This window comes from Artemia franciscana, chromosome 19 (assembly GCF_032884065.1).
Source record: "Artemia franciscana chromosome 19, ASM3288406v1, whole genome shotgun sequence".
NCBI classification, from domain to species: Eukaryota; Metazoa; Arthropoda; class Branchiopoda; order Anostraca; family Artemiidae; genus Artemia; species Artemia franciscana.
In genome coordinates, this window is record NC_088881.1 from 23,507,609 (window position 1) to 23,579,697 (window position 72,089).

General features: G+C 35.0%; 2 protein-coding genes and 2 long non-coding RNA genes across 4 annotated transcripts; 1 reads left to right on the forward strand and 3 right to left on the reverse strand.

Moving 5' to 3' along the window:
• Nucleotides 1-808: 808 nt before the first annotated feature.
• On the forward strand, nucleotides 809-6,249 carry LOC136039448 (uncharacterized). The gene is made up of 3 exons (XR_010620451.1): nucleotides 809-1,485; nucleotides 3,243-3,413; nucleotides 5,656-6,249. It is a non-coding gene; the product is annotated as an uncharacterized LOC136039448 (long non-coding RNA).
• An 8,931-nt stretch (nucleotides 6,250-15,180) lies between these two features.
• Nucleotides 15,181-29,028, reverse strand: LOC136039450 (uncharacterized). The gene is made up of 3 exons (XR_010620452.1): nucleotides 28,956-29,028; nucleotides 24,083-24,287; nucleotides 15,181-17,279 (listed from the first exon to the last, which is right to left on the reverse strand). It is a non-coding gene; the product is annotated as an uncharacterized LOC136039450 (long non-coding RNA).
• Nucleotides 29,029-30,378: 1,350 nt separating this feature from the next.
• Nucleotides 30,379-30,702, reverse strand: LOC136039108 (uncharacterized). Its single transcript, XM_065722591.1, has one exon. It carries the CDS (start codon nucleotides 30,700-30,702, stop codon nucleotides 30,379-30,381), a length of 324 nt encoding a protein of 107 aa, XP_065578663.1.
• Nucleotides 30,703-56,456: 25,754 nt separating this feature from the next.
• On the reverse strand, nucleotides 56,457-65,698 carry LOC136039449 (uncharacterized). Its single transcript, XM_065723208.1, has 3 exons — nucleotides 65,676-65,698; nucleotides 60,725-60,968; nucleotides 56,457-56,956 (listed from the first exon to the last, which is right to left on the reverse strand). Exons 2-3 carry the CDS (start codon nucleotides 60,945-60,947, stop codon nucleotides 56,820-56,822), a joined length of 360 nt encoding a protein of 119 aa, XP_065579280.1. The 5' UTR covers nucleotides 60,948-60,968; nucleotides 65,676-65,698; the 3' UTR covers nucleotides 56,457-56,819.
• Between the last annotated feature and the right edge of the window lie 6,391 nt (nucleotides 65,699-72,089).

Consider the following 72,089-nt stretch of genomic DNA (forward strand, 5'->3'; position numbering starts at 1 on the left):
CTATTTTCTAAAATAAGGCAAATTTTCTCAGTCTCGTAACTTTTGATGGGTATAACTAAATTTGGTGAAACTTATATATTTAAAATCAGCATTAAAATTCGATTATTTCGTTGTAACTACTGGTATATAAAATTCCGTTTTTAAGAGTTTCGGTTATTATTGAGCCGGGTCGCTCCTTACCACAATTTGTTACCATAAACTGTTTGATTAAATTTGTTTTAAGCATTTGAAATTCACTCATGTGAGCGTCTTCACCTCAAAGCAGCCCAGTCTTCAAATGACAGCTAAATCTTTCATTCAGAAAAGGGGTGGATCCAAGGAGGGCACGGGAGCACCCCCCCCCCATGACATGATGTTGTATTTTTGGTTGGGACTGCTTGCTCTGGTTTGGGCCTGGACGAAAGTAATTTTTCTTTGTAATTGATTTTTAATAGTTGAGTTTTTCATAAATTTTTCAATATTAAGACTGTTTTTTTTTTTTGTAAACCAGTTTGAAAGAAGATTTTAGTCACTTTGTGCGGTCTTTGTTAAGTTTTACTAATGTCGCATACCGCCAAAAATTATTTAATTAAATTTAGGTTTATCAACGGAATCTGTCCGTATTACTGCAAAAGCCAACTGCAAGGCGAAGATCTTCATTTTGTAGTAACAAGGAGGAGAAATTAAAATCATAACTTCTTTTTACTGTCAAAAATTTGTTTTTGAGTCTGTCTTGCTATGGCACTAAGGCAAAGAAATTGATAGGCCTATCATTACTTTTTTGGTAGTCTGTTTTGGTTTTTTGAGTTTACTTGTTTTGCAAAGAGGGATGGCTTTTACAACACAGCCTAGTAGTTTTTTAGCGAATTTGTATAATAGAAAATAAATGCATGAGAAGCGCAAAATTTATTAATTTAAGTTTTTGTGAGAAATGATGGCCACTTTACTGCCTATTTTCATCTAATCAAAGCTCCGCATTATACAACATATCACCTCCTCTGTTCATCTTAAAACATTAAAATAAAGGCCAAACTCTTCAATACTTTAGACCATTTCCTCTACCCTACGGCGCATAATTGTTGAGGTTCCCTTTATTTTGCGGGCATTTTTTTGTTTGCAAGTTTATCTAAGCAACCTATTGTGAACCCCCCCCCCCAAAGAAAATCCTGGATCCACTATTTTCTCTCTGAAAATCCAATTTAAAATAACAAATTTCAAGACATTAAAATGTCTAATAACCAGACAAAGAGCCTGAGTCATAGATCTCAGCAAAGAATATCTAAACAGGTTTTTCGGAAGTGACTCAGAAAAAGGAAGTCTCTGACTGAGAACGGGTGCTCGAGAGACCCAGTATTGGGCATGTTGCAATCTAATCAAAAATTCTGCCCAGGAATTAGTCTGTGACTGAGTACCGGTGGGTTTACCCTACTGAAAAGACTTACAAAATTATATGCAGAAAGAATACTAATACAGTTATATTGGAGATTACTTCCGATTTAGGAGTTTGTAAGTAGCATAATCTTGTCTGTACTTATAAAATATTAAGGTTTTCTAGAGAGCTAGGCCTAGCTTTCACAGGCTAGTAGGCTAGGCTCTGATGCACAGAACAAAGGTTTTTTATCAGTTAGAAAGGTGTGTTATTAGGAATAGAGCTTGGGAATGCACATTTCCTATTACCATTATTTCTTATTTTACCCTAAATTTTCAATTTAAAAAATCTCAATTTTAGATTTATTTTTTCCCTCTACTCATCACTTTTCCTAATCTCTCTGTAAGATAACAGAAAGTAGCTTTTCTAATAGTATACGCTATTTAAAATTTTATGTTTAAATCACTAATGGGACAGCTATGAAATAGCCTTGTCATATACCTACATTTAGAATTAATTTCATCCTGAATCCTAATATAGACCTATCATTTGTTTGTATCAGAGAACTTCAACTGCTCCCCCTAATCTATATATATATATATATATATATATATATATAAGCATATTCTCCTGATGAGCCCTTGTGTTGGGTTGTTGCCTCTGAATTATGTGTCTTAATTGCTTGGTAAATGACAACTTATACTTATTGATGACATAACTGCCTGTCCATGGATTATTCTTTATTGTTGATTGTGTATAGCTATGCTGTTTGACCTGTGTGATTGTATGGATGAGTACGGTTAAGGCCTCATTCAAGTGCTGGTCTATATTAATCACTAATTCAGGAAAACAGTCTTCCTTTTCTCCTTCTGTCCCTTTAATTTTTTTTTATTCTTTTTTAATGTATTTGTGCTGTTGCATTGGTGATTTCTCTTTTTGTTATATATATATATATATATATATATATATATATATATATATATATATATATATATATAAATTTAGGAAAACAGTCTTCCTTTTCTCCTTCTGTCTCTCTTTTTTTTTTTTTTTTTTTTTTTTTTTTTTTTTTTTTTTTTTTTTTTTTTTTTTTTTTTTTGTGTTTGTGCTGTTGCATTGGTGATTTCTCTTTTCATGATACATATATATATATATATATATATATAATGTATATATATATATTATATGGTAATTGACTTCTTCTTATATCAGGGTTTAGTTAATTGACTTCTTCTTATTTCGGAAATGGTTTAGGTTAGGAAAATGAATTTTTCAGGGATGGGTCTACAGGCTAAAGTATGTCCCAGGAAGGTTTTTTAAAGTACCCACCTCCACTCCTTTTTCCTCTAGAGGGCCCTGAAATTTACCTACATGAAAGGTCTATACCTGTTGAAATTTTGACAAAACAACATTTTACCTTAGTTTTCAATTATTAGTTGCTTTTTCTCTGCCTTTAGTTCTGAAAATGCAATTCCTGTTATTTGAGCAGAATTTTGAGCCATATCAATGTTGTTTTTTTTCAAAATTTAGGAAATGTATTTGCATATCTTTAAAACCTTATAAAATAGAACTGAGCGGTTATGAAGCTGAAAACAATTTTGTTGTATTTCAATTAAGCAGATATGTTTTACAAGGTTTCACTTTTATAACACACATATTTTTGAAGGTCATCAAAGGTCAGGGGCCTCTAGAAGGAGAAGGAGTGGAGGTAGGTACTTTAAAATACCTTCCCGGGACATACTTTAACTTGTAGACCCATCCCTGAAAGTTTCGTTTTCCTAACCTAACCCCTTTCTGAGATAGAAAGAAGTCAATCAACTAGAATTTTACCCATCAGTTTTGTTGAAATAGCCACACTGGGTTGTCCTCATAATTCTCATTTCTTTTTTTCTAGCATCTTTTGAAAGATGGCCAATGGCTGATGTTATCTCTTGGGGAGTAGATTTAGGTCTATATCCAATTTCAAATAAATTTTGTACAGATGAATTTACTACAAGTACATCTTATGCTGATGCAGTTCAAGAAATATCTGCTGTTGAAGAACCTGCTTCAGATGTATCATTTGGTAATTAGTTCAAAATTTGTTTTTGTTAAACTAGCCTGTTCTTGCTACCATGGTTTTTCAAAAATACAAGTAAATATTTTAAATTCTTGTTTTCTCTTATTTAAATTTAGTGGTTGCTATTTTGAACATTAATTTTTTTTTCTTTATGGCTATGGGTTATAAAACCATTTCCTGAACCAGTATGATTAATCTGTGTATAGCCTGAAGTTTTCTATAAATTTTTAATGAATTTTGTTTTCTTTATTTCATATCTCTGTCTGTAAGATACTTATAAATAATATATACATTACATTCTCTGTTGATTATATCTTAGGGAAGAAAATTAGGAATACTGCTAGAAATATTAGTGAGAAAGCTATATGTTAAATAGAGAGGCGAAAGGGCTTGTACAAGTATTTCCCAAGTGATAAATTAAGAGGGGATAGTCAATCTGGACTTTTTCCCACAGAAAAGAGCAAGGACACAGGTAAATAAATTTTGAGAAAACGAGAAGCCTCATTCTTGGATGTCAGAATTTTGTCCCATTTTTGGGGGGTTCGAGTCATTTTTGTTGGATTTTGGACAAACACAGTGAAACCTCATTCGTTTTGATCCACACTTAAGCGCTTTCTTTATGAGCTTTGTGTTGAATGCCAGAAGCTTCCAGGAATTTTTGTTTCCTGCCCTTTTACTAGAAGTAGTAACAGAATAGAAAAAGCTTGAGTGTGCAATGATAGAAAATATTGTGAGAAATTAAAAATGGAACAGTATGTCATTCTAACATTTATTTTTGGAGTATCTTAATAGACTTTGAGTGGTTGATAACTTGACAGATGCTTCCTAAATGTTGCAATTGGTAGAAGATAGTCTTGAGCATGCTCAATGCAGTTTTGCTCATATTTGAAGGTGAACTTGTATCCAGAACAATTCTCAAGCAGACTCACTTCGCCTACTAGTTTGGTAAGGGGATTTCCTCTATTTGAAAGCAATATTGGAATATAACCATCATTCTTGTAGCAAATTCCTTTAATTTGCTTGGTTAATTAAGAAAAGTAATTAATTTTTACCTATAAAACGCAATGTTGTATTCAAGTGCTATAAACCCTAATGGACAATAATTAAAAATTTTGTTGTTAAAAGTTTGTTATACTTTGTTTTGATGTTAAGTGTTTTTCTGTTTATAAGACTTGGTGAAGAAAAATCCGAATATTTGGCCTGGGGTTTTCAAATTGTGACCGCGGGAAGTAAATGGTGGGAAAAAATGCAGTTCGGGATGTCAAATTTAAAGATAACTTGAATCTAATTTACAGATTCCAGTCTTACAACAATCAGCTAGTTCTCTGTGCCTATTGTGTATTGTTTTCCAAAGTATGGATTATAAACTTTTTTTTAAGTAAACTTGATGTTTTCCAGGAATACTCAGCTGGTTCCATATAAATGTGGTTCACATTTCTGATAGTGTAAGGGTATTAAAAAAATAAGTCGAATTTTGTAATTGTTTTTTGATTTTTCTATTACAATGGATCTTTCTGCATGCAATAATTTCTATAATTACAATATATTTTCAATATAACCTTCTTCAGTGTCAAATAACTTCTTTAGGTGATGCTTCCTTCCTTTTACACTATTTTTTAGGGAAATCTAGACATCCCCTCAACCTTCTAAAAAGTCCACAAGTAAATCTCCTTCACAGTCATAGAAAACGGTTACCAATGCCTTGGTGACAAAAATTTCACGTATTTTTTTTAATATACCTCATACTATTGCATTTTGTGGTACTAGGAAGGTAATTTAAAGATTAACTGTATGCTATAAAGGTACAAGCAAACAGGTTTTTCAGTAGCTTCATGACATGGTCATGGTCACTATTGGACAGTTTGAGCAGCTTGTACAGTAAAAGGTATAGGACTGCTTGAGTCTCAGCTACGGTAAAAAGAATGTAGTATGGTAGAATTTTAGGACAGCAATGACAAGGCAGTCTTTATCAACTACTTGAATTAGCAAGTTAGTTGGTACAACGGTGTTTAGATTTTTCCATAGACTTTCAAGGATTGTTCAATTATGGTTTCTTTTATATTAACCTGAAGAAACTGACGGGTACTGTTCTTTGGTTTACTAACCTGGTTACTTAAATGCCATCCCAATCTGGTCTCTTTTTCGGTGTTAGGAAGGTCCCTAACTCCCTAATTTGGGCCATTGCTGACTTTACAACCCCCTGATTTTCCCATGAATGTCTATTTTTGAACATTCTTATTTTTTGCAGCTAATGATAAAAAGCCTTGGCCAAGGCAGCATATTCAGACACTGGTTGCCCTTTATCAAATACATTACTCTTCAGCACAATGCCAAACAAAAATGAAAAACCTGAAAAGGCAGTACAGGGATAAAAAAAAACAAGGTAGGAAGGAGTGGAGCACGGAAAGTAACCTTGGGAGTATTTTGAATTAATGAAAGGGTGGTTGATGGCCCCTAAGCCAGAGGGCACTGATGCAATAAGTGCATGGAATAGGGGGAGTTTGAGAACCCCTGCTAACTTTGCATCACAATCAAGCCCAGTGCCAGAAGCAAGTGTAGTCAGTAAAGATACAGAGCCTAAGAGGGCCGAAAACGGCGATGTTTTAGCAACCCAGAAGGATTTCAACAACTCAGTAATGATGCCAATTTACGGCATGAGGAACAATTACGATTTGAACAGAAGTTCATCAAGAAAAAATGAAAGTAAAGCGTGAATTACTTGAAGTAAAAAAAGAAGCATTAAAAACAGTGAAAAAAAATATTTGAAAAATATGAATAGTTATTGATTTCTTAAATTTAACTTTTATTTGAATTTACTTTTTTTCTTTATTAAATTTGTAATGTTCCCTTTTCCAGTATTTCTTTCTCACAAGGGGAAAAAGTGTCGTTATTATGTTTTGACATGCCTATGAGGGTTTGTTCTAGGCATTTATCCTCCTCCCCAAAGAAAATAACCCCCTGCGAAAATTATGGTTTTCCAAATTTGAGAATTTAATTATTTTTTTTTTATTTTTATTTTTTTTTTTAGTTTAGAAAAGCTAAAGAAATCGAAAAAAAAGGAATTTACGCACCATATGTATGTTAAAAAAATAAATCGCAATCTTTTTTTTGAAAGATTTTCATGTGAATCTGCAATTTTCGGCAGTAGCAGGTGGCAATAAAAAAAAGACACCAAAAACGTTAATAGGGTTTAGGTTTTGCTTGAAAGCATAGTTGGCGTTTGGGAACAAACACATTCTAATTGTTTAAGTTTCATGGGCGAAAGCGTTGTCAAATTCTATGAGTAGTTTTTCTTATCTTCGAAGTGTAAAACTAACAAAATTCACTATTATTATAAATAAACAAGAGTTAAAAGCTCATATGGCACTTTTGACGAGGCCAAGAGCTCATATGATATTAGCTCTAGCAAAATTCTGAGAACCAATACATTGATTTAAAAGGAAAATCAGAGGCTTAATGCCGGTCGGGATTTAAAATAATAGCTCTGAGACACGATATCCTTCCAAACATCAGATTTCATTAAGATCCGATCACCCGCTCGTAAGTTAAAAATACTTTATTTTTCTAATTATTCCAATTAAAAATTATTGCCCGACAATTTGATTTCATTGAAAGGAATTATTCCCAAACATTTTCTTCCCGCTGAAAATTCTATAGACAATCCCTTCACCCCCCTCCCCTGGAGAAAAGTTCCTCGCGAAATATTTCCATAGGTTTCCGAATTAAAAAACTTAAAAGGCACTTAAACTTCTACAATAAGGTTTTCTGTTTTGTTTTTTAGTTTGGGAGGGATATACCTCACAGGGTAACGCGTCGAAAACGGGAAATTGATATCTTGTTCCTTACGATTTCTGGGAATATTTCTGGTCTACGCTGTTATTATGAAAGTAAATATCTTCAAATAAATTTCAAGAGAAAATTCCACTTTACTCTTGATTTATATTAGATTGTGATACAATTAATAATGCTAACAAATGTTTAAACATAGAAAGTAACCTACTAATAAGTAAAAAACGGTAACTATCTATTTTAATAATTATAAAAGTCTTGCAATGCGGTCCCTTTTTGCTCTGGCAGTGATTGTGGAATTATAGATGTTATTTTCTGAATTAATTGTAGCAGCTCCGCCTGAGCTCAGCTCTTCTGAATAAAGAAAAAACAACAAAAATAAGAAAAAACTAAAAAATAATTAAAAATTAAAAAACAAGGGATTAAAAGAGATCAAAAACCTTAAAAAAGAAAACTAAAACTTTGAAGTTTAGTAGATATTATTGTTAGAAATTGGACTTGCTTTAATAATCAAATATCTTTGAAAAAACTGCAATAGAACACACGGGACAATGAGAATCCATACATAGAAGCTTGCCACGTGCCGTGCTGGGGCCGGGCGGCGAAGCCGCCGTGACCCAGCTAGTGTATATATATATATATATATGTATATATATATATATATATATATATATATATATATATATATTATATATATATATATTTATATATATATATATATATATATATATATATATATATATATATATATATATATATATATATATATATATATATATATATATATATATATATATATATATATATATTCTGAAACCACTTTGAACTACAACGCCTATGGCAAAACAGATTTAAACAATAGACCCTTCAAGGAGCAAATGATCACTAATCAAAATTTCCTCTGATACTTTAACAAGAGACTTTTTAAACATTCAAGATCTGAAATTATGAAGTCCGAATTTGCTGCGCTGCCTGAGATATGAATATAAGTAACATTTTAACTATTCGCTGCCACAGATAGATCTTTCGGAAGTGGTGTAAGTAATACCTGGGACCAGGGTAAATTAGGAATAGTGAGGTAAGTCTTAAAATCGCCACAAAGCAAAATGGCTCTGCAAGACGCTCGTATTTTATGAAAAATTTTTGAGACATTTGCACATGCTTTAGCAAAACATTCGTTAAATTCTTCGTTTCTGTAATTAGTAGGCATGTAAACTGCAAGAATAATGGAATGGCCTAATTTAACTGCAACAAAAGTATCAAGTAAAAAACACTTCAGGCTCTTTCTACTCAAATCAAATGGCACTAGAGGGACGACTGCAAAAATTATGCAAGGTACATGCTGCAATTACTGATTTGCAAATAAATGCAAGGTCAGGGGAATCAAAAAACTTAAGTCTTCTAAAACGACCCATTAACATTCCAATCGCCCTTTCAACAGACATTCTTGTAGAAGCCAATAAGCAAAGGACTTCATTAAAGAATGTGCAACTTATAAAATTTCATAGAATAGTTTGACACTACAATCCCTCAAAACCTTGAGTCATTATTATGCATTATTTCTTTCTTCATTCATTCTTTCCAGTAATCTTCTAGGAACTTTTTGAATCCCAATGTCCTAAAATTATTGTTATTAATTAACTAATTGCCTAATAATGTAAAAAACTTCTCCAGAATCGAAGTTTTTGTCAGTTTGGTATACAGAAACCTTGACAATAGATTAATATATTCTTCCAATTCTATCCTCGGGCTAGAATTTAGTATTTTTTCCGCTACTTACATGAAAACTATTTAAATAATAAAGTTCATTTAAGCCCAAGTGAATAGACTTTTTCAAGAAAAAAAATTATAATGGAAATAGTGTGAAAAAAAAATCACACGAACATACACTATTACTCCTTAGCCCATGCAACGAATCCATAACAAGCTCAAAAAAAATTAATGATTGATGTTTTCATATGCTTGTACTTGGCAAAGACAGAGCCTCAACCAAAACCAAAACCTACTCCCCCCAAAATATACATTTTATTTTGCAGAAAGTTTTTTAACTAGCCCATAAACAACAACAATTTCTAATTATCTTTTTATCTAAATACCTCTATCAAAATATTTTAATACTGCTTCATACGCTTCCCTTATATTATATGGATCTCATTTAGGAGGGGGTAACACAAAAGTACACTGATGTGTCATTAAGAGGCAAAGGTAGTGTAACTCAATAACCGTGTTGTAGCCGCTTATCTCTGGTGTAAAATTGTGTTTAATCAGATGATGTTTATTTCCCACTTTCCTACGAAAAAATGTATTCCTTAATGGTTAACATTATAAGAGTTTGGATGACTATCTGAACCAGATTGCTATATCTGATTTTATTTTTAAATATGAAGGATATGAGACTTAAGGCTTTTTAATCAGTGGAGTTTCCTTGGGTCATAGGCAGTTTCCTTGGGTCTCTTCTAATTTTTTTTTTTGTTTTCTTTGGGTTGTTATAATATTATCAAAATTTGAATCACTGCTTAAAGCTTCACCAGACAAAGTGTTTTAATGTAAATTAAAAATTTTTTTCAAATGAAAGCATTATAAGAATTTTTCAAACGGAATCGTCCGGAAGAAATTTTAAGACGATGATTTTCAGCGAGGATAAAATTGTCCTTAGGAAATTTTATTGGGTCGGGGAGGGGTAGTTTTCATGGGGTTACTGAAGTATCATCGTCGTCAGAAACTATTTATAGTTTTTTAAGTTGTTTACCTTTTTTTATTTTTTTTTGGTTTTTTATTTTTTTTTCTTCTTTATTTTTTAGTTTTTTTTTCACAACGTGCCCCAGCAACACGTGTGCAAGGTGCTAATTGGCAAAGGTGCCAACACGTGTGCAAGTGCGTAAAGAGCACGGCTTTGCTCTTTACGTCAATTTTTCTTAAAACTTTTAAAACAGCTTTTTATTCTAATACCTATTCTTGAATAAAAAAATTCTTGAAAAAAAAACAGAAAACTAAAATAAATAAAACTGAAAATGACAAGAAATTATTATAAACAAAGAGAAATATCACTATAAATAAAACGAGTAAAACTTAATTTGAATATGCAAATGAAGCTTAGAATGAAAAAATAAATTTGTTGTTGAAGTATAAGTTAAACCCAAAATGAAGAGAAATTAAATCAACAATTACAGCACACAAACATATCATATGTACTAATATAAATAAACAAAAAAAAATCTTTATACGAGCGAAACTTATATTAAATATGCCGATCAAGCTTGAAACGAACAAAAGTTACATCAAACAAGAGTTTGGGTTTTCCTTCCTCTTCACACTGTAAAAGCCTTAACCCTACTGTGACATTAGTGATTTACTGAAAACTATGCATCTTGAACAGTCTTGGAAGGTACAAATAAATAGCAGTTTTAAATTTAAGTTTTAATAAAAGTTTAAAAAAAGTTTTATCAGCAGTAATAGTAGTATATGTAGAAGCAATAGTAGTAGGATGAAAGTATTTTCTTTTGGTTAAAACAACATCCCCCATGACAAGTCCTGTTAGATTCAACTTCACACACCAAACTGTTCCTAAGATATTGTTGTTACTCCCTCTTGACATCCTGTAGACAGACGATTCTGTTCACCATCTATCCTCAAGATTCCTTGAGAATTCCAGCATACCCTTAGGCGTGGTTGTAAACGTAGTCACAGTAGTAGCACTGATGTTTCTCTAAATAGAATTAATAGCAATAGTGGTAGTACTAGCAGCAGTAGCCGTATCAACTTGTTGCCTTTTGGTCAGTAGATCATCTCTCTCCTCAATTCTCAGAGGTTTCAACATAATATTGTTAGCCATTGTTGTGACATTGCTGAGACGTGTTCCTGATACATTATATGTTCATTTACTCTTTGAAATTTTCATCTAAATATTTTTAGCCTTACAAGTAGTTGCAAGAGTAGTAGTAGTGGCATTAGCAGTAGTGAGCACATATTGCCTTTTGGTGAGATGATCTTCCCTACTGATAAAACTATCGCTATTGATAAAACTTTTCTAAAACTGCTATTAAAACTTAAATTTAAAACTGCTGTTAAAACTACTGCTATTTATTTGCACCTTCCAAGATTGTTGAAGACTGATTTTTCAGTAAAGCGCCAATGATACAGTGGTATTAAGGCTTTTACAGTGTGAGAAGAAAGAAAGCCTAAAATTTTATTTGATGAAATTTTTGTTCATTTCAAGCTTCATTTGCATATTTAATTGAAGTTTCACTCGTTTTCAAATTTATTCGTGTATTTAAATTGGTACCTATAGTATATTTCTGTGCTACGATTTTTAATTTAATCTCTTTTCATTTTGGGTTTCATTTATGCTTCAATAGGAAATATTTTTGTTCTTTTTAAGCTTAATTTGCATATTCAATTCAAGCTCTACTCGTTTGATTATTTATTTACTCATTTATATTAGTACCTATTTTATAACGAAAAAAGAAATCAACAATGCAATAGCACAAACACATAAAAAAAAAGAAGACAGAAGGAGAAAAGGAAGACTGTTTTCCTGAATTAGTGATTAAGATAGACCAGCACTTGAATGAGGCCTTAACCCTACTCATCCATACAATCACATAGGTCAAGCAGCATAGCCATACACAATCAACCATAAAGAATAATCAATGGACAGGCAGTCATGTCGTCAATAAGTATAAGTCGTCATTTACCAAACAATAAAGACAAATAATTCAGAGGCAACAAACCAACACAAGGGCTCATCAGGAGAATACACACTTGCCTATAGGGTTTATGATTTTTATTTGATTTCTATTTAATTTCCGTTCGTTTCTTATTTCATTTACTTTTCAATAATAATTTCTGGTCGTTTTGAGTTTGAGTTATCTTATGGTTTTGGTTTTTCTAATATTAAGCTAATTATTCACGAATAACTATTAGAAAAATAAGCTTTTTTAAAAGTTATAAGAAAATAGTTCCAAGACCGAAGTATTGAGGAGGGGGTATACCAAAATATACGTAATTATTTCTGTTTGTTTAAAGTATTAATGTTGCACCCACCTTTCAGCTGGTTTTTTTTGCTACATTTGCAAAAAGGAAGTTACTGTTTCTTGAACGGGTAGAAATATAAACGCTGTTTAAGCCTCCTCACTTAATTGATACTTTTACGTAGAGGCAATGCTACGGCCTTCATTTTCTCTGATGATGACTGCTCGTCAGCATCACCCTCTTAAGCGTGCACCATTTTGATTTCAACCACTTTGTGGGATTTTTTAAGAACAGATGAGGAACACGTGGTCACAAGAGACTTCCAACTGATTTCTATTAACGCCACTGAACTGGTGCTCAACCAAACACACTATATCGAATGAATTGAATATTTAAGCTAAAATTATTAACTTATTTCTTGCTTCATTTATGTTTTGAAAATACAAGTTTACACAATCAGCTTCAGAACAATGGACCATACTTGTGGAGGGATTTATCAGGCACAAGTTTAAGTGTTTGATGCAGGGATAGGCACGTGGCTCTTTAATACGGCACAGGAGAAACTATTGCTTTTGTAATTCCCACCAGAGTTTCCACATTTCGGCTGAACATGCATTATCGCGGCTATTAATATGGGGCCCGGCAAATTTGCCGCATTTAGGTTCATTCTTACATTCTCGTGAAAATTGGTTAAATCCTGGGCATTTAAAACACTGCTTGGTTTGATTCAGTGAAGTTGACACCCGGAAAAGTGAATAGTCAATTTTAATGCCATGCTTTAGAGTGATATCGAGGTCTGTTTGAGATATAAAGGACAATTGCACGACTGAACGGCCTCCCAAGCACTTTGCTTGTGCAACAGAATTCATTAGTCCTGTCATATTTGATTCATCAAAGCCCTTGTCAATTCGTATAATTCCTAGACATTCCTACTTTACGACCTTAGCACTGATGCGTGAACAGAGAGGTAGGACACTTGCCACTGATGAGGCAGAATCATTATTTCTCATAAATACCAGTAACCTATTTCTCCGCTGCTCAACATGGTCGATCTTGTCTAAGCGCCCTAAATTTGAAATATAATCACGCCACTTGGCGGGGTTAGAAAATTGGATACTAGCAGGTAAAATACTAAAAATGACAGGAACTGTAGCGATTTCTGGCTTAGGAAGCCAGATATTATATAGAAATGGAGTGTCCGTCCGGGTGTCTGTCTGTTACACTATCTTTACCGTTACACGCGCTCAAAAAATTGAGGCTCTTTTTAAATTTTATTAAATTGCTTAAAATGTAAAAACAGGTGATTGCACAAATATTTCAATATATTTTGACAATGGATTAAAGCAATTCGAAAACCTTAAAAACAGAAAACCAAAACTCCGAAGTTTATCTTCTCTTATATAAAAAAATGTAATGTCTGTCCATTACACTATCTTTAGCGTTAGACGTTATTACCGTTACACGAGCTCAAAAAATTGAGGCTCTCTTCAAATTTTATTAGATTGCTTAAAATGTTGTACAAATATTTCAATATATTTTGACGATGGATTAAAGCAATTCGAAAACCTTAAAACAGAAAACCAAATGTTTGAAGTTTAGTAGAAATTGTTGAAGTTTAGAATGTTTGCTGCTCAAAGAAAATTTGTCAGTGTCAATTAACGTCAAAAAGAAATTATTATTAAATTTCTTAAAATGTAAAAAACTGATGATTGTACAAATATTTCTAAATATTTTGACAATGGATCAAAGCAATTTGAAATCCTTAAAACAGAAAACTAAACCAATTTACGTCATCAATTCGATCCAAAAATGACATAGCGTTGCCGGGACCCAGAACACAAGGGACAATGAGATACCATATATAGAAGCCTGCCGCGTGCCATGCTGGGACCCGCGGGGACCGGTGGCAAAGCCGCCGGGGCCCAGCAATGTCTGCGGTTAGAACACAAGGAACAATGAGAAACCCTATATAGAAGCCTGCCGTTTGCCGTGCTGGGGCCCGGCGCCATGCTAGAGCCCACGGGCACAGGTGGCAAAGCCGCCAGGACCCAGAACTGTCTGTGGTTAGAACAAAAGGGACAATGAGAGTCAATATATAGACGCCTGCCACGTCCCATGATGGGGCCCAGTGGTGAAGCCGGTAGCACCCAGCACTATCTACGGTTAGAACACAAGGGATTCCTCCTCCGGATCGATCTATTTAAAGCCTTCCTCTTCACTGCCTCCAGTAAAATGTTCCAATTTCCCTTAAATCCTTCCTTGTGACCTCCTGTCACCTAATTCGCAACGACATGCTTTTGTTTGGCCCTGGATGGATGGCTGAAAAGGACGATCTTTGGTAATCTGTCCTCTTCCATCTGCAGAAAGTATCCTAGCCATCTCAACCTTTCTCTCATTATAGCCCTGTCCACCTAGAGAAGCAAAGTTACTACACTCTCGCCGCCACATATTATGCGACAGAAGCCGTAAGTCAAGAGGTCACAATCACGGGCGTCAGTTCACAGAACTGTAGGGAACAAGGCGAGGTTTTTTGATCTTTTTTTAACAAAATACCATAACAAACCTTTTTTTCAAAATCTAGGACGGCAATTTTGCTCTTCTTATATATTTTCAATGAAAATGGCATGAGTTATTTTTCAAAGTCTAACGGGAGGGGCAAGAATAGTGTTTATAAAGTGCAGTTGCCACTCCCCCAAACTGGCCCCCTTCATCAAAATTATCTCAAATTAATGAGCAAGAATTTAAGTTTCGTTTCCTTACTGCTGATCGGTTGGCGACAAAACAAACAGCTCACTCATCACTGTTTTTGTTGGAAAATTTCACGCGTTTTTCAAAACACATTTTTACATGTTGAAAAAAAGCATTAACATAATCTTACGGTTATTTCCAATCTTATTTCAGTCCACCAACTTTCCTATATGCTTTCTCGGCTTCCCTTTGTACCGAGTCGAGTAATATGCCCTGAAATTTTACCTACTTAACGTTTCCAACACTAACAACAAAACTTGAACTATTCACCAAAACATTAATTTATTCGATCTCGTATATATAAAATCCAAAATCAGGCGCGAAAAATGAATCATATTAGGATACATAGTACCTTAAAGACAAAAAAAAAAGAAAAGTAAAAAAAACACACACAAAAAAATAAAGATTATCATCAGAAACATAACCACAGATAACTATTTAATACTACGATTAAACGAGCATCCATGACAATTCGTGACACTTTTCGCCCTATTCATGACACTGCTATTAAAAAATTAATGTAAAACGAAAAAAAGATCATTTAAAATACCATGTAATTTTTTCTTGGGTAGAATATCGAAATAAATGCTTAATAAAACTTGATATTCTACTAGGGTCCTAATGGCAGCCATGGCCTCTATTGCACTTTGGGTAGAATCTTGGTTAGCGCCCCTTCCTTGTCTTCTAGAAATTCTGGCGTCAACTTTTAACAAAATTTTGCCTCTACTTAATTAAAAGAATTATATATATTCAAATTAAGCATAGAACTATTTACTAAATAAACAGAAGTTTTTGAATTAAAAAAAAAAAAGTTAAAAACTTTTAAAAAAATTTTGTTAAAATTTGACGCCAGAATTTCTAGAAGAGAAGGAAGGGGCGCGAACCAAGATTCTACCCCAAGTGCAAGAGAGGCCATGGCCGCCATTAGGACCCTAGTAGAATATCAAGTTTTATTAAGCATTTATTTCGATATTCTATCCAAGAAAAAATTACATTGTATTTTAAATGATTTTTTTTTTACATTAATTTTTTAATAGTAGTGTCATGAATAGTGCGAAAAGTGTCCCGAATTGTCATGGATGCTCGTTTAATCGTACAACATAGCCTGAGTGTTTTCTCATTTTAGTTTTTCCCTAGCTGTTTTTCAAAGGCCTGTCTTTTCCAACTAAAATTTATTCTATGGAATTTCAGATCCAAAAACTGATCAAGAGCTTATCAAAGTTTTCAAATCCGATTGAAAGGATTGATATAGTCACTCAAGATGCTGAAATACAAGAGAAAAATATAATTGACTTGAAGCAACTAGGAGAATTGATCATAGAAAGAGCAAAGGAAGCTATGATAATCCCTTTTCGCAGGGATCAAATCCCTCTTTGCATGGATCATTCAGGAAAGGGTATGAATTTTTCAATGAATTTATTAATCTGGAGAGGGTATGAATTATTCAATGAATTTATTACAATAAAATCCTTGGCCTATGGAATAAATACAAAAAAAACTTTTGCGTTACGTATGGCATCTTTCAGGTTAAGTTAACTTTATTTGAAGAAGTACCCCATATGCAAAACTTATTTCGGGACTGTCATAACGTCGAACCTACTGTAGATAACAAGGACCTAGTTATTGATGGTATATGATATTCAATGAATGGAACTTTCAAGAGTAAACCTCAACAAATTATTTTTAACAAAAACCAAATACAAAAACAAAACCCAAGCATTATTCACATAGAACTACTGTCAAAAAAGTCGATGAAAGATCCCTTAAACGCCATATTGCCCAAACAGGAAAGATCTAGTTGATTTGAAAAAACAACAGTTATTTGAAAGTTATATACAGTTCTATACAAAAAGTTATGAAAAAAAAAATTATAAAAAAGAAGTTATATAAATTTATAATGAAATCGTTCTATTGAATACAGGGACATGATAGCTACCAACTGACAATGCTTGCTTTTTGTTTCTTTTTTTTAAGTATTGCTCAAGAAGGAGCAGTTGGAACTTAGACATTTAATGATCAGCAAATTTCTGATTTGAAATTGCTGAGCTATTTTCCGCCGATTATAAAACAATTCTCCGGCTCTGAAACAATTTTTTTGATGACAATCCTTTCCTTTGATTTATTTAAGAGAGCCCTCTTTCCTCAATTCGTCAGTGAATTAAGATTCTCTCTAGATTTTTACAATGGTCTCTCATAAGTTTTGGAAAAAGATCAAAACGCGAAATCTTCAATTCAAGACCAAGTGAAGGATCTTTCGCGATATTGCTCCAAGAGCCTGGAGCCAAACCATGCTCATAGACACCGATAAGAAGTTTGGAATCGTCTTCAATTGTTCACGATCTACTCCAGTATGGATTTTTGGTTCTATAAGAAGAAAAATGAATAAATAAGTGAAAAACGATAATAAATGACAAAAGACAATTGAAAGGATTCATCTTTCTATTGCTCAAGAACAGCCAAAATGATCAACACTAAAGAAATTTAGCTTGAGTGTGATAAAACAAAATAACTTTAAACAAATAAAGAAAATGAGGGAGAGAGAGATAGAGAGAGAAAGAGATAATTTGGCAGGTGACAGAGTCGTGCTTACAAAGTAAAAACAATCTGATAAACAAATAAAGAAAGTGGTAGAGAGAGAGAGAGAGAGAGAGAGAGAGAGAGAGAGAGAGAGAGAGAGAGAGTTTTTTATTATAAAGTAAAAACAATGTGATAAAATTAGAAAGAAAACACAGAAAGTACCAAAGAATATAAAAAAACAATATGGAAACATTTTTTCACCTTCACAAAATTCAAAAAGGCAAAATGTAATTATTTATTTACAAAAAACCATCATGCCGGAGTTGCAATTCATGCAATCGAAGAAAGTGATGACTTTTTTCCTGTTTATGCTATGTCAAACTGGACAGATCGATTTGGGCAGAGCAATATGTAACTTTTAAAAATGTATTTGTTTCCAAGTACGTTTGAGGTTCATACTAATCATAAATTTTACAAGGACAAATGAAAGTTTAAGACAGACTCGACTTATCAAACAGTTCGTGGTAACGAACTGTAGTAAGGAGCGACCCGGCTCAATAGTAACAAAAACTCTAAAAAATTGAATTTTGATATCAATAGCTACATCAAAAGAATCGCATTTTAATGCTGATTTTAAATATATAAGTTTCATCAAGTTTAGTCTTACCCATCAAAAGTTACGAGCCTGAGAAAATTTGCCTTATTTAGGAAAATAGGGGGAAACACCCCCTAAAAGTCGTAGGATCTTAACGAAAATGACACCATCAGATTCAGCGTATCAGAGAACCCTACTGTAGAAGTTTCAAGCTCCTATCTACAAAAATGTGGAATTTTGTATTTTTTGCCAGAAGACAAATCACGGGTGCGTGTTTATTTGTTTGTTTGTTTTTTGTTTTTTTTCCAGGGGTCATCGTATCGACCAAGTGGTCCTAGAATGTCGCAAGAGGGCTCATTCTAACGGAAATGAAGAGTTCTAGTGCCCTTTTTAAGTGACCAAAAAAATTGGAGGCCATCTAGGCCTCCTCCCACGCTCATTTTTTTCCCAAAGTCAACGGATCAAAATTTTGAGATAGCCATTTTGTTCAGCATAGTCGAAAACCATAATAACTATGTCTTTGGGGATGACTTACTCCCCCACAATCCCTGGGGGAGGGGCTGCAAGTTACAAACTTTGACCAGTGTTTACATATAGTAATGGTTATTGGGAAGTGTGCAAACGTTTTCAGGAGGATTTTATTTTGTTTGGGGGTGGGGCTGAGGAGGGGGGGCTATGTTGGAGGATCTTTCCTCGGAGGAATCTGTCATGGGGGAAGAAAAATTCAATGAAAAGGGCGCAGGATTCTCTAGCATTACTATAAGAAAACAATGAAAAATAAACATGAAAACGTTTTTTCAAATGAAAGGAAGAAGTAGCATTGAAACTTAAAACGAACAGAGATTATTAAGCATATGAGGGGTTCTAAAATTGCTTTAGCATAAAGAGCGAGGTATTTAGGAGGAGATAAATACCTTGCTCTTTATGCTAAAGTATTTTTAGTAATTTCAACTATTTATTCTACGGCATTTCTGATTCAGGGGTCATTCTTAAAGAATTGGGACAAAACTTAGGATTTAGTGTAAAGAGCGAGGTATTAACGAGGGTACAAACCCCCTCGTATACATAATAAAAATATAAGGTTATGAAAGTTTGTTATGTAAGTTAATTCTTAAGTTACGTATATTTTTTACTAATAAAAACGTTCGTTAAAAATTAAGTTCTAGTTGCCTTTTTAAGTAACCGAAAAATTGGAGGGCAACTAGGCCTCCTTCTCCACCCCTTATTTCTCAATATCGTCTGATCAAAACTAAGAGAGAGCCATTTAGCCAAAAAAAGAATTAATATACAAATTTCATTTTAATAATTTATGTGCGGAGAGCCAAAACCAAACTTGCATTAATTCAAAAACGTTCAGAAATTAACTAAAAAAAAAATAATTTTTTTAGCTGAAAGTAAGGAGCGACATTAAAACTTAAAACGAACAGAAATTAATCCGTATATGAAATGAGTTGTCCCCTCCGCAATCCCTCGCTCTTTACGCTAAAGTTTGACTCTTTGCCACAATTCTACTTTTCAAAACAATTAAAAGCTTTAGCGGAAAGAGCGAGGGATTGCGGAGGGGACAACTCATTTCATATACGGATTAATTTCTGTTCGTTTTAAGTTTTAATGTCGCTCCTTACTTTCAGCTAAAAAAATTATTTTTTTTATTTAATATCTGTATAAGGCGTATTGTTATCGCGCGTATGGGTGACAGGTGCATCGATATCAGTTTTTTTAAGTTATATTTTTGTGCCTTCTATATGTTTTTTTCTTGATTTAGATTTAAAAGATTAATTTAAAAAACAATTTTTTTCTGAGGGAAGCAAAGAGCGATGTTAAAACTTAAAACGAATAAAGATTATTACTTCACTGCCTATCTAACATATATCGATAAAATTAGTGCAAATAAATCAAATGGGGATATTTCCCTATGTTCGTAGGATTATACGATATAGCACTTTGCTCAGAACACAAAACAAGTTGGGTGAAGCAAACCATTTAAAGACTTTTAGCAATAAGAAAACAAAAGCATTTTAGTATTGCTGCGTCAATGGATTAAAGCAATTCGAAAACCTTAAAACAGAAAACCAAAAGTTTGAAGTTTAGTAGAAATTGTTTAAGTTTAGAATGCTTGCTGCTCAAAGAAAATTTGTCAAAGTGTCAATTAACGTCAAAAAGAAATTATTATTAAATTTCTTAAAATGTAAAAAACTGATGATAGTACAAATATTTCTAATTATTTTGACAATAGATCAAAGCAATTTGAAATCCTTAAAACATAAAACTAAACCAATTTACGTCATCCATTCGATCCAAAAATGACATAGCGTTGCCGGGGCCCAGAACACAACGGACAATGAGAATCCATATATAGAAGCCTGCCGCGTGCCATGCTGGGGCCCGCTGGCAAAGCCGCCGAAACCCAGTAATGTCTGCAGTTAGAACAGAAGGGACAATGAGAAACCCTATATAGAGGCCTGCCGTGTGCCGTGCTGGGGCCCGGCACCATGCTGGAGCCCATGGGCACTGGTGGCAAAGCCGCCAGGACCCAGAACGGTCTGTGGTTAGAACAAAAGGGACAATGAGAGTCCATATATAGACGCCTTCCACGTGCCATGATGGGGCCCAGCGGTGAAGCCGGCAGGACCCAGCACTATCTACGGTTAGAACACAAGGGATTCCTCCTCCGGATCGATCTATTTAAGGCCTTCCTCTTCACTGCCTCCAGTAAAATGTTCCAATTTCCCTTAAATCCTTCCTAGCGACCTCCTGCCACCTAATTCGCAACGACATCCTTTTGTTTGGCCCTGGATGGATGGCTGAAAAGGACGATCTTTGGTAATCTGTCCTCTTCCATCTGCAGAAAGTATCCTAGCCATCTCAACCTTTCTCTCATTATAGCCCTGTCCATCTAGAGAAGCAAAGTTACTACACTCTCTCCGCCACATATTATGCGACAGAAGCCGTAAGTCAAGAGGTCACAATCACGGGCGTCAGTTCACAGAACTGTAGGGAACAAGGCAAGGTTTTTTTATCTTTTTCTAAAAAAATACCATAACAAACCTTTTTTCAAAATCTAGGACGGCAATTTTGCTCTTCTTATATATTTTCAATGAAAATGGCATGAGTTATTTTTCAAAGTCTAAGGGGAGGGGCAATGAAGTGTTTAAAAAGTGCAGTTGCCACTCCCCCAAACTGGCCCCCTTCATCAAAATTATCTCAAATTAATGAGCAAGAATTTAAGTTTCCTTTCCTTACTGCTGATCGGTTGGCGACAAAACAAACAGCTCACTCATCATTCATCACTGTTTTAGTTGGAAAATTTCACGCGTTTTTCAAAACATGTTTTTACATGTTGAAAAAAAGCATTAACATAATCTTACGGTTATTTCCAATCTTATTTCAGCCCTCCAACTTTCCTATATGCTTTCTCGGCTTCCCTTTGTACCGAGTCGAGTAATATGCCCTGAAATTTTACCTAATTAACGTTTCCAACACTAACAACAAAACTTGAACTATTCACCGAAACATTAATTTATTCGATCTCGTATATATAAAATCCAAAATCAGGCGCGAAAAATGAATCATATTAGGATTCATAGTACCTTAAAGACAAAAAAAAAGAAAAAGAAAAGTGAAACACACACACACAAGTTGACGCCAGAATTTCTAGAAGACAAGGAAGGGGCGCTAACCAAGATTCTACCCCAAGTGCAAGAGAGGCCATGGCCGCCATTAGGACCCTAGTAGAATATCAAGTTTTATGAATTAAGATTCTATTATAGTGAATTATTATAGTGAATTAAGATTCTTTCTAGATTTTTACAATGGTCTCTCATAAGTTTACATCTATGATCCACATCTTTCGTTCCTCTATATTTTTGGGGAGAAATTTAGCCAGGAGTTCAAGCTCTTGTTGATATTTAAACAAAGACTTGGCTCTACTTTGAAATCCAGCCACTTTGAAAACCGGCTCTCTGTAGGGCTTCTTATCAACTAAACAAAAAAGAAAAGAACATAAGGAAAGGGCCAGCTACTGGCAGGTGAAAACACAATTTTGATCTTGAATAAAACTTATTTAGACTTATAGTCGAAAAGTTTAATCTAGTTAGAGTAAGTAGCTTCTTCCTAATGATCATTTTTCCCATTCTAGGTTCAATCACTCAATACTATTATTTTGAAAACCTAGGTTTTATGAAGTATGTGGTTGTTCTCCTGATTAACATATTAAGAAAAAATGTATATCAATCCCCTCCATAATGAGGGGTTGGAGCATGGTGGCGTACCAGAGGTCTTTGAGTGCAAAGACGTAATCATGGCAGTAGAATAGAGGAGGTGGGTAAAAAGTAGGCTTAAATTCACTAAACTAAGCCCAGTATATCTTAAATTAAGTCATATTCCCTACAAAAGGAACCATATCTACTGTATATTATATGGTTACTAGTCTATACCATTACTAGTACATAACCATTACCATTTTACCACTGGAAGGGTCTGAAAACTATTCTTTTCTTTTTCAAGTAAGAAGATATTTGTACGAAGTGCACTAAGCAACATAGATGGTCCCCCCCCCCGTCATGATAAAAAATAACATATTCTACTTAATGTTTAAATTGTCTCCTCATATTTGGTCACAGTTTGGGCTTTCCTCTTTAATCCATTTAATTTAGACCAACAATCCCCTTTTGACGCAGTTCAAGATGAAAATACAGAAAACACCCAGCCATAATCAAAACATTCACAAGTTTTGAAAATTATTCAACCGGAAGAAATTTTTCAAGAAATTGGCATAAAATTTATAACAATGATTCCAGCGCATCTGCCTAACTAGTCGAGGAGAAAGTTAAAATTTCTGAATTCAAACTTTATCTCATTTCAAAAAAAAAACTTTAAAGCAATTGAATGATCTTCCATTGCTTTGAGCAATAGACGCTTACTGAAAAAATTAACAGCCTGACTTTATACGTATTCTGGCTTTTATTGAAGTGAAGAAAATATTCCAAAGGATGAAAGCAAAAAGTGCTTGGAGTAATTTCGAGCACCTTCAATAAATTCTTAGACCACATTGGATTTCCGTTTATAGCTAAAATAAATGATTTTAATTTGTATGTTTAAACCTAAAGAAATGGAGAAGAAATTTGAAAGATGTACTATAGAGAAGGAGTGGTAGAAGGTAGATGTCAAATAGTAGATGGATAAAGGATATAAGATGTAAAAAAAGGATGACGATGGTAGATAGACAAAATTAGATGGTAGATGTAAATGATGGATAGATAAAGCTAAATATCTCCTATCAAATGATACCAAGATTATCGTCAAACACTGAAATACTAAACTGTGAACTTGCTGAAAAATAACGTGCCAATCCTTCAAAAGGGATTATAAACCATAAGACAGTGAAAGAATATTGAGAAATATATATATATATATACTAATAAAAGCCAAAATATTGTGATTTTATTTTCAAATGTGAGTACCATATAAGAGTTCCGTTTGATATTTTTTTTTCCTTTTGTTAAATAGCATTTTCCATAACTGCTGTTATTTTCAGTTTTTGTAACTATTTAGTAGTTTTTCCTCCTCATTTTCAAGTCAGAAAAAAACTTTCTGGCATTAAGCCAAAAATTTTGGCTTAAAGAAGTACATTTATTTACCATATTTTACTTTTTAATTAAAAAGTGATACTGGCATATAGGTAGCAATTTATCATAGTAGCCTAAATAGATGGATTGTACAGAGGCAATAAATACATGTCAAGGAAATACATCAGGGATCAGGGAACGAAAAGCTAGTATTCCTCAAACAGAGTAGCATGAAGACGTTATATGACAAGAAAAGTTACACCCGTTCTTATTTAGTTTCATTTAATTTTATTTACATTTAGAGCGACATTTAATAGTTTTGCATATGGGGTACTTCTTCAAATAAAGTTAACTTAACCTGAAAGATGCCATGCGTAACGCAAAAGCTTTTTTTGTATTTATTCCATGGGCCAAGGATTTTATTGTAATAAATTCATTGAATAATTCATACCCTCTCCAGATTAATAAATTCATTGAAAAATTCTTACCCTTTCCTGATTGATCCTAGCAAAGAGGGATTTGATCCTTGCAAAGAGGGATTATCATAGCTGCTTTGGCTCTTTCTATGATCAATTCTCCTAGTTTCTTCAAATCATCTACATTTTTCTCCTTTATTTCAGCATCTTTAGCGACTATATCAATCCTTTCAATTGGATTTGAAAACTTTGATAAACTTTTGATCAGTTTTTGGATCTGAAATTCCATAGAATAAATTTTAGTTGGAAAAGACAGGCCTTTGAAAAACAGCTAGGGAAAAACTAAAATGAGAAAACACTCAGGCTATGTTGTACGATTAAACGAGCATCCATGACAATTTGTGACACTTTTTGCACTATTCATGACACTACTACTACTACTAACAACTCAGCACCAAGTCACCTGAGACCAAAACAAAGCTATGCACGCTCTTTCTACATTCCAATCTATTCAAAGCATATTTGCACCCTCCAAGGAAGTTCCCATTTACCAAAAACAACATCCCATCCCGATTACGGAAGACCTGGTTTCCGTTTTGCCCTAAGCGGTTGGCCAAAAAGGAAAATCCTTGAAAATCTGTCATTCTTCCTCCGTAAAACAAGGCCAAGCCATCTAATCCTTCACTCTAGCTCTAAAAAGCGGTATTGACCCACTCATTTTGTATAGCCTACTGTTTGAAATACGTTCAGTCAGTTGGGTACCGAAAACAAACCGTAGGCAATTTCTCTGGAAAACATCTAGAAATTATATTCATGAGACTTCTCGAAAAGATGTGAAATTCCAAAATTTTTTTCCTGAGAATATATTCAAAGATTATTTTTCATTCCAAAGTATCAGTTATAATCCAACTCCGGTTCCATACAATTTAATTCCATTCAACTCATGCTTCATTTAACTCAACCCACTATTTGACCCAACCCCAATGCAGTCCAACTCCTGTTTAACTCCACCCCTGCAAGAGTTTTGGTTTAATGGGGTTGAGTTGCAACGATGTTAGCTTAAACAGGGTTGAGTTGAATGGGGTTGAGTCAATTATGTTGAGTTGAATGGGGTTGAGCTATACAGGCTTGAGTTAAGCACACACCTTCAACTACATCTAATATGAAGTCGAGTCGATCTTTTAAACTCTTGCTGGCTAATCAGCAACACAAGAGAAGATCTTCGTTCTCTGGTCCATTTTGAAGAAATATTTACTTCAAAGGAAGGAGGGGTCATGAAAAAAAAAAAAAAAAACCTAGTTCAAAGACCACACTAACATTATCCTACATAAAATATATTGAAAAGAAGCCAAGCTACAGTGACCAATAATTACAAGGATTTTGGAAACCAAAAAACTTGATTTTCCATCTCATGAAAAGCTGATACATGTCTTTTCTTTTGGGCCACAATGCCATTTAAAAAATATAGATTTTCAATAAAATTATTAACAATTTTACAATAATTTTATAAAATCTAAGTGAAAAAAGGGACTTTGTTTTTAGCTCTAACTAAACCTTTTGGGAAGAATTGTATTGTAAAATTTGAAGTCAAAACTTTAATACTTTACAAATAAAAAAGATATTATAAACATTAAACAAAATTAAAAAAATTGTATAGTTCAAACAATGAACATCCATAAGGATGTTCATTGTTTTTATTTCGCCGTGCCCTATACAAAAAGGCATAGCTGAAATCTTCCGAGCATTACGAGAGTGACAGTAAGAACTCAAAGCGTTTTCGAGTTGTTTTTTTTTTAAGTGAAGACTTTTTTTAGGAGTCATACTGTGCAATTGAGCTTCCTTTGATGACACACGTTGTTGTAGGCTTATATATAGTCTGCTGGTCTCTCTGCTAGATGTTTTGAAACAGAAGCGGTTTCACGGGGGCACTCGACCCAAGTGACAAAATTTTGAGGGCTTTAAATTTCAAATAAATAATTAACGGTTAAGAAATTTCATATTTATCAAAATAAAGTAGAGGACACAGTTGGCAGTAAGTATAAGTAAATGGAATCCATAATTTTCATTTTTCCCATATCTTTATATCTATTCCTTGTAAACCAAATTAAGTACACCCAATTTGATTAATTGCATTGTTTTTGTGATTTTTATTATTCAAATTATCCAGATGTTAAAGTAAGATTTAATCAAATTTTGTCTGAATTTTTTTCTGGGACATGAGGGAGGGGGATAACCAAGATTTTGTGCTGGGCCAAATATATGCCAAAACCACCACTACATCAAATCGCTTTCATTTAGATCGTGCCTCAGAGACAAAGTCCTTATATAGAAGACTGATGACTTCAGGGAGGGTGGAAACAGTATGCTTAATCAGTCCCTTGGTTGAAGTAGAACCAGTAGCCCACCTCTTAGCATGAGGACTGAATTTTAGTTCATTGTCAATAATGACACCAAGATCTTGCTCATTATTAACAGCAGAGTGGGTAGTCTAAAAAAAAGGGCAACAAGGATTCAGTTTGCAAAATTGAAACCATTATTGGACTTCAGATCTAAACATGATAATTTATTCAGCAAACTTAACTAGCCTAAATTCCAGGGAAGTAAAAAAGTATCATCTAGAATTCAAATCTAAGAGTCTAAAATTATAACCCTAAAATTCAGCTTTAGTTCAGTAGTAGCCTACTGTTTCAACAAGTGGGAAAATCAAGTTTAGGCTACCGTATGTTAGCCCAGACATGTTTAGGCTACCCTATATTAGCCCAGATATTAAAGGTCTGATATAAAATATGGAGAAAATTTACAATAAAGCACTTTAAATTAGCTGTGTCATACATAATTATTATTTTTTGCAACTTAGTTCCATTCATAGCCTATTTAGAAAAGTTTTTCCAGTCAACTAGGAGCCTAATATCATTGAATTTTTTTTAGGGTGTTTAGACTTGCTAACTGGTTTTCTATTAGATTTCACTTATAGATAGACTTCAGTCTGAACTATTCAGTAAATTTTTGTTTAGCTACTTTTTGCTATCTTGGAAAGAGGCTAGGTTAGGGAACAGGACCAAAAACATACACTGGGGAAGTATTGCAAAGCTCCCATGTTATACCTCTTCTGGTTTCTGAGTCTTACAAATTCCTCTACTAGACCTATAGGATATTTGACAAATAGTCTACATTTTATCATAATTTTCAGTTACCAGTTTCTTTTTCTGTTGTTTTAGTTCCAAAAATGCAATTCATGTTACAAAGTAGAATGTTAAGCAATGCCAAATGTCTTTTTTTCAAACTTTATGAAATGTAGCCTAGACCTATTTTAAGATCTTTGAAACTTCATAGATAGGGATTGAGCATAGTTGTTGGTGAAGCTAACAAATTTTCTTGAAAAATATCTAATACAAAGTACATCAAAAGTACTTGAAAATACCTTCCAGGGACAATTTTTGGTAAAATTCTACTTTAGCTACTTTTGGCTATCTTAGATAGGGGTTAGATTAGGAAAATAAATCTTTCAAGGATGGGTCTACATGCTAGTGTCCTGGGAAGATATTTTGAAGTACCTATCTCCCTCTAGAGTTATGATAGCCACTTGTCCTAGAGAAACAAATGGGCTGGCCTAAATAGGTTTCCTGCCTTAAAAACAATCCTTTAGATAAATTAAAAAGCTATCAATAGCCACCATAGCCTATCAATGTATATCACCAACAAAATTTTGGTAAAATTCTAGTTAATTGAGGGTTTAGGTTAGGAAAATGAAACTTTCAGGAATGGTTCTACAGGCTAAAGTATGTCCCAGGAAGGTATTTTAAAGTACCCACCTCCACTCCTTCCCCCTCTAGAGGGCCCTGAAATTTGCCTACATGACAGCTCTATACCTATTGAAATTTTGACAAAACAACATTTTTCCTTAGTTTTCAGTTACCAGTTGCTTTTTCTCTGCCTTTAGTTCTGAAAATGCAATTCCTGTTAGTTGAATAGAATTTTGAGCCATATTTTTTTAGAATTTAGGAAATGTATTTGCATATCTTTAAAACCTTATAAAATGGAATTGAGCAGTTATGAAGCTGAAAACAATTTTCTTGTACTTCAATTAAGCAAACAATCTATATTGCAAGGTTTCACTTTTATAACACATATTTTTAAAGGTCATCAAAGGTTGTTAGGTTAGGTAACCTAACCTTACCAGGACATACTTTAGTCTGTAGATTCATCCCTGAAAGTTTCATTTTCCTAACCTAAACCCTTTCTGAGATAGCAAGAAGTCAATTAACTAGAATTTTACCAAGATTTCTAGTCTTGTTGATGAAGGAAAAAACTGTAAAGTATCCTGAGAATTTCTTCTCAAAATACAACATGTGAAATGTGAAACACCCTTAACTTTTTTTAAATAAAACAAATAATAAATTTGGGTGTTGAAAGACAATTATTAATTATTTAACTGAATAAAAAAATATATTTCTATATGTTAAAAAAGCTTTGATTTGAGTGACATTTTTGGGTATAGTGGCGTATTTTAACTGTGATGCAGGTAAAACACAACATTTTGTTCCACAAGTTGTGCCTATGTCTCAAGCTATACTGTATCAGGGTCACCTTATGTAATAGACACCCAGATTTAATCAGGCAAGACAATCACCAAATGTAACTACTTTATCCCCCCATAATAGTCATCATCAAATCTAAAGCTTAGTCCAATTAAGTGAGAGGCAAATATGGAGTATGCCCTTATGAGGATTGTTTGAAAAATTATGGCAGTTCATTTGATGAGATAGGCTAAGTCTAAATGTGTCATTCCTAGGGCAGAACTAAGGTAGATAGTCACAGAAATAAGAGAGAAAAGAATTGGATTGAACAATAATGGTCACAGAACAGGCCACTTGAACGCGTTGACCATAGACGGACTAGATTATTCCTAACATTTAACACCAAATACATTCTTAAGTAGCTTTACCTCTTGAGCCTTTGAACACGAGACGAACTGTAATATAACTAACGAATTAGTTATGATAATGGTGGGTTATATTTCCGATATTAAGGCTAAATCAAAAGCCAGGTAGCGTTGAGGAAAAACGACCGCTTGATATATTCCGAGGAGACAACGGACGAAGTAAGATACTCTTGGGTATATTTACAGACGTATTAATATTTTAGAGTTGCATTATTCAAAATGCATATATTCAAGAAGCTATTCCACAATGCCTAGATTTGAGGCTCGTATTCAAGAAAAGTTATTAATAATTAAAAAATAACTAAATGATACTGGACTTCAATTGAGCGCCATTGAAAATAATTCCGTCTTTTTTGAAGAATATGAGTAAAATTAGTGAATTTTAAGGCATGCTAGTAGCTTTGTATTATTAGCGTAGTGTTCGAGTCGGATTGAGTGAAGTTTATTTATTCGAAACCCAAGCACCTATAAAAAATAACAACAATAAGCTGGGGGTAAATAAATAATGCGCACCATAAGTAATTTGTAAGCAAGCATTACTGCATCTTCCTTCTTTTTTTAAAGAAAGTGCTTGCGAGGTCACATATCAGGTCATGTTGGGGGCCTTACGACAAGTCCACTTCTGGTGCGTCACGGTGTGAGGTTGGTGGTCGCCAGCCGCGAGTATATGGTGTCTCTGACAGGTGATGTGTCTACCGCGGTAGGCCCTACTGAGGCATGCTCGGGTGAGATAGGCTTCGCTAACGTAAGCCCCATCGGGGACGATCTGGTGACTGTCGAAGGGGAGGTAGAGCTGGGTTTTTTTTTTACTTTCGCTGGTGACGTTTACTGTTATCTGCTCACTTTCGGTGTGGGGTGTTTGGGGATCATCGACACTGTGGCCGCCCATGACAGTAGGGTATGGGTGGCGGTGTGGGGTCGGTTGTCTGAATATGTGAATCCCGTTCCTTATTAGTCTTGAGCTATCAGTTGTTTTGACGATGTAGGACCGCGGGTTGCTATGGCGTAAGGTTATGTTTCCCTTGGTCCATGTGTCATTCGGTTTTCGTTGGACGAAAACAGTGTCTCCAGCCTCAAGTTTAGGAAGGGGTTTCTCAAATTTGTCATGATGGGATTTCTGGCGTCTCTGCATGACGTTTCGACTATAGAGGAAGTCCGACTTGGTGACGACCTTTGGTTTCAGGTGTTGGTACGTAGAGGGTAGTAAGGATCTAAGCTGTCGACTCTGTAGTAGCTGTGCGGGTGAGGCAAAGTTGTCTACCGGGCTGTTACGGTACTCTAGGAGAGCTATATACGGGTTGGTACCGCTATCCTTTTATTTTGCCTGGATTCATTTACAGGTTTGCACGGATTTCTCAACAAGTTCGTTTGTCTTGGGGTAAATTGGGCTTGAGGTCTTGAGTTCAATTCCCCAAATTTGAGCGAATTAGTTGAATTTGCGCGAGAAGAGTTGAGCGCCGTTGTCGGATGTCATCTGCTGTGGTATTCCAAAGCGTGCGAAGTGATTCTTGAGTTCGCCGATGATTGTCGCTGATGTTTGGTTCTGAAGTCGATCGAATTCGAAATAACGGATGTAGTAGTCAACCGTGATATGAAATTGGGCTTTTTCCCATTCGAATAAGTCTACTGCAACGTATTGCCATGGTAGTGATGGAATTTCTGTGTTGATGAGTGGTTCTTTCTGGTTGTTCAGGCCATGGCGGGCACATATTTCGCATTGTCCAACGAAGGATTCGATGTCGGCGTTCATTCTTAGCCAGCATGCCAGCATCCTCGCGCGTTGCTTTGTTTTTTCAAGCCGAGGTGTGCTGCGTGTAGCTGGATCAGAGTTTCTTGTGTGAGAACCTTGGGTATGATGATTCTCGGGCCTTTGAAAACTATTCCGTCGACTTCTGCCAGCTCGCTTCTTATGTTCCAGAATGCTGATGCATCAACGGGACATGTTTTTCGAGTCGATGGCCAACCATGCTGTATGACAGACTGAAGAGTGCTGAGTTGTTTATCATGTTCGGTCAATTGACAGATTTTCCTGAGTTTGCTGTTGCTCAGGGGCAGTGTTTTCATTACTGCGTGAACATAAGCTTCGATGTCTCTCTGAATCTGGAAGTCGGTGTCTGGGGGGTGTAGTCGCGAGAGCGTGTCAGCTACAGGTATGTCGGAACCTGGGCTATACATGACTTCCAAGTCATATGGCCAAGTTTGGATCATCATTCTCTGCAGCCGTGTTGGCGCTTGGTGTAGAGGTTTTGACATGATGGTTTCCAGTGGTCTATGATCGGTGGTGACGGTTACCTTCCACCCGTAGATGTAATGATGGAAATGTTTTAATCCATACACAATTGTGTACATTTCTTTTTCGAGTCGCGAGTAGTTTTGTTCAATCTTGCTGAGAGCTCTAGATGCGTAGTCACAAATATTTCCATTGGTTGAGATCTCTGCCCCTAGTCCGTGCTTCGAGGCGTCGACTTTCAAGTCAACTGTGCGGCTGCTGTGGTCAAAGAAGGCTAGATTGTCAGTGATTGAACGCTTGATGGCGCTGAAACATTCTTCGCGATGTGATTTCCACTCGAACTCTATTTCTTGTATGAGGTCTCGTAAGGTCTTGTTTCTGGATGAGAGACTGGGGATGTGACGGGATAGGAAGTTGAGCATGCCCAAAAGGGTTTGGAGTTTTTCCTTGGTGTTGGGCTTGTCATTCTTTCCATGGCGTTTAGTTTTTCGGGGTCTGGTTTGATTCCTTCTTTGCTGATGATGTGACCAAAGTATTTTACTTGTTCCATTCCGAATGTGCATTTTTCCCGATTGAATCTCACTCGTTTCTCCCTGGCGCGTTTAAGAACTGCACGGAGCCTATTGTCGTCCTCTTCTTGACTTTTTCCATATACGAGGATGTCATCGACGAGGATGCGGATGCCTTCCAACCCTTCGAATATCTCTTCCATTTGACGCTGGAATTCATCTTGTGTTGACACAAGGCCGAATTGGTATCTTTTCCATCTGTATCTTCCAAAACCGGTGCTAAATGTTTTGTAGAATGATGGCCGTTCGGTTAGCGGCAATATCCAGTAGCCTGACTGGACGTCAAGCTTGCTTACGGTTGATATGCCGTGTAAGTCCTCTGTTGTGTCTTCAAACGTGAGGATTGGGCAACGAGGTTGTCGGATTGCTTTGTTCAGATCCACAGGGTCTATAAATAGGTGGACGGTCCCGTCCTTCTTCTCGACCATGACCATGGCGTTTACCCAGTCAGTTGGCTCGCTGAATTTTCCAATTATGTTTAGGGCTTCTACTAGGTCCAGCTCGTCCTCAAGTTTCTGTTTCATTGCTAAAGGTCTCGCAGAGTAAACAGTAGGGACATTATTTTCTTTTAGGTGGATCTCGAATTTGTTTTCCAAGCTTCCAATTCCTTCAAAAGTGTCCTTGTACTCATTTACAAGTTTGGAGCAAGTACTAGTCGTCCTGTCTTCTTTTTGGATGTTTAATATCAATTTGATCAGCTCCAGATCTTTGCAGGTTTTTAGACCCACGATTGGAGTTGTGTTGGACCTGAGAATGTAGAATGCATGTGACTGTGTCCTTCCATCTTAGTATCGGCAGGTCAGGTGACTGATTCCTGCATAGAAGACAGCTGATCCACAGTAGCTTGTCAGTTTTCTGGCTGCCTTTTATCAGGCCGGGTTTTATTGGCAATTTATTGTAATACTGGAGTGGTAGCACATTCACCTGTGCTTCTGTGTCGATTATGAATTTTATACACATTTGTCCCTCAAAGGATAATTTGGCAAATACTTCATCTTCTCCAATGTTGTTCCGTATTGTGTACAGGAACACTTCGTCTGTGTCGTCTGCTGTTTCAGATATTGCTTCACCGTCCTCCACAGCTGTGCTTGGGTTGTTTGTGTTTAAACGTTGTTTGTGTGTTGGGTTGTGCTGTGTTTAAAGCTGTGCTTGGGTTGTTTCGAACGCTCTACAAATGGTTACTGTTTTGTTCAGGGATAGGGTGTCTCCTACCGAGAGGAGTTTCTCACGTATTTTGGGATTCGCCACTCCATCCACTATCCTGTCTCTTAGCATTTCATCTTTGTCCGCGTAACCGCATGGTTTCACTAGGATTTTCAAATCGATAATGTATTTTTCTATGCTCTCCTGCTTTTGGTCATACTTTTGGAAGATGTATCCAGAAGACTTGATTTTTTTCGGGGCTGCATATTCTCTGAATTTGGGGAAGTGTGCATCAACGTCTTCCTTTTCAGCGTCAGTTAGGTCAAATGTTCTGAAGATTTCTCTCCCTTGTTCACCTACCCAGATGAGAAGATATGTGCCGCTGTTTTGCTGTCTTTCCGGCAAGTGGTCCAATGAACATTAACTTAGCATGGTTTTCATACTTCGTCCATTCGGATTTTAGATTATCCGAGCTCCAGTTGATTCTAGGCGTTTCTGCATCCATCCCACTTCTGACACCATGTAGTGTTCGAGTCGGGTTGAGTGAAGTCTATTTATTCAAAACCCAAGCACCTATAAGAAATAACAACAAGCTGGGGTAAATAAACAATACGCAAACTAAGCAATTTGTAAGCAAGCATTACTGCAATTGGAGTACGCTGAATTTAGTGAATTATGCTTCATCTTAAACATTAACATAAGTCTTAAAAGCGTCTAAGAATTTGTGACAAAGTCCATCTAGGATCAAAGGCGTTAAGCTTAGTTCGAAGGGTAGCCTACAATTCCACTCCTGTTTTACATTTTGGAATAGGAAGTGTGCTTCACAATTCGACCACACTTGCCACAATTTCTTTAAGCTTGGTGAGCGCCACTTGGTGTACGTGATTTCTGAAAATTGTCCATCCCTTAGTTTAGTTTCAATTTTAAAGCATAACTTTTAAAGCAAAACTGTGGTGGTAAATGTATTTAATTTTCGAAAGCAACACGTTAAGGATATCTAGTGTACTTATTTGCCAATAAAATCATAATAATTGTTTTCATTTTTAGCGGTACATCCCCACCCTTGTAGACTATAGACCATACTTTGTGTGTGTGATTTTTTTTTATTACTTAGTGAAATGCTATTCACACTGCTCAAATAACATTCTTTACTCCATATCAAAATTGCCGGTCAATTCTATCTCTATTCATTAAAACATGGCAAAGAAAACGAATTAGTTTGCATTGACAATTAGGCAAAGACCCATTAATAATGAAAAATAATCTATTTTCGCGCTAATTACTGATAAAGATATTCATTGGTTGCTAAATTAGAAGTTTGAACTCATTCATCGTAACTCTGTAATAAGAAAAAACAGGTCTCTTTTTAAGACGAACAATTCACGAAAAATAAGGCACACAGAACAATTTTCATTTAAAGAAGTAAATATTTCATTCAAAAGTCAAATATCAGAAAAGGGGTAGTACTTCCGAAGAAAAGTGGGTTTAGTACTTCTGAAGTTTAGTAACTCTTATTAAAGCCATTCTTATGGACTTTAATTAACCCCACAGGCTTCAACCGGGGGTTGGGGTTTGAGGGTTATGTGCCCCTTTATATTTTTGTCCCTTCTACATTTTGAAAAATACTTTTTTGGGGGTATTTTCACTGAAAAGCGCCAAATTTTGGTTTTTCATTGAAAAATTTAGTTTGCCCTTAATTTTAAAGAATTTTTCCCTTACATAAATTTTTGTGAGTTGACGAAATTAACAAAAAAATGCATTATTTTCAATTATATAGAAAATACGAAAAATAAGTACAAAGAGAAAAAAACAGCTGCAGAGGCTATGTAGAAACAACAAGGAATTTACACCCAATGATGATGTTTATTGTTGTGTTATGCGAAGCAACTGCCTTTAGCCCGACTGACTTTACATGTATTCAGTGTCACAATCATTAGATATTAAGTTAAGGATATTGGGTATTAAGTTAAGGGAGACATGAGTTTTACCTGGATCAAGCTGAAAGGAGTTTGAATTAAAAGAGGGTTGAGTTGTTCGAAGGTTCAGTTAAATGGTGATTAGTTACATGAGGGTTAATTTCATTGGGAAATGAGTTCCAAGAGAGTTCAGCTGTATTGGGGTAGAGTTCCATGAGGGTTTACTTGGACAGGGGTTAGGAAGATGGGTAGAATCATTGGAGGTAAAATTCTCTGACAGGAATTTTTCGTGGGGGAGAATTTTCTAGGATGAAAATGCCTTGTCCAGAAGGTTGAATTTATCTTCAGACAGTTTTAAAGCTACTTAATAAATCAATTTTCTCGAAATGATTGGTGGAGGGCAAATTAACGACGTCACTGGGGATGGGTCATGGGGTGATGGATTTTACTGATTAGCTCACCATGTTTCCGTAATGATTTTGGAAATTTTATTATTAAAATTACTTAATAAAAAACACGCAAATAAAAAAAGCATCCATGGCATACGATGAATTGCTTTCTCGGGAATTAGTGTGCTAGTTGGAATTAGTATGTTTGTGAGGGAGCAATTGATTTCACCACAGGGCAGGCGATTTTTGCCAAGTGATTTGGGCATTATTACGAAATCAATTCATTAAGGAAAAAAAATGAAAATACATTTGGTGTTTTTCTTCCTGGTTAAAATACAAATTGTCACATTTTTGAGAATAGGAGCTCAAAACCTAAGCAGCGGGGCTCTTTGATATGCTAAATTCAATGGTTTCATTATCATTACTTACTATTTTTGAGATCGACCGTGTCCGAAATCTTATTTCACAAAGATGCAGGGTTAATTCTGGATGCAGGGTTAATTCCGGATGCAGGGTTAATTCTGAATACTCAGTCCGAAAGCTGTTTTTGACCGTGTCCGAAAGCTTATTTCACAAAGAATGCTGCATCCAGATGCAGGGTTAATTCTGAATACTCAGTCCGAAAGCTGTTTTCGTCATTTGTTCTTTGAAGCTCAAATCTCTACTCAACAGCAACTCAGTAGTAGGAGAAGAAACAGAAATCAACCATCAGATTGAAAACAGCTTCTATGTAGCTCCTAATCACTTTGCTACTACTGCAAATTAAAGTACTGGACATGTTTTTGCTCTGTCTGATGGAGGAGCAATTTTCCTCTTACAGATAATGCATGCACAATTGTCAAGATTTTGTATAGCTTAGGTCAGACACTGGGTATATCTAGCATTTACCATAGTCTTTGGTAGGCCTATGCCTAACAATAAGTAAGGCCCAAGAATTTCTTATAATGTCAATCAAGATCGAAGGTCACTAGATTCAAGGATCAAATTTTCTCTGGCCCTTGAAATCTAGTGGTCATGCAAATTGGGTGATCATTAGATTTGTAACATAGTGCATATCCACTTATGCGCTAAATATACCTCTAGAGAAAATAAAATGTAAATGTCTCCATAACCATCTAGACCATATCTAGTAGGCTAATAGAACTGAGATTGTCTGTTGCCAAGCTGCTGCTAAGAATCAGAAACACAAAGAATTCAGAATAGAAAACTGTTGTTTTTATAGGCATTGATTATTTAGACCAATAAGATCTGTCATATATTTCACCAACTTTTAGCTGAATTCTTATGGTTTGAATTTGCTTTGCTAAAAAGTTGTCTTAAAAAGTGCCAAGTTTAGAGAGTTATGTTAATATTTTTTTGCTGATCAGAACAGTTGTCTTTACAATTCTTTCCGTTAAAAGCATTTCAGAGAGTTTATAAGTGCACTATGGGCATATTGCAGTCTCAAATGAGCTTGTGGAAAACAAATAGGAAATATAATTTTTTCTTATTTTGCATTATTTCAAGACTAGAATATCACAAAACTAAGCTTTCATATTGCTTGTTGTATCTTAAGTAAATACAATTCCTGATGGAGTTTTGTTGATACCTGTCTTAAATTTACTTTGTTTAAATAAAATGCATATTGTTTATGGGCAGCAACTATGACTTGAGTTTTTTTTCAATATTTTCTTTTTTCAAACAATTGTTGTTCTGTGGTCACATTTGTGTTCTTTCCTAAGTGGCTGGCTCTCTAGCTTGAGAATCCTTGTCCAAAGGGCACAGGTTTAATTCCTGGCATTACCAGTTTATTTGGTTTGGGACAGGGATCAGTGATGTGACTCTGTCAGCTTGGCTAGAATTGGCCCAACTTTAAAAGGTTACCTAAAGAAATGTGGAGCAGGAAGGGCATGCAAAAGCACAGGATGGCTGGCCCCTAGCTTCCTATTGTACTTCGTGGCTAAAGGAACACCTGGTCCTTTACTGGCTTACTGACTTGGCCATATAAGCCTTCTTTTAAACTTATCAAACATAAGTACAAATCAATTTAAAGATTAAAAAACAATCATTTAGAATTCAAACAAGACAAATAAATAAATGAAAGTATGCCTTTATAACAATTTAATGAATTGTCACAAATTGTAGGTCACTCTTAAGATTGAAATGAACAAAGCTTCAATTATGAATCTGTTTTTTTTAACAGACTGAAGGGGCAAACCTTCAAGCTTTGACAAATTCAATCTTACTTTTGGGCTCTTTTCAATGGGAACTTTCTTTGGATTTTTCTTGACCAACTAAAAACAGTGGGGAAAGCATCAGGTATAAGTGACTTAAGAGACTTCACAACATTTAGAAAAAGCTACATGCAACCTGATCTAAATGAGGATGCTATTGTAGAGTATCAAAGAGAAGTCTATACAGGTATATCCCAAATACAGTAAAGGCATATTACAAAGAACAAGAACAGGTTTATAGAATACCATTGAAGTGGTAAAGAAACAAGAAAATTGCAAAAGTTGAGATTATAGGATTAACAAGAAATTATGAAAATTGCAAGTACAGTACTAGCCTCCTTCAAACAGGACAAATAAGGGGATTCACACCCCAAAGCTCTGACTATTTTCAATCACACCTTTAGGAGCAAAAAAAAAATTAAATACATTTTTTCACATATGTCAAATATGACAGTTGACTCAGGAGTTAAGGGTCAGGGATTCAACACTCTGTGGTGCCACACATGGAAGGACCTTTGCTGTCATAAGCATTGTTAATCCTAGCACACACCCACACTCAAGTATAACATTCAGTAAAATCATAAACATCTTAAACAGCAAAAATAAAAGACTTTTTTTTTATTTTTGATAAAGACACTACAAGGCAAATATCAGGTTCATCAGCATGCTAAATTTGATGTGTCAATGATAAGATTTGTTAAATCTTTTCTGGGATCAAATGTGTTAGCTATAGATAACACAGACATTGCAATATCTATTTGTCCATCCATCTGTTTGATTGAAATTCTGAGACTATGACCCAAAGTCAAAAAAGCTAAGGCTTTTAAGTTTTTTTCATTGACCTTAGGTCAAATAGGGAAACAGGAGGGGGTTCTATAAACAAAAAGTAGAATTTTTTGTTGATTTGCCGAAGTCAGTGAAAGGAGTATAAAAATTTAAATGAAAGATGGAAATGTACATAGCAAAATATCACCAAATTGGATCCTACCAGGATTTATCAGATTTGTTTATTTTAATTTCAAGCATAGGTAAGGTGCTGTCTCTGATATTTGACCAAGTTAAAAAAAAATCCTTTAGACCAAAAAGCTTCAAAATAAATTTGTGTCTGATACACAATATAGTTAAATATATGTAATTAAAGGAATAGCTACCATATTTTTCATCCCTGGGAAATTAGTTTAAAGCCCTGTCCTGATTAGAAGAGGTAGCTCACATCAGGTTACTCAAACATAATTCTAAAGGAGCTAGACCATGGTTAAAATGCTAATACTGCACTGATACTTAGTGAATTATACTGCTATTTCACCTTATTTGCATTGTGATGTTAACAATGGGTTTGCAGCTTTAATGTGATGATTGCTTGAAGACAGGATTATCACCGTATTTAGGGCAGATCAATTTTACTTGAAAGAAAATCACTTGGTAAAATTCTAGTTGATTGATTTCTTGCTATCTCAAAAAGAGGTTATGTTAAGAAAATGAAACTTCCAGGGATGCATCTACAGGCTAAAGAATGTCCTGGGAAGGTATTTTGAAGTGCCTACCTCTACTCCTTCTCTCTCTAGAGGGCCCTGACCTTTGATGACCTTCAAAATATGTGTTATAAAAGTGAAATACTGCAAAATAGATCTTCTGCTTGAATAAAGTACAACAAAATTGTTTTCAGCTTCACAACTTTGCTGAATCCAAATTTATAAGGTTTTAAAGATATGCCAATACATTTCCCAAATTTTGAAAAAAAAAACATTGATATGGCTCAGAATTCTACTCATAACAGGAATTGCATTTTCAGAACTAAAGGCAGAGAAAAAGCAACTGGCCACTAAAAATTAAGATAATATATTGTTTTGTCAAAATTTCAATTTTGACAAACCTGTTAAAACTGTCAAACCTGTCATGTAGGCGAATTTCAGGGCTCTCTAGAGGGAAGAGTGGAGGTGGGTACTCTAGAATTCCTTCCCAGGATATACTTTAGCCTGTAGGCCCACCCCTGAAAGTTTCATTTTCTTAACCTTACCCCTCTGTGAGATAACAAGAAGTCACTCAACTAGAATATTAACAATCACTTTATTAAACAACTATCAACAACTGCTGATACGTTATCACTCTACTTAGAGATAACCTTTAGCAGGGCATGAGAAATTTTATGTTTTCTCTTTGTTTGAAACAGCTTAATTTTTTTGCTTCAAGAATAACAAAACAAGAAGTCAATGATCATTGTATTTAGCAGTTATCATAAAATTAAAGCTCTATGATCAAAGAACGAGGTGAAGATCTACATACTTAATGATAATAATCTAAAAGCTGCTGATCACAAATGATTATTTTTTTAACTGAGATATTCTTAGCCACTTACATTGGAAGTTTTTTTTATCACACATTTCTGGAATTTGAAATCTCTCTGGAAACAGACCTTTCTTCCTTATGCTCTGGTCTTCCTTATGCTTGGATATGGATCGCCACTATCTATCTTTAGTTTCTTCTGAAAAACCTCAGATAAATGCTGCAATTTCGTAGAATCTTTCGTAGGGTTTTTTGACGTCATAACCCTGCGATAATTACAGATGAAATTCTAGTCCGGACTGAGAATTCTTCGAAGAATTCCAGACGGATGCGAAATTAATTCTGCATACTTGAGCTTTCGGACACGCTCTTTGTCATTTATTCTTTGAAGGTCAAATCCCTACTCAACAGCAACTCATTTGCAAGGGAAGAAACAGAAATCAACCATCAGATTGAAATGTAGCTCCTAATCACTTTGCTACTAATGCAAATTAAAGTACTGGACATTCTTTTGCTCTGTCTGATGGAGGAGCAATTTTTTCTCTTACAGATAATGCATGCACAATTGTCAAGACTTTGATTTTGGATAGCTTAGGTTAGACACTGGGTATATCTAGCATTTACCATAGTCTTTGGTAGGCCTATGCCTAACAATAAGTAAGGCACATGACTTTTTTATGATGGCAATCAAGATCAAAGGTCATCACTCTCAAGGATCGAATTTTCTCTGGCCTTTGAAATCTAGTGGTCATGCAAACTGGGTGATCATTAGATTTGTAACATAGTGCATATCCACTTATGCACTAAATATATCTCTAGAGAAAATAAAATGTAAATGTCTCCAGAACCATCTAGACCATATCTAGTAGGCTAATAGAATTGAGATTTTCCATTACAAAGCTGCTGCTAAGAATCAGAAACACAAAGAATTGAGATTAGAAGGCAGTTGTGTTTATAGGCCTTGATTATTTAGACCAATTAGATTTTTCCTATATTTTACCACCTTTTAGCTGAATTCTTTTGTTTTGCATTTGCTTTGCTAAAGAGTTATCTTAAAAAGTTCTAAGTTTAGAGAATTATGTTAATATTTTTCTTGCTGATCAGAACAATTGTCTTTACAATTCCTTCTGTTTAAAGCATTTTAGAGAGATTATAAGTGCACCATAGGCATATTGCAGTCTCAAATGAGCTTGTGGAAAACAAATAGAACATATAATTTTTCTTATTTTGTATTATTTCAAGACTAGAATATCACAAAACTAAGCTTTCATATTGCTTATTGTATCTTAAGTAAATACAATTCCTGATGGAGTTTTGTTGATACCTGTCTTAAATTTAATTTGTCTAAATAAAATGCATATTGTTTATGGGCAGCAACTATGACTTGAGTTTTTTTTAAATATTTTCCTTTTTTCAAACAATTGATGTTCTGTCGTCACATTTGTGTTCCTTCCTAGGTGGCTGGCTCTCTAGCTTGAGAATCCTTTGTCCAAAGGGCACAGGTTTAATTCCTGGCATTACCAGTTTATTTGGTTTGGGACAGGGATCAGTGATGTGACTCTGTTAGCTCAGCTAGATTTGGCCCAACTTTAAAAGGTTAACTAAAGAAATGTGGGGACAGTAAGCAGGAAGGGCATGCAAAAGCACAGGATGGCTGGCCCCTAGCTTCCTATTGCACTTCCTGGCTAAAGGACCACCTGGTCCTTTACTGGGCTTCTGACTTAGCCATATAAGCTTTCTTTTAAACTTATTAAACATAAGTACAAATGAAGAAATGTCAGTAGGGTAGTTGTTCCTTTTCAATGAATTGTTGATGTATAGACAAGAGTGTGGGTCATGAGAGATGGCTGGTGAATGTTTTGCAAGGTTTAAAAATTTAGGCAATTGCTCAGGTTGGCAACTGAGCACAAAAGTAAAATTTTGTGAATGGTTTTTCTTTGTGACTGTTATACTTATGTAATGTCAAGTATTTTATAGTTAATCTTTATTGTTTTGTTTTAATTGCAATGGCCCTAGGACTTTAGTGTAATTAAACCAACTTACATCCATCCATTTTCTTCAAACAGACAGGAGTTCTATGTTCCCTAGCTTCAATAAATTTATATGCAATTTTGAGACCAAGCGTTACAAAGTAGGTCAAAACTTGCAAATGGAACTGTGGTGCAACTAATTAATTTGTAAGGAATGTATATCAATTCAAAAAATTAAAAAAATTCATTTAGAATTCAAACAAGACAAATAAATAAATAAAATTATCCCTTTACAATCATTTAATGAATTGTCACAAATGTAGGTCACTCTTAAGATTGAAATGAGCAAAGCTTCAATTATGAATCTGTATTCTTTCAACAGATTGAAGGGGCAAACCTCCAAGCTTTGATAAATTCAATCTCACTTCTGGGCTCTTTTCAATGGGAACTTTCTTTGGATTTTTTTTTTTTTTTACCAACTAAAAACAGTAGGGAAAGCATCAGGTATAAGTGACTTAAGAGACTTGACAACATTTAGAAAAAGCTACATGCAACCTGATCTAAATAAGGATGCTATTGTAGAGTATCAAAGAGAAGCCTACAGATATATCCCAAATACAGTAAAGGCATATTACAAAGAACAAGAACAGGTTCATAGAATACCATTGAAGTGGTAAAGAAATAAGAAAATTGCAAAAATTGAGATTATAAGATTAACAAGAAACTATGAAAATTGCAAGTACAGTACTAGCCTCCTTCCAACAGGACAAATAAGGGGATTCACGTCCCAAAGCTCTGACTATTTTCAACTACACCTTTAGGAGCAAAAAAAAAATTAAATACATTTTTTCACATATGTCAAATATGACAGTTGACTCAGGAGTTTAGGGTCAGGGATTCAATACTCTGTGGCGCCACAAATGGAAGGACCATTGCTGTCATAAGCATTGTTAATCCTAGCACACACCCACATTCAAATATAACATTCTGTAAAATCATAAACATCTTAAACAGCAAAAATAAAAGACTTTTTTTTATTTTTGATAAATATTATTTGAAAAAGGACACTACAAGGCAAATACCAGGTTCATCAGCATGCTAAATTTGATGTGACAATGATAAAATTTGTTAAATCTTTTCTGGGATCAAATGTGTTAACTATAGATAACACAGACATTGCAATATCTATTTGTCCATCCATCTGATTGAGATTCTGAGACTATGACCCTAGGTCAAAAAGGCTAAGGCTTTTAAAGTTTTTTTTTCATTGACCTTAGGTCAAATAGGGAAAGTAGAAGAGGTTCTATACATAAAAAGTAGAATTTTTTGTTGATTTGCTGAAGTTAGTGAAAGGAGTATCAAATTTAAATGAACAATGGAATAAATGTACATAGCAAAATATCACCAATTGGATCCTACTAGAATTTATCAGATTTTTTTAGTATAATTTCAAGAATGGGTAAGGTTCTGATAGTTGACCAAGTTTAAAAAAAAATCCTTTAGATCAAAAAGCTTAAAAATAAATTTGTGTCTGATACACAATTTAGTTAAATATATGTAGTTAAAGGAAAAGCTACCATATTTTTCACCCCTGGGATATTAATTTAAAGCCCTGTCCTGATTAGAAGAGGTAGCTCACATCAGGTTACTCAAACATAATTCTAAAGGAGCTAAACCATGGTTAAAATGCTAATACTGCACTGATACTTAGTCAATTATACCGCTATTTCAGCTTATTTGCAGTGTGATGTTAACAATGGGTTTGCAGCTTTAATGTGATGATTGCTTGAAGACAGGATTATCACCCTATTTAGGGTAGATCAATTTTATTTGAAAGAAAATCATTTGGTAAAATTCTAGTTGATTGACTTCTTGCTATCTCAGAAAGGGGTTATGTTAAGAAAATGAAACTTTCAGGGATGCATTTACAGGCTAAAGTATGTCTTTGGAAGGTACTTTGAAGTACCTACCTCTACTCCTTCTCCCTCTAGAGGGCTCCAACCTTCAAAATATGTGTTATAAAAGTAAAATCTTAAAAAATAGATCTTCTGTTGAATGAAGTACAACAAAATTGTTTTCAGCTTCACAACTTTGCTCAATCCAAATTTATAAGGTTTCAAGGATATGCCAATACATTTCCTAAATTTTGAAAAAAAAACATTGATATGGCTCAGAACTCTACTCATAACAGGAATTGCATTTCCAGAACTAAAGGCAGAGAAAAAGCAACTGGTAACTATTACATAAGATAAAATGTTGTTTTGTCAAAATTTCAATTTTGACAAACCTGTTAAACAAGTCAAAACTGTCAGATATGCGAATTTCAGGGCTCTCTAGAGGGAGAAGGAGTGGAGGTGGGTACTCTAAAATTCCTTCCCAGGATATACTTTAGCCTGTAGACCCAACCCTGAAAGTTTCATTTTCCTAGCCTTACCCCTTTCTGAGATAACAAGAAGTCAGTCAACTAGAATATTAACAATCACTTTATTAAACAACTATCAAAAACTGCTGATCAGCTATTACTCTGAACAAGAAGTCAATGATCATTGTATTTAGCAGTTATCATACAATTAAAGCTCTATGATCATTGATCACCGAGCAAGGTGAAGATTTACATCCTTAATAATAATCATCTAAAAGCTGCTGATCACATATAATTTTTTTTTTAAACTGAGATATTCTTAGCCACTTACACTGGAAGCATTTTTTTTTCACACATTTTTGGAATTTGAAATCTCTCTGGAAACATCTTTCTTCCTTATGCTCTGGTCTTCCTTATGCTTTGGAGCGTGTTCCAGCTGAGACAAAAAGTAACTAAAAGTTACGGAAAAGTTACTAAAAGAAACTTTTTCCGTTCCAGCTGAGGCTATTTAGCAGCTGGAACGACAGAAAAGTTACTTCAAAGTAACTTTTTCAGTAACTTTTGCTAAAGATAGTTAACGAGCATCTTTAGTTAAGTAACTTAACATCATTATCATCACTACAATAATATAAAACTTTTATGATGGCTAACACACAAAAGTTTGAAGACTATGAGCCTTTATGCAGGGAAGACAATGGAACTGCAATTGTTCAAAGAACCAGTGATGGTAAACAATCTTATTTTTACCTTAAAATGATTTTTAATAAAAAATTCATTGGTAAAGTTCAAGCATTAATGTGATCTGCTGGGCATATCTAGAGAAGCTTGGTTGAATAGTTTGTTGGGGATGAAGTCTTCAGATCCTGCTTTAGGAAGCTTCTAATTAAATTCCTGTAATCCTTGGACAGTTGCTAGCCTATACAAAGTCAGTGGTAACTTGTTTTGTAGAGATGGCATAGCCTAGAGTGAGTAATAGGTCTAATTGTCCAGAAAAAATGTATATAGTTCAAAGAAAGCTTAGTTCAATCCCACTTGACAGAAAAAAACACTGAGTTACTCTGGAAGCTGATTTAAAACATTCAATGATAATTACTTAAGCTAGCCTTGGCTAGATTGAATCCTGTAATTCATTGAAGTGCTTCAAAAAACTTTGCAGTTTATTGGTAGCCTGTAACAACTTTTTAATATTAATTTATAGATACATTTGAGCCCTCCTAGCAAAGTTTCTTGTAGGCTACTCCAGGCTTAAAAACCTAAGCTTAGGAGTTTAAGTCCTGGTGTTGCTGTTATTTTGGTTGGGATAAGGGTCAATGGTGTGACTGTAAGTTTAGCCACAGTACACCTAGCTATAATGATTAGCCTACCTGGAGAAATTTAGAGGAAAAACTTAAGAAGAATCAAATGTTTTTTGCACTCAAATGAAGAATCAATGTTTTTTAACACTCCCTGCTACAGACATTGAATCAGGATATCACTGGCTGTGCAATGCTGACCATTGGTCAGCATACAATTTTTCTCTTTTTTAAGTAGGCCTAACTTCTTGCTACATTAGAAAATAGGGTCAAAACTAGTAGGCTATGCAATTATGCAAAATAATGTGAAACTCAAACCCTCATGTATTGCTATCAAAATAGGAATTGAGAAGAATTCTATACATCAATGCATAACAAGAAATCTAAGCTATGCATCAATATGGTTGTTAGGTACTTGTGTGTTATTCAGAACACACTCAATAAGTAAAGTTAGGTTCTTTTGTGAAACAAACTATGATGCAATTACATTTAAATTAATATTTATATATTGAGGTGGTTAATGAGAGTTAAAGTAAAATGGTTAAAGAGAGGTTCAGCACTATTGACCATATTTTTACTTTGGAAATATTGAGATGGAAAAATGGTTGGCTATTTGTATCTTTTTAGACCTGAGAAGTGCTTTTGATTCAGTAAATAGGAGGTTGTTAATTGAAAGCCTGTTAGAAATTGGCTTGCTGTCTTGTTTTGTAGCAATAATAGCAGCTATGTATAGGAGGGTGAAGTTTGTTGTAAAGGTGATGGGGAAATTTTCTAGACTAGTTATGTCTCATTTGGGTGTGAAACAAGGATGTACTTTATCCCCAAAGCTTTTCTCCTTGTTTGTTAATGATTTAGACAGTTTTATGAAAAAAAAATGGAGCCCCATTTGTATCTTTGGATTGGTTTAGGGTATCATGTATATTATTTGTAGATGATATAGTAGTAGTGGTGGTAATTTCAACTATTTATTCCACAGCCTTTCTGATTCAGGGGTCATTCTTAAAGAATTGGGACAAAACTTAAGATTTAGTATAAAAGGTGAGGTATTAACAAGGGGACAAACCCCCTCATATACATAATAAAAAAATATAAGAGTATAAAATTTTGTTATGTAAGTTAATTCTTAAGTTATGTATATTTTTTACTAATAAAAATGTTTGTTAAAAATTAAAAGTTCTAGTTGCCTTTTTAAGTAGCCGAAAAATTGGAGGGCAACTAGGCCTCCTTCCCCACCCCTTATTTCTCAAAATCGTCTGATCAAAACTAAGAGAAAGCCATTTAGCCAAAAAAAAATTAATATGCAAATTTCATTTTAATAATTTATGTGCGGAGAGCCAAAATCAAAAATGCATTAATTCAAAAATGTTCAGAAATTAAATAAAAAAAACTAGTTTTTTAAACTGAAAACAAGGAGCAATATTAAAACTTAAAACAAACAGAAATCACTCTGTATATGAAATGGGTTGTCCCCTCTGCAATTCTTTGCTCTTTATGCTAAAGTTTGATTCTTTGCCACAATTCTACTTTTTAAAACAATTAAAAACTTTAGCATAAAGAGTGAGGGATTGCAGAGGGGACAACCCATTTCATATATGGAGTAATTTCTGTTCATTTTAAGTTTTAATATTGCTCCTTACTTTCAGTTTAAAAAGCTAGTTTTCTTTTATTTAATCTTTGTTTAGGGATTAAGCATTGGGAATCATGTTTGAGGAGTTAGCTTGGTAAGAGTTTATTTATGGGTGTTTCTGAATTCATAAAGTGTTTGAAAGTGTGTTTGCTTGTTTAAGCTGTTTGCAAGTTTGTTTGCTTTTTAAGTTGTTTGGAATTAGGTGCTTGTATAAAGTTGCATGTGTTTGGTATGGCCTGCAGGCTTTTTTGCAAATAAATCTAATCTATGACATTTTGCCTTTTTTTTCAAATAAATATAATACAGAATTTGTAGAACAGACAGAGAAGTTGAACAAATAGGCAGAACAATAAATGTGTTTTTATTCCCTTCACTGCCTGTGTCAATAGAAAAGCCAGGGATTTACTGTTTTCATTCCCTGGAAATTAATCTTATACCTGGTTCCAAAAGTGAGATTGAATTTGTCAAAGCTTGGAGGTTTATTCCTCCTGTCTGTTTAAAGAAAACAGATGCATAATTGAAGTTTTGTTCATTTCTATCTTACATTTCATGGGCATCCATGGTATTTCTTGCTTTATTAATCTGTCTTGTTTCTTTTCTGCAGGATTTTTTTTTGTCTCATTTTTAGTAAGATACAAATTTTTATTTACAAATTACTTATACTAGAAGCACATTTTCAAGACTTTGACCTAACTTAGGATCCCTTGTTCTAAAGGCATGATTGAACTTCTTGAAGCTAGAAATTTCTTTTGTGGCAAATTCAATGGTAAATATTTAGTTCACCCTTTTTGCAACTTAATAGTGGTAAAATAGGTAAGATTGTAAATTTTTAGTGACTGCAATATATTTCACCCATTGCTAATTGCAGTAGAAAGGAAAGTCACTGGTAAGGACCCCCAAAGAATTATTTCAGATTATTTTAAAAAGGCTTTACTACCCATAAAGCTGGCATAACTGGAGAAGGGGCTTCTCAGGAATTAATGACTTTAAAAGCTATACATTATACATAAAAATGCACATTCTTATGCAGAAAGGCAGCAAGTTATTTATTACTAATCAACTACAGCAGGTATATCTATTGCTTTCTTTAACCATCAATAAAGATAAAATGCATGCTGAAAACTGAATGCTCTTTGGAAACTTTCTTTAGACACACTAATTGTGAGATGGATATCAACAAAATTCCAACAGGGTTTGTATTTACTTAAGATTTACAAACAAGCATATTGAATGCTTAATTTTGTGATATCCTAATCTCTAAACAGTAAACTAGATTCCTTACATTTCCTAATAGTTTTCCACCACCTCATTTCAGCAAAATCATTTGTAATGACAATACACCCTTTGCTTGGGTGACCTGGCCTTTTCAAAAATGAAAGACAACTGCTGGTAGGCTAAGCTAGTTCTGCTTGAAATTTGCTATATGAGTTAAGGTATCACTGAGATGGATTATGTTTTTTGCCACATTTTTAACTGGATTATGAAGCCCATCTCTAAGTTGAACAAAAGATGAATTTTATCCATCTTTTGTTGGTTTCACAAGGATTTTAGTTGAACTTGAATTCTTGTGAAAATGGCCCCTAAGAAACTTTTACAAGATATTAAAAACGTCAGGGTGAAAAATGAGTTATTAAGGAGGGGGAAGCTACCCTCATTTATGAATCATTTAAGAATTTACTGTAGCTACTAGCCCCTGACAAATCTTGGAAACACAAACTTTAGATGTCAAGTATAATAAAACAAAGATGTTATTATCCTTGACATTGCAAGTTACTCAGAATTACAATGGACACCACCAAACTAAGCATTTATGTTTGCACTAATTTGTTGTAAATTCAGAAAAGCAAGTTAATGTTTACATTCCATCAGAAATTTGTTTCTTGATTTCCCCTCCACAATACTCTGCTCTTTATGCTACAGTTAGACCTTTTGTTTTAATTCTTTAACTCTTGAAACACAAGGGCCATTTAAATAAAATCAGAAACTTTTAAGTCCTAAAAAACTGTTTCTATGTAATATAAAGAAATAAAAAATTATTGGCTTTGGGTGAAACTAATGTTACCAGATAGTACACAAGAAATTGGGCAACATCATTCTTTTCCAAATTTGGTTTTGTTTAAAATCATATGCATTTTTCAAGAAAATCCTGACATTATGGGAATGGTGGGAACCATTTTTGGAATTAACATATCAAATAGCATGAAACTTGGCAAAATACTTTACGGAATTTTCAAAACTGTAATTTTGGAGGCCAATGTTATCTATGAGTAAATTTATTAATGCTAAACCTGAAAAAATTAATTCCAAGAAATTAGAAGTTTATTGTACAAAGACAGTGATAGGTGATGTAGCCTATATGATTATTTCTGCTATTTAACCAACATTCTTTCTTGGGAAAAAAGAAAATAACTAAATGAAAACCATAAAATAGCCTAAACTCAAAAACATAGTCAAATAAAGAATATTTCTGCTATTTAACCAGCAAAACAAAATTAGCTAATTAGAAAGCATAAAACAGACCATAGCCAAAAGCCAGGAAGCAAAAAGAGACTTGTTGGTTGTACAGGCTGTCAGGTATTTAGTCAAAATGTTCCTATTGGGTTAGTTGGTCTATACATATGGTAAACTTTTTCTTCAAATATGCACATCAAAATAAAGACTCACAATTATTGTATACAAGATGACATCTTTGTATACAAGATGATGAATAACATCATAATCGCAGGTTACAACAATAAATGACTTTGTAGCAAAACAAAATAATGTATTTTTAAATAAAATCAGAATCCTTTTTTCTTGGTCCTAAAAAACTGTTTCTATGTAATAAAAAAAATTACAAATTATTAGTCAACATAATACTTGTCTCCACTCCAACATTCATTTATACATATACCCCACAATAGAGAAAATGGGGTAGCTAAGTAGTAATGCTATTTGGCAGTTGCTGCTAAAGTGTCAGCAGCTTTTGGAATTCTATTTAATTGTGCTATTGGCAGCTTTGAAACTTGTCCATACCTGAATATACAAGATTGTGTCTAGAAAAATAATAACTTGCAAGATTAAATTGAATATTATATTACAACTTACCACCATTTTTCTTCATTTTTATCTGATCCTACATCAGTATCCATTATTTCATCAATAAGCAACTGTAGAACTAAATAATGTTGTATCATTTCTGATGTACCACTGGCAGAGTTCATTGTATGAAGATTTGAAAAAAGCTGTAAAATTGTAAAATCTAAAATTGTTTCTAGCTGAGATAATCTATTGAATTTTTGAAGTTATTTGATATTTTAGGATTTTGTAAGATATCTGTTTCAATAATAATGAGTGTTTTGAAGAGTATCAAGTATTTGAGATGAAAGGAATGCATACAAAGTCTATAGGTTCAGTTATTTTTGTTTTCTACCTATCAAAAGACAACAGTTTTTGAACAGCCATCAGAAGAGAGAAATTTCCCTTCACAGAAATCGGCATGCATCGGCATGATATTGTGACTTTGTGTGGGGACTTTAACGCTAAAGTTGGAAGTGACGCCTCCTATGCCCCAGCTATCCTTGGTAGGCATGGACTGGGGGAAATCAATGATAATGGCGTACGTTTAATTGACTTTTGTGCAACTCATGAACTTATCGTCTAACATGAACCTCATAAACAAATACATAAATATACTTGGAACTCGCCTGATGGTGTAACAAGAAATGAAATAGACCATATTTTAATTGCCAAGCACAGGCGACGTTGTTTAGAGGATGTTAGGACCTTTCGAGGTGCCGACTGCTATTCCGACCATCAACTTGTTGTTGCTAAGTTTAAGCTGAAACTGAAAACTGTCATAAAGCCCCAGCGGTCAGTAAAAAGGTTTAATGTAAGAAAGCTGCAGGACCCTTATGTATTACAAAAGTATACATCTACTTTGTCAAATAAATTTTCCATGCTAAGGGACGAGTTGTCAATTGATAATCAATGGGAAAAAATCGTCGAGTCCCTGAAAGAAGTGGCACAAGAAGTTGTGGGATATAGCAGGAAGAAGAAAGAGCAGTGGATATCTGAAAGTACCTGGGATATCATTGATCAAAGGGCAGAAGCCAAAATTCTCGTAGATAGACATGAGCATAATAGGACATGCACTAGAGAATATCTTGATGATTTAAAAGCGCAGTATAAGCATCTCAATAAACAAGTCAAAACACGGACTAGGAATGATAAGAGGGTGTTCCTCGAAACTATGGCTGATCAGGCTGAAGTAGCCGTCAGGCGAGGAGATAGTCGTACTGTGTACGCTATAACGAAGGAGCTTGTGGGTATTTCGAAGGCTTCTTCAACTCAAGTTGAAAACAAAGAAGGCATCTTATTAACCCAGACGGATGACATAAACCGACGTTGGATGGAACATTTCACCGAGGTATTAAATCAGGTGCCTCCCACGACCTTTTTAAATATCCCTGAAGAAACACTGTTTGATCTTGGAATATATTCCGGACCTCTCTTGCTGAGTGAAGTAAAAGATGCTCTAATGACTTTGAAAAACGGAAAGGCAGCCGGTAACGATGGCATACCCCCAGAACTGTTGAAATGTGGTAGAAACGCCCTAGCAGTGCCCATGTTTGAACTTTTGTCATGTATTTGGGAAGATGAAAAAGTCCCGAGTGAATGGTCAAAGGCAGTAATTATAAAACTCTTCAAAAAAGGACAAAAGACTAAATGTGACAATTGGAGAGGCATCGCTTTACAATCAGTAGGCAGCAAGGTTTTGTGCCAAATTATTCTCAATAGAATTCAAAGTAAAGTGGAGAAAGTTCTGAGAGATGAACAACATGGATTCCGCCAAAACAGATCGTGTTGCGACCTAATATTTAGCCTGAGAATCCTGCTCGAAGAATCTAACGAATGGCAGGTTCAATTACTCGTAGTATTTATTGACTTTCTCAAGGCCTTCGACTCGATACACTGCGAGACCATGTGGAAAATCTTAATACATTACGGGATCCCGATTAAAATTGTAAATATAATTAAAGCGCTTTACCTCGATATTAAGTGTGCAGTACAAACCGAGGGTGGCCTAACGGACTGGTTTACCGTTCAGTCGGGTGTAAGGCAGGGCTGCATTCTATCGCCACTGTTATTTGCCATAGTCATAGATTTTGTGCTTCGTGGATGTAGCTTCAGTGAGGCTCTACAATTAAACCCACTAAGAACCCTCCATGATGGTGTTTTTGCGGACGATATTGCACTCTTCGCTCACGAATCAGAAGATATACAACACAATATAAATGAACTTGAGCGTGTGGCAAATGCTGTTGGACTCTCCATAAACGCTAACAAGACTAAATCAATGTCAAATGCAGTCATTCCTGACTTAGCTGAGGGACTTTTGGTCAACAATGAGGAAATTGAAGTAGTGAGAGAGTTCAAATATCTAGGCAGCATTCTTAAGCAAGATGCCAATCCTGAAAGAGAAATTTTGTGCCAAATAGCATTGGCTGGCTCTGCCTTCAATTGTCTCAGAAATGTTTGGAGAAATAGTAAATATTCCCAGAAGCTAAAACTCAGAATTTATAATAGCAATGTCCTCTCTGTCCTTACATATGGTTGTGAAACTTGGAGTATCACTGCGCAACTAGGAAAACGACTATGGGCATTCGATAATAACTGCTTAAGATATATTTTGAATATACATTGGACTGAGAGAATAAGAAATGATGAGATTTATACCATAACAAATCATACCCCCATCCTTGATACCATTAGAAAGCGACGATGGATGTATTGGGGGCACATGGTGCGAATAGGTGATGGAAGGCTACCTCATGACATATGGTGTTGGATACCCCCCAGCCTCCGCAAGTCAGGGAGACCCAAAATGACAGTTGGCAGGATGTTAGAGAAGGAGGCAAAGCTGGCAAGGTCTTCGATGGAGGAGCTTTGGTCGAAGGCTCAGGACAGGTCGTCGTGGCAAACCACTGTTGCTGCCTTATGCACCCTCAGGCGTGGGAGGACCTAAGTCTAAGTAAGTAAGTATCTCTATGCTATATTTTTCATGAATTTTGGAATATTTGATGGAGGCTGTAAAATTTTGTTCCTTTATTGGGCTTTGAATAAATCATTTTTATCTTGGACTGTGGTCTCAAAGAAAGCCTAGACTTAATTAGAAGCAAATACAGTAAACTGAAAACTGTGTTGTGACTACTCTGCTTTATAAAGGTTAAACTTGGTGAACTGAATATTTCAAATATATGTCATCCACTTTGCTCTAAATTAAATCCTACCTGCAACTTTCTGTTTCTTTCTCTTGTTAAGTTTAGGTCATGGGCCTAAGTATGAGCCTGATTTGGTTATTAAACAAGTTTCTGAAAATTATATTGCCCTAACAACAAAATGTTCTGTGTTCACAAATTAATGCCCAAGAAAATATTTTTAATTATCATGAAAAATTGGCATTTTTTATATAGATTATACCTTTGATCTGATACAAGTTTAACCTATTCATGAGCAAATACTATAAAATTATGCAAATAAATAAAAAAACAAATTCCATAAAAATGAAGACATGAAACCTTTACAATTTTCTATGAATAAGCTGAAATCAGTCAAGTATAAAATAAAACAAAATCCAGGACAAAACGAAAGTCTTTCTGCTATGGTAATTCACAAATGGCACTAATTCACAAAACTGTAAATGGGAGGGGGAAGGGAATGTATTTTGAAAATCTGAGAAGGGGGGTTCCTTGATGGATGTACCAAAATATAGATATTGCAATGAAAATTCCCAAAAAATTTGGCCAAATCTAGGGGAACTCCCTCTCATTTGATGCAGATCCATTATTAAAAAATAATGTAGTAAGCTCAAATACTTTTAAAGATAGCTTAGTGAAAAGGCCATCATTTGGAAATTCTAACTAGCCTAGTCTAAAATTCTAACCTTAATAGTTCAACTGAATGTAAGAAAAAGATAGGCCTAAGCCAAAAAGTTTCAATAATCAACACTACTGTATGCTATCTCAGACACTAATGCACTGAAATTAATATAGAAACAGGATATTTAAACCAAATCTAGGTTAATGCCCACAGATTTATTGCAAAATTAATACCTTTCCAAAATGAATTTGGCATTAAGTTATTTATGCAGCATTCTGCTTTTCTTTTTGTGAACAATGTAGGTCAATTTTATACAGTGGGTTAAATTTAAGATATAGGTTAGGCTAGCTTAATCAATCAGGAAACAATGCAGAAAAAATAATTGTGGTAAAATTCTAGTTTAGATACTTTTTGCTATCTTGGCAAGAGGTTACGTTATTCAAACTATACCCAAGACAAACAAGTTTAAACATGCAACTAGCCTAGAATATCCTATTCATACACCCCTAGAGTGTATCTAAATTTTTTTATTTCAAGATCAGTTCCAATATATTCTAAGAGTTTCCTCTATGGTTGGTGGCCTTAGCTACAATATTTACAAGGACTTATGCACAGGAAGTTATTCTAAATTCAGCCTAAATGAGTCTAAAACAAATGTTATCAAAATCTTGGTCGTAATATTTTTTTCTATCTGAATAAGACCTTAGTTACTTCAAAAGCCGTTCCTGGTGAATGTAAAATTCAAGTAACTTCTCTAGTTACTTTAAAGTTACTTGATTTTTCACCTGGAACACCCTCTTAGATATGGATCGCCACTATCTTTCTTCAGTTTCTTCTGAAAAACCTCAGATAAATGCTGCAGTTTCGTAGAATCTTTCGTAGTTTTTTGACGTCATAACCCTGCGATAATTACAGATGAAATTCCAGTCCGGACTGAAAATTCTTCGAAGAATTCCAGACGGATGCGAAATTAATTCTGCATACTTGAGATTTCGGACACGCTCATCATAGTTTTTCAAGGGATGTAAAGACTAGAGCGAAGCTGGTATCGGGTTTATCTGTATAAGGCGTATTGTTATCGCGCGTATGGGTGACAGGTGCATCGATATCAGTTTTTTTTTTAGTTATATTTTTGTGCCTTCTATATGTTTTTTCTTTATTTAAATTTAAAAGATTAATTTAAAAAACAATTTTTTTCTGAGGGAAGCAAAGAGCGATGTTAAAACTTAAAACGAATAAAGCTTATTACTTCAGTGCCTATCTAACATATATCGATAAAATTAGTGCAAATAAATCAGATGGGGATATTTCCCTATGTTCGTAGGATTATACAATATAGCACTTTGCTCAGAACACAAAACAAGTTGGGTGAAGCAAACCATTTAAAGACTTTTAGCAATAAGAAAACAATAGCATTTTAGTATTGCTACGTCAATGGATTAAAGCAATTCGAAAACCTTAAAACAGAAAACCAAAAGTTTGAAGTTTAGTAGAAATTGTTTAAGTTTAATGCTTAAAAGCTTGCTGCTCAAAGAAAATTTGTCAGTGTCAATTAACGTCAAAAAGAAATTATTATTAAATTTCTTAAAATGTAAAAAACTGATGATAGTACAAATATTTCTAATTATTTTGACAATGGATCAAAGCAATTTGAAATCCTTAAAACAGAAAACTAAACCAATTAACGTCATCAATTCGATCCAAAAATGACATAGCGTTGCCGGGACCCAGAACACAACGGACAATGAGAATCCATATATAGAAGCCTGCCGCGTGCCATGCTGGGGCCCGCTGGTAAAGCCGCCGGGACCCAGTAATGTCTGCGGTTAGAACAGAAGGGACAATGAGAAACCCTATATAGAAGCCTGCCGTGTGCCGTGCCGGAGCCCACGGGCACTGGTGGCAAAGCCGCCAGGACCCAGAACTGTCTGTGGTTAGAACAAAAGGGACAATGAGAGTCCATATATAGACGCCTGCCTCGTGCCATGATGGGGCCCAGCGGTGAAGCCGGTAGGACCCAGCACTATCTATGGTTAGAACACAAGGGATTCCTCCTCCGGATCGATCTATTTAAAGCCTTCCTCTTCACTGCCTCCAGTAAAATGTTCCAATTTCCCTTAAATCCTTCCTTGCGACCTCCTGCCACGCAACGACATGCTTTTGTTTGGCCCTGGATAGATGGCTGAAAAGGACGATCTTTGGTAATCTGTCCTCTTCCATCTGCAGAAAGTATCCTAGCCATCTCAACCATCTCTAGTCATAGAATAAATACAAATAACTTTTGCGTTACGTATGGCATTTTTCAGGTTAAGTTAACTTTATTTGAAGAAGTACCCCATATGCAAAGCTTATTTCGGGACTGTCATAACGTCGAACCTACTGTAGATAACAAGGACCTTATTGGAAGGACCTAGTTATTGATGGTACATGATATTCAATGAATGGAACTTTCAAGAGTAAATCTCAACAAATTATTTTTAACAAAAACCAAACACAAAAACAAAACCCAAGCATTATTCACATAGAACTACTGTCAAAAAAGTCGATGAAAGATCCCTTAAACACCATATTGCCCAAACAGGAAATATCTTGTTGCTTTGAAAAAACAACAGTTATTTGAAAGTTGTATACAGTTCTATACAAAAAAAGTTATGAAAAAAATAAAATTTATAAAAAAGAAGTTATATAAAGTTATAATGAAATCGTTCTATTGAATACAGGGACATGATAGCTACCAACTGACAATGCTTGCTTTTTGTTTCTTTTTTAAGTATTGCTCAAGAAGGAGCAGTTGCAACTTAGACATTTAATGATCAGCAAATTTCTAATTTGAAATTGCTGAGCTATTTTACACCGATTATAAAACAATTCTCCGGCTCTGAAACAATTTCTTTGATGACAATCCTTTCCTTTGATTTATTTAAGAGAGCCCTCTTTCCTCAATCCGTCAGTGAATTAAGATTCTCTCTAGATTTTTCATAATTTTTGGAAAAAGATCAAAACGCGAAATCTTCAATTCAAGACCAAGTGAAGGATCTTTCGCGATATTGCTCCTTGAGCCTGGACCCAAGCCATGCTCATAGACACCGATAAGAAGTTTGGAATCGTCTTCAATTGTTCACGATCTACTCCAGTATGGATTTTTGGTTCTATAAGAAGAAAAATGGATAAATAAGTGAAAAACGATAATAAATGAAAAAAAGACAATTCAAAGGATTCATCTTTCTATTGCTCAAGAACAGCCAAAATGATCAACACTAACGAAATTTAGCTTGAGTGTGATAAAACAAAATAACTTTAAACAAATAAAGAAAATGAGGGAGAGAGAGAGAGAGATAGAGAGAGAAAGAGATAATTTGGCAGGTGACAGAGTCGTGCTTACAAAGTAAAAACAATCTGATAAACAAATAAAGAAAGTGGTAGAGAGAGAGAGAGAGAGAGAGAGAGAGAGAGAGAGAGAGTTTTTTATTATAAAGTAAAAACAATGTGATAAAAATTAGAACGAAAACACAGAAAGTACCAAAGAATATAAAAAAACAATATGGAAACATTTTTCCACCTTCACAAAATTCAAAAAGGCAAAATGTAATTATTTATTTACAAAAAACCATCATGCCGGAGTTGCAATTCATGCAATCGAAGAAAGTGATGACTTTTTTCCTGTTTATGCTATGTCAAACCGGACAGATCGATTTGGGCAGAGAAATATTTAACTTTAAAAAATGTATTTGATTCCAAGTACGTTTGGGGTTCATACTACTCATAAATTTAACAAGGACAAATGAAAGTTTCAGACAGACTTGAAATATAGCATTCTAAGACGAGCCCGTACGTCATGAGCAATTAAGCAAATAAAAATAAAATAAAAAGAGTTTCTATATCCAAATACACTGAGACTCCTGCCAACCAAAAAAAGTTTTATAAGTATCTTTATTTTAATCATTTTATCTTTGGTAAGCTTTATAATCAATTTTGGTTTTATATACTGGATTTTTTTTTAGCAATTAACTTGAAGCAACATGAAATTGTAGAAATGACATCTTACTATCAGATAATACAGGTTTAAATTCTAATAGATATATAAACCTATCTACAGGTCCTTACTTTTTATAGTACGATTTAAGATCACACGAAGCATAATAGCACTATAGGCTGAATTCCCTGCATAAATCTATCAGAGATTTAAATACTTCAAACCTCATCAGTCAGATATCGATCTGATCGGAAAAGATCTGATGTTTGATCAAATCAATGGAAATTTAATAGGATCGTAAAAAAACGTTGGTGTGCAGAGTCGTGGTTTTGTTTCAATGTAACTTTCTTACGTTACTTAAAAAAAACTTTTGCAGCAATTGCCGATGATCAATTGCTATAGTATTCTTACTTCCAGCCTAGTATGGTCTCAACCTAATTCAGACAAGGAAAATTCAGGCAAAAAGTTTAAAAATTCACAACTTCGGCAAATAACTACCACAAGAAAACTGGCATTAAAAAAAAATAAACAATTTGGATGAGTGAGCTCCAGAAGTGAAAATAAAAATCCATTAAGTTACAGAATTATTGACAAAATTTACTTTCATCCACTTTTATGAAAAAAAAACAAACTAATTTAAACTGAAAAACTTGCTATTCGCCTAACTCTACGGACTATTAGACATAAAAAACTGCGATTTTTTCAAGTTCTGCATCACATTTGGACATTTAATATCAAAATCTGGTATGATACAAACCATCCATATACAATAGACCAAGCCCATGAAACCAGTCAAAGTTTATAGGGACTGGACTTGGTCTAGAGTCCATTATAAATACACCAGAAAGTTTAATATATTTTTTAATGATATCCTTTTTATGACATTAAGGAATATCCTTGTAACAGCATAAAACTATAAAATGATTTTACGCTAAAACTTAAAAGACAAATAAAAATAATTTGTTGAGATTTACTCTTGAAAGTTCCATTCATTGAATATCACGTACCATCAATAACAATGTCCTTCCAATGAGGTCCTTGTTATCTACAGTAGGTTCGACGGTATGACAGTCCCGTAGCATTAAGTAATTTCTTTTAATCAATACTTTAACTTCTTTCATATTTAACTAAATCTTTCATTTTATATATTTGTCTGTAAATATCTATTTATGTAAATTTGGCAAGTGTCAGAAATTATACAATAGGTTCCTCAAGCAAGTACTTTTCCATTGTACAATAGGAGTCGGTTTGATCCCAGTACATGTAAGAGTTTTTTTACGTATGTCGTCCGACAGGATCTTGGGATAGCTTTGATATAATTAGTAATTATTGGTTAAAAATGTAATTATTATAATTTGTAAATTTAACTTACTTTACATCTATGATCCACATCTTTCGTTCCTCTATATTTTTGGGGAGAAATTTAGCCAGGAGTTCAAGCTCTTGTTGATTTGTACGAAGTGCACTAAGCAACATAGATGGTTCCCCCCTCCCCATCATGATAAAAAATAACATATTCTACTTAATGTTTAAATTGTCTCCTCATATTTGGTCACAGTTTGCGCTTTCCTCTTTAATCCATTTAATTTAGACCAACAATCCCCTTTTGACGCAGGTCAAGATGAAAATACAGAAAACTCCCAGCCATAATCAAAACATTCACAAGTTTTGAAAATTATTCAACAGGAAGAAATTGTTCAAGAAATTGGCATAAAATTTATAACATTGTTTCCAGCGCATCTACCTAACTAGCCGAGGAGAAAAATTTCTGAATCCAAACTTTATCTCATTTCAAAAAAAAACTTTAAAGCAATTGAATGATCTTCCATTGGTTTGAGCAATAGACGCTTACTGAAAAAATTAACAGCCTGACTTTATACGTATTCTGGCTTTTATTGAAGTGAGGAAAATATTCCAAAGGATGAAAGCAAAAAGTGCTTGGAGTAATTTAGAACACCTTCTATAAATTCTTAGACCACATTGGATTTTCGTTAATAGCTAAAATAAATGATTTTAATTTGTATGTTTAAACCTAAAGAAATGGAGAAGAAATTTGAAAAATGTACTATGGAGAAGGAGTGGTAGAAGGTAGATGTCAAATAGTAGATGGATAAAGGATATAAGATGTAAAAAAAGGATGACGATGGTAGATAGACAAAATTAGATGGTAGATGTAAATGATGGATAGATAAAGCTAAATATCTGCTATCAAATGATACCAAGATTATCGTCAAACACTGAAATACTAAATTGTGAACTTGCAGAAAAATAACGTGCCAATCCTTCAAAAGAGATTATAAACCATAAGACAGTGAAAGAATATTGAGAAATATACATATACTAATAAAAGCCCAAATATTGTGATTTTATTTTCTAATGTGAGTACCATATAAGAGTTCTGTTTGATATTTTTTTTCCTTTTGTTAAATAGTATTTTCCAGAACTGCTGTTATCTTCAGTTTTTGTAACTATTTAGTAGTTTTTCCTCCTCATTTTCAAGTCAGAAAAAAGCTTTCTGGCATTAAGCCAAAAATTTTGGCTTAAAGAAGTATATTTATTTACCATATTTTACTTTTTAATTAAAAAGTGATACTGGCATATAGGTAGCAATTTATCATACTAGCCTAAATAGATGGATTGTACAGAAGCAATAAAAACATGTCAAGGAAATACATCAGGGATTAAACGAAAAGCTAGTATTCCTCAAACTGAGTAGGATGAAGGTATAAAAGGTTATATGCCAATAAAAGTTACACCCGTTCTTACTTAGTTTCATTTAATTTTATTTACATTTAGAGCGACATTTAATAGTTTTGTATATGGGGTACTTCTTCAAATAAAGTTAACTTAACCTGAAAGATGCCATACGCAATGCAAAAGTTTTTTTGTATTTATTCCATAGGCCAAGGACTTTATTGTAATAAATTCATTGAAAAATCCATACCCTCTCCTGATTGATCCCTGCAAAGAGGGATTATCATAGCTGCTTTGGCTCTTTCTATGAGCAACTTTCCCAGTTTCTTCAAGTCATCTATATTTTTGTCCTTTCGTTTAGCATCTTCAACAACTATATCCATCCTTTCAATTTGATTTGAGAACTTTGGGAAGCTTTTAATCAGCTTTTGGATTTGAAATTCCATAGAATAAACTTTAGTTGGAGAAGACATTGAAAAACAGCTAGGGAAAAACTAAAATGAGAAAACACTCAGGCTATGTTGTATGATTAAACGAGCATCCATGACAATTTGTGACACTTTTTGCACTATTCATGACACTACTACTACTAGTAACAACTCAGCACCAAGTCACCTGAGACCAAAACAAAGCTATGCACGCTATTTCTACATTCCAATCTATTCAAAGCATATTGGCACCCTCCAAGGAAGTTCCCATTTACCAACAACAACATCCCACCCCAATTACAGGAGACCTGGTTTCCGTTTCGCCCTAAGCGGTTGGCCAAAAAGGACAATCCTTGAAAATCTGTCATTCTTCCTCCGTAAAACGAGGCCAAGCCATCTAACCCTTCACTCTAGCCCTAAAAAGCGGTATTGACCCACTCATTTCTTATAGCCTACTGTTTGAAATACGTTCAGTCAGTCGGGTACCAAAAACAAACCGTAGGCAATTTCTCTGGAAAACATCTAGAAATTATATTCATGAGACTTCTCAAAAAGATGTGAAATTCCAAAAAATTTTCCTTAAGAATATATCCATAGATTATTTTTCATTCCAAAGTATCAGTTATAATCCAACTCCGGTTCCATACATTTTTAACTCCATTCAACTCAAGCTTCATTTAACTCAACCCACTATTTGACCCAACCCCAATACAGTCCAACTCCTGTTTAACTTGACCCCGGCAAGAGTTTTGGTTAAATGGGGTTGAGTTGCAACGATGTTAGCTTAAACAGGGTTGAGTCAATTATGTTGAGTTGAATGGGGTTGAGCTATACAGGCTTGAGTTAAGCACACACCTTCAACTCCATCTAATATGAAGTCGAGTCGATCTTTTAAACTCTTGCTGGCTAATCAGCAATACTAGAGAAGATCTTCATTCAAATGGTCCATTTTGAAGAAATATTTACTTCAAAGGAAGGAGGGGTCATGAAAAAAAAACCCTAGTTCAAAGACCACACTAACATTATCCTACATAAAATATATTGAAAAGAAGCCAAGCTACATTGACCAATAATTACAAGGATTTTGGAAACCAAAAAACTTGATTTTCCATCTCATGAAAAACTGATACATGCCTTTTCTTTTGGGCCACAATGCCATTTAAAAAATATAGATTTTCAATAAAATTATTAACAATTTTACAATAATTTTATTAAATCTAAGTGAAAAAAGAGACTTTGTTAGCTAAAACTAAACCTTTTGGGAAGAATCGTATTGTAAAATTTGAAGTCAAAACTTTAAAACTTTACAAATAAAAAAGATATTATAAACATTAAACAAAATTAAAAAAATTGTATAGTTCTTATGGATGTTCATTGTTTTTATTTCGCCGTGTCCTATATAAAAAGGCATAGCTGAAATCTTCCGAGCATTACGAGAGTAACAGTAAGAACTCAAAGCGTTTTTGAGTTGTTCTTTTTTTAAGTGAAGACTTTTTTTTAGGAGTCATACTGTGCAATTGAGCTTCCTTCAATGACACATGTCGTTGTAGGCTTATATATAGTCTGCTGGTCTCTCTGCTAGATGTTTTGAAGAAGAGGTGGTTTCAGGGGGGCACTTGACCCAAGTGACAAAATTTTGAGGGCTTTAAATTTCAAATAAATAATTAGTGGTTAAGAAATGTCATATTTATCAAAATAAAGTAGAGGACACAGTTGGCAGTAAGTATAAGTAAATGAAATCCATAATTTACATTTTTCCCATATCTTTATATCTATTCCTTGTAAACTATATTAAGTACACCCAATTTGATTAATTGCATTGTTTTTGTGATTTTTATTATTCAAATTTTCCAGATGTTAAAATAAGAAAAGTAAGTTTTAATCAAATTTTGTCTGAATTTTTTTCTGGGACATGAGGGAGGGGGATAACCAAGATTTTGTGCTGGACCAAATATATGCCAAAACCACCACTACATCAAATCGCTTTCATTTAGATCGTGCCTCAGAGACAAAGTCCTTATATAGAAGACTGATGACTTCAGGGAGGGTGGAAACAGCATGCTTAATCAGTCTCTTGGTTGAAGTAGAACCAGCAGCCCACCTCTTAGCATGAGGACTGAATTTTAGTTCATTGTCAATAATGATATCAAGATCTTGCTCATTATTAACAGCAGAGTGGTTAGTCTAAAAAAAGGCAACAAGGATTCAGTTTGCAAAATTGAATGATATGGTTGGGGAAATCTTGCCCCTAAATTGAAACCATTATTGGACTTCAGATCTAAACATGATAATTTATTCAGCAAACTTAACAAGCCTAAATTCCAGGGAAGTAAAAAAGTATCATCTAGAATTCAAATCTAAGAGTCTAAAATTATAACCCTAAAATTCAGCTTTAGTTCAGTAGTAGCCTACTGTTTCAACAGGTGGGAAAATCAAGTTTAGTCTACCCTATGTTAGCCCAGAAATGTTTAGGCTACCCTATATTAGCCCAGACATTAAAGGCCTGATATAAAATATGGAGAAAATTTACAATAAAGCACTTTAAATTAGCTGTCTCATACATAATTATTATTTTTTGCAACATAGTTCCATTCATATCCTATTTAGAAAAGTTTTTCTAGTCAACTAGGAGCCTAATATCATTGAATTTTTTTTGGATGTTTAGACTTGCAAACTAGTTTTCTATTAGATTTCACTTATAGATAGAGTTCAGTCTGAACAATTCAGTAAATTTTTGTTTAACTACTTTTTGCTATCTTGGAAAGAGGCTAGGTTAGAGAACAGGGCCAAAAACATTCTCTGGGAAAGTCTTGCAAAGCTCCCATGTTATACCTCTTCTGGTTTCTGAGTCTTACCAATTCCTCTACTAGACCTATAGGATATTTGACAAATAGTCTACATTTTATCATAATTTTCAGTTACCAGTTTCTTTTTCTGTTGTTTTAGTTCCAAAAATGCAATTCATGTTACTTAAGTAGAATGTTAAGCAATGCCAAATGTCTTTTTTTCAAACTTTATGAAATGTAGCCTAGACCTATTTTAAGATCTTTGAAACTTCATAGATAGGGATTGAGCATAGTTGTTGGTGAAGCTAACAAATTTTCTTGAAAAATATCTAATACAAAGTACATCAAAAGTACTTGAAAATACCTTCCAGGGACAATTTTTGGTGAAATTCTACTTTAGCTACTTTTGGCTATCTTGGTTAGGGGTTAGATTAGGAAATAAATCTTTCAAGGATGGGTCTACATGCTAAAGTGTGCCCTGGGAAGATATTTTGAAGTACCTATCTCTACTCTTTCTCCCTCTATAGCCACTTGTCCTAGAAAAACAAATGGGCTGGCCTAAATAGGTTTCCTGCCTTAAAAAACAATCCTTTAGATAAATTAAAAGCTTGGTAGTAATTATCTTTCCTTTTGGGAACTATTATTACAAAGAGGTGCAGACTAGTTAAGCCTAATTTAAGTGCACCCACCATATCCATGTATATCACAAACAAAATTTTGGTAAAATTCTAGTTAATTGACATCTTGCTAGGCTATCTCTGAAAGGGTTTAGGTTAGGAAAATGAAACTTTCAGGGATGGTTCTACAGGCTAAAGTATGTCCCAGGAAGGTATTTTAAAGTACCCACCTCCACTCCTTCCCCCTCTAGAGGGCCCTGAAATTTGCCTACATGACAGCTCTATACCTATTGAAATTTTGACAAAACAACATTTTCCCTTAGTTTTCAATTATTAGTTGCTTTTTCTCTGCCTTTATTTTTGAAAATGCAATTCCTGTTAGTTGAGTAGAATTTTGAGCCATATCAATGTTTTTATAGAATTTAGGAAATGTATTTGCATATCTTTAAAACCTTATATAATGGAATTGAGCAGTTATGAAGCTGAAAACAATTTTCTTGTACTTCAATTAAGCAAAAAATCTATATTGCAAGGTTTCACTTTTATAACACACATATTTTTAAAGGTCATCAAAGGTTGTTAGGTTAGGTACCCTAACCTTACAAGACATACTTTAGTCTGTAGATTCATCCCTGAAAGTTTCATTTTCCTAACCTAAACCCTTTCTGAGATAGCAAGAAGTCAATTAGCTAGAATTTTACCAAGATTTCTAATCTTGTTGATGAAGGAGACTAACTATAAAGTATCCTGAGAATTTCTTCTCAAAGTACAACATGTGAAATGTGAAACACCCATAACTTTTTAAATAAAGCAAATAATAAATTTGGGTGTTGAAAGACAATTATTAATTATTTAATTGAATAAAAAAATATATTTCTATATGTTAAAAAAGCTTTTGATTAGAGTGATATTTTTGGGTATAGTGGCGTATTTTAACTGTGATACAGGTAAAACACAACATTTTGTTCCACAAGTTGTGCCTATCTCTCAAGCTATACTGTATCAGGGTCACCTTATGCAATAGACACCCAGATTTAATCAGGCAAGAGAATCACCATATGTAACTACTTTATCCCCCCACAATAGTCATCATCAAATCTAAAGCTTAGTCCAATTAAGTGAGAGGCAAATATGGAGTATGCCCTTATGAGGATTGTTTGAAAAATTATGTCAGTTCATTTGATGAGATTGGCTAAGTCTAAATGTGTCATTCCTAGGGCAGAACTAAGGTAGATAGTCACAGAAATAAGAGAGAAAAGAATTGGATTGAACAATAATGGTCACAGAACAGTCCACTTGAACGAGTTGACCATAGGCGGACTAGATTATTCCTAACATTTAACACCAAATAGAGTCTTAAGTAGATTTACCTCTTGAGACTTTGAACACGAGACGAACTGTAACGAGTTATTGATGATAATGGTGGGTCATATTTCCGATATTAAGGCTAAATCAAAAGCCAGGTAGCGTTGAGGAAAAACGACCGCTTGATATATTCCGAGGAGACAACGGACGAAGTTAGATACTCTTGGGTACATTTACAGACGTATTAATATTTTCAAGTTGCATTATTCAAAATGCATATATTCAAGAAACTATTCCATAATGCCTAGATTTTAGGCTCGTTTTCAAGAAAAGTTGTTAATAATAAAAAAAAACTAAATGATACTGGACTTCAATTGAGCGCCATTGAAAATAATTCAGTCTTTTTTGAAGAATATGAGTAAAATTAATGTATTGTAAGGCATGCTAGTAGCCTTATATTATTAGTGTAGTGTTTGAGTCGGATTGAGTGAAGTTTATTTATTCGAAACCCAAGCACCTATAAAAAATAACAACAATAAGCTGGGGGTTAATAAATAATGCGCACACTAAGCAATTTGTAAGCAAGCATTACTGCATCTTCTTTCGTTTTTTGAAGAAAGTGCTTGCAAGGTCACATGTCAGGTCATGTTGGGGGCCTTACGACACGTCCGCTTCTGGTGCGTCACGGTGTGAGGTTGGTGGTCGCCAGCCGCGAGTATATGGTGCCTCTGACAGGTGATGTGTCTACCGCGGTAGGCTCTACTGAGGCATGCTCGGGTGAGATAGGTTTCTCTGACATAAGCCCCACCGGGGACGATCCGGTGACTGTCGAAGGGGTGGCAGAGCTGTTTTTTTTTTTACTTTCGCAGGTGACGTTTACTGTTATCTGCTCACTTTCGGTATGGGGTGTTTGGGTATTATCGACACTGTGGCCGGCCATGACAGTAGGGTATGGGTGGCGGTGTGGGGTTGGTCGTCTGAATATGTAAATCCCGTTCCTTATTAGTCTTGAGCTATCAGTTGTTTTGACGATGTAGGACCACGGGTTGCTATGGCGTACGGTTATCTTTCCCTTGGTCCATATGTCATTTGGTTTTCGTTGGACGAAAACAGTGTCTCCAGCCTCAAGTTCAGGAAAGGGTTTCACAAATTTGTCATGATGGGATTTCTGGCGTCTTTGCATGACGTTTCGACTATAGAGGAAGTCCGACTTGGTGACGACCTTTGGTTTCAGGTGTTGGTACGTAGAGGGTAGTAAGAATCTAAGCTGTCGACTCTGTAGTAGCTGTGCGGGTGAGGCAAAGTTGTCTACCGTGCTGTTACGGTCCTCTAGGAGAGCTTTATACGGGTTGGTACCGATATCCTTTTATTTTGACAGGATTCTTTTGCATGTTTGCACGGATTTCTCGACAAGTCCGTTTGTCTTGGGATATATTGGGCTTGAGGTCTTGAGTTCAATTCCCTAAGTCTGAGCAAATTAGTTGAATTTGCGCGAGAAGAGTTGAGCGCCGTTGTCGGATGTCATCTTCTGTGGTATTCCAAAGCGTGCGAAGTGATTCTTGAGTTTGCCGATGATTGTCGTTGATGTCTGGCTCTGAAGACGATCGAATTCGAAATAACGGATGTAGTAGTCAATCGTGATATGAAATTGGGCTTTTTCCCATTCGAATAAGTCTACTGCAACGTATTGCCATGGTAGTGATGGAATTTCTGTGTTGATGAGTGGTTCTCTCTGGTTGTTCAGGCCATGGCGGGCACATGTTTTGCATTGTCCAACGAAGGATTCGATGTCGACGTTCATGCCTGGCCAGCATCCTCGCGCGTTGCTTTGTTTTTTCAAGCCAAGGTGTGCTACGTGTAGCTGGATCAGATTTTCTTGTGTGAGGACCTGGGGTATGATGATTCTCGGGCCTTTGAAAACTATTGCGTCGACTTCTGCCAGCTCGCTTCTTATGTTCCAGATTGCTGATGCATCAACAGGACATGTTTTTCGAGTCCATGGCCAACCATGCTGCATGACAGACTGAAGAGTGCTGAGTTGTTTATCATGTTCAGTCAATTGACAGATTTTCCTGAGTTTGCAGTCTCTCACGGACAGTGTTTTCATTACTGCGTGAACATAAGCTTCGATGTCTCTCTGCATCTGGAAGTCGGTGTCTGGGGGGTGTAGTCGCGAGGGCATGTCAGCTACGGGTATGTCGGAACCTGGGCTATACATGACTTCCAAGTCATATGGCAGAGTTTGGATCATCATTCTCTGCAGCCGTGTTGGTGCTTGGTGTGGAGGTTTTGACAGGATGGTTTCCAGTGGTCTATGATCGGTGGTGACGGTTACCTTCCCCCCGTAGATGTAATGATGGAAATGTTTTAATCCATACACAATTGTGTACATTTCTTTTTTGAGTCGTGAGTAGTTTTGTTCAATCTTGCTGAGAGCTCTAGATGCGTAGTCACAAATGTTTTTATTGGTTGAGATCTCTGCCCCTAATCCGTTCTTCGAGGCGTCGACTTTCAAGTCAACTGTGCGGCTGCTGTGGTCAAAGAAGGCTAGATTGTCAGTGATTGAACGCTTGATGGCGCTGAAACATTCTTCGTGATGTGGTTTCCACTCGAACTCTATTTCTTGTATGAGGTCTCGTAAGGTCTTCTTTCTGGATGAGAGACTGGGGATGTATCGGGATAGGAAGTTGAGCATGCCCAAAAGGGCTTGGCGTTCTTTCCATGGCGTTTAGTTTTTCGGGGTCTGGTTTGATTCCTTCTTTGCTGATGATGCGACCAAAGTATTTTACTTGTTCCATTCCGAATGTGCATTTTTCCCGATTGAATCTCACTCGTTTCTCCCTGGCGCGTTTAAGGACTGCACGGAGCCTATTGTCGTCCTCTTCTTGACTTTTTCCGTATATGAGGATGTCATCGACGAGGATGCGGATGCCTTCCAACCCTTCGAATATCTCGTCCATTTGACGCTGGAATTCATCTTGTGCTGACACAAGACCGAATTGGTATCTTTTCCATCTGTATATTCCAAAAACGGTGCTAAATGTTTTGTAGAATGATGACCGTTTGGTTAGCGGCAATATCCGGTAGCCTGACTGGACGTCAAGCTTGCTTACGGTTGATATGCCGTGTAAGTCCTCTGTTGTGTCTTCGAACGTGGGGATTGGGCAAAGAGGTTGTCAGATTGCTTTGTTCAGATCCACAGGGTCTATAAATAGGTGGACGCTCCCGTCCTTCTTTACGACCATGACGATGGCGTTTACCCAGTCAGTTGGCTCGCTGAATTTTCCAATTATGTTTAGGGCTTCTACTAGGTCCAGCTAGTCCTCAAGTTTCTGTTTCATTGCTAAAGGTCTCGCAGGGTAAACAGTAGGGACAGTATTTTCTTTTAGGTGGATCTCGAATTTGTTTTCCAGGCTTCCAATTCCTTCAAAAGTGTCCTTGTACTCATTTACAAGTTTAGAGGAAGCACTAGTCGTCCTGTCTTCTTTTTAGATGTTTAATATCAATTTGATCAGCTTCAGATCTTTGCAGGTTTTTAGACCCACGATTGGAGTTGTGTTGGACCTGATAATGTAGAATGCATGTGACTGTGTCCTTCCATCTTAGTATCGGCAGGTCAGGTGACTGATTCCTGCATAGGGGACAGCTGATCTACAGTAGCTTGTCAGTTTTCTGGCTGCCTTTTATCAGGCCGAGTTTTATTGGCAATTTATTGTAATACTGGAGTGGTAGCACATTCACCTGTGCTTCTGTGTCGATTATGAATTTTATACACATTTATCCCTCAAAGGATAATTTGGCAAATACCTCATCTTCTCTAGTGTTGTTCTCTATTGTGTACAGGAACACTTCGTCTGTGTCGTCTGCTGTTTCAGATATTGCTTCACCGTCCTCCCCAGTATGTACAACTTTCTCTTCTGCACTTCTGCAAACCTTTGCAAAGTGGTTTGGCTTTTTGCATTTTGAGCAAGTCTTCCCTTTTGCTGGGCAACTATGGTTCTGTGAGTACGTTCCACTGCAGAAGTAGCATTCTGGTTATTTGGACTTGGATGTGGCGGACTTTTGGCAATGGAATATTGGCAATGGAATCGATTTCCTGCTTGATTTCTCTGCCTTCGAAGGTTTACAGCTGTGCTTGGGTTGTTTCGAACGCTCTACAAATGGTTACTGTTTTGTTCAGGGATAGGGTGTCTCCTACCGAGAGGAGTTTCTCACGTATTTTGGGATTCGCCACTCCATCCACTATCCTGTCTCTTAGCATTTCGTCTTTGTCCGCGTAACCGCATGGTTTCACTACGATTTTCAAATCGATAATGTATTTTTCTATGCTCTCTTGCTTTTGGTCATACTTTCGGAAGATGTATCCAGAAGACTTGATTTTTTTTTTCGGGGCTGCATATTCTCTGAATTTGGTGAAGTGTGCATCAACGTCTTCCTTTTCACCGTCAGTTAGATCAAATGTTCTGAAGATTTCTCTCCCTTTTTCGCCTACCCAGATGAGAAGATATGAGCCGCTGTTTTGCTGTCTTTCTGGCATGTGGTCCAATGAACATTAACTTAGCATGGTTTTCAAACTTCGTCCATTCGGATTCTAGATTATCCGAGCTCCAGTTGATTCTAGGCGTTTCTGCATCCATCCCACTTCTGACACCATGTAGTGTTCAAGTCGGGTTGAGTGAAGTCTATTTATTCAAAACCCAAGCACCTATAAGAAATAACAACAAGCTGGGGGTAAATGAACAATGCGCACACTAAGCAATTTGTAAGCAAGCATTACTGCAATTAGAGTACACTGAATTTATTGAATTATGCTTCTTCTTAAACATTAACATAAGTGTTAAATGCGTCTGAGAATTTGTGACAAAGTCCATCTAGGATCAAAGGCGTTAAGTTTAGTTCGAAGGGTAGCCTACAATTCCCCTCCTGTTTTACATTTTGGAGTAGGAAGTGTGCTTCACAATTCCACCACACTTGCCACAATTTCTTTAAGCTTGGTGAGCGCCACTTGGTGTACGTGATTTCTGAAAATTGTCCATCCCTTAGTTTAGTTTCAATTTTAAAGCATAACTCTTAAAGCAAAAGTTTGGTGGTAAATGTATTTAATTTTCGAAAGCAACACTTTAAGGATATCTAGTGTACTTATTTGCCAATAAAATCATAATAATCGTTTTTATTTTTAGCGGTACATCCCTACCCTTGTAGACTATAGACCATACTTTGTGTATGTGATTTTTTTTTATTATTTAGTGAAATGCTATTCACACTGCTCAAATAACATTCTTTACTCCATATCAAAATTGCCGGTCAATTCTATCTCCATTCATTAAAACATGGCAAAGAAAACGAATTAGTTTGCATTGACAATTAGGCAAAGACCCATTAACAATGAAAAATAATCAATTTACACGCTAATTACTGATAAAGATATTCATTGGTTGCTAAATTAGAAGTTTGAACTCATTCATCGTAACTCTGTAATAAAAAAAAAACTGGTCTCTTTTTAAGACGAACAATTCACGAAAAATAAGGCACACAGAACAATTTCCATTTAAAGTAGTAAATATTTCATTCGAAAGTCAAATATCAGAAAAGGGGTAGTACTTCCGAAGAAAAGTGGGTTTAGTACTTCTGAAGTTTAGTAACTCTTATTAAAGCCATTCTTATGGACTTTAATAAACCCCACAGGCCTCAACCGGGGGTTGGGGTTTGAGGGTTATGTGCCCCTTTATATTTTTGTCCCTTCTACATTTTGAAAAATACTTTATTGGGGGTATTTTCACTGAAAAGCGCCAAATTTTGGTTTTTCATTGAAAAATTTAGTTTGCCATTAATTTTAAAGAATTTTTCCCTTACATAAATTTTCGTGAGTTGACGCAATTAACAAAAAAATGCATTATTTTCAATTATATAGAAAATAGGAAAAATAAGTACAAAGAGAAAAAAACAGCTGCAGAGGCTATGTTGAAACAACAAGGAATTTACACCCAATGATGATGTTTATTGTTGTGTTATGCGAAGCAACTGCCTTTAGCCCGACTGACTTTATATGAATTCAGTGTTACAATCATTAGATATCAAGTTAAGGATATTGGATATTAAGTTAAGGGAGACATGAGTTGTACCTGGATCAAGCTGAAAGAAGTTTTAACTGAAAAAGTTGTTCGAAGGTTCAGTTAAATGGTGATTAGTTACATGAGGGTTAATTTCATTGGGAAATGAGTTCCAAGAGAGTTCAGCTGTATTGGGGTGAGTTCCATGAGGGTTTACTTCCACAGGGGTTAGGAAGATGGGTAGCATCATTGGAGGTAAAATTCTCTGACAGGAATTTTTCGTGGGGGAGAATTTTCTAGGATGAAAATGCCTTGTCCAGAAGGTTGAATTTATCTTTAGACAGTTTTAAAGCTACTTAATAAATCAATTTTCTCGAAATGATTGGTGGAGGGCAAATTAACGACGTCACTGGGGATGGGTCATGGGGT

Bases quoted from the DNA above. Each gene is read 5' to 3' on its own strand.
- LOC136039449 (XM_065723208.1), bottom strand. From the start codon at position 60,947: ATGTCTTCTCCAACTAAAGTTTATTCTATGGAATTTCAAATCCAAAAG. The intron at 56,957-60,724 runs GTATGGATTTTT...TTCTTCTTATAG, and splicing joins CAGGGATCAATCAGGAGAGG to AACCAAAAATCCATACTGGA.
- LOC136039108 (XM_065722591.1), bottom strand. From the start codon at position 30,702: ATGAACGCCGACATCGAATCCTTCGTTGGACAATGCGAAATATGTGCC.